At 56.1% G+C, this 68208-nt stretch overlaps 3 protein-coding genes across 7 annotated transcripts; all 3 read right to left on the minus strand.

The window, feature by feature from the left end:
- Positions 1-2219: 2219 nt before the first annotated feature.
- Positions 2220-21744, minus strand: TNNT2 (troponin T2, cardiac type). 4 transcript variants are annotated; one of them, XM_032878240.1, is made up of 17 exons: positions 21616-21743; positions 17002-17053; positions 16022-16032; positions 15903-15920; positions 13508-13537; positions 11387-11467; positions 11019-11054; positions 10073-10106; positions 8889-8949; positions 8532-8648; positions 7527-7604; positions 6386-6496; positions 5567-5572; positions 5106-5215; positions 4464-4554; positions 2873-2913; positions 2220-2461 (listed from the first exon to the last, which is right to left on the minus strand). In XM_032878240.1, exons 2-17 carry the CDS (start codon positions 17037-17039, stop codon positions 2416-2418), a joined length of 909 nt encoding a protein of 302 aa, XP_032734131.1. In that variant the 5' UTR covers positions 17040-17053; positions 21616-21743; the 3' UTR covers positions 2220-2415. The 4 variants fall into 4 exon arrangements, with proteins under 4 accessions (XP_032734131.1, XP_032734128.1, XP_032734129.1 ...); XM_032878237.1 differs by lacking the exon at positions 13508-13537 and having other exon boundaries at positions 15903-15917; XM_032878238.1 differs by lacking the exons at positions 5567-5572; positions 13508-13537 and having other exon boundaries at positions 15903-15917; positions 21616-21744.
- Positions 21745-25480: 3736 nt separating this feature from the next.
- LAD1 (ladinin 1) lies at positions 25481-43035 on the minus strand. The gene is made up of 10 exons (XM_032878241.1): positions 42714-43035; positions 32710-32847; positions 30356-31190; positions 29736-29840; positions 28901-28944; positions 27446-27518; positions 27202-27339; positions 26780-26866; positions 26436-26510; positions 25481-26110 (listed from the first exon to the last, which is right to left on the minus strand). Exons 1-10 carry the CDS (start codon positions 42749-42751, stop codon positions 26105-26107), a joined length of 1539 nt encoding a protein of 512 aa, XP_032734132.1. The 5' UTR covers positions 42752-43035; the 3' UTR covers positions 25481-26104.
- An 8586-nt stretch (positions 43036-51621) lies between these two features.
- Positions 51622-63643, minus strand: TNNI1 (troponin I1, slow skeletal type). Of its 2 annotated transcripts, XM_032878243.1 has the most exons (10): positions 63588-63643; positions 62777-62829; positions 59303-59336; positions 58676-58679; positions 57099-57140; positions 56336-56467; positions 55323-55412; positions 53959-54135; positions 52916-53025; positions 51622-51985 (listed from the first exon to the last, which is right to left on the minus strand). In XM_032878243.1, the coding sequence occupies exons 3-9, from the start codon at positions 59311-59313 to the stop codon at positions 52918-52920; spliced, it is 564 nt and encodes a 187-aa protein (XP_032734134.1). In that variant the 5' UTR covers positions 59314-59336; positions 62777-62829; positions 63588-63643; the 3' UTR covers positions 51622-51985; positions 52916-52917. The 2 variants fall into 2 exon arrangements, with proteins under 2 accessions (XP_032734134.1, XP_032734133.1); XM_032878242.1 differs by lacking the exons at positions 58676-58679; positions 62777-62829; positions 63588-63643 and having other exon boundaries at positions 57099-57144.
- Between the last annotated feature and the right edge of the window lie 4565 nt (positions 63644-68208).

Genomic DNA, 68208 nt, shown 5'->3' on the forward strand with positions numbered 1-68208 from the left:
GGAAGGGCCCCTGCCTTGGGCTGATGACCCAGGTGTGCCCCTGTACCCTGACCCTCATCTGCTCTCTCCTCGGCGAGTAGGAGAGGACAGGGCCACCTGCCCGCTCTCTTCACTTAGGGACCAATGCCCCAGGCCCCATGCAGACCAGGGATCTGCGGGACTCCCATCTGGAGACAACACCCACGTCACCCTGCTGTGCTCTTGTTCAGGGGATGGGGACCTCACCGGGGTGCCGCTAAGTCAGAGCAGGAAAAGCCCTGTGTGGGGACACGGTCCAGGGCACTCACAGGGTCTTCCCTAAACACCAGGTGACTCCAGGAGAAAAGATACATGGGACCTGGCCTCAAGGAGTCTCAGAGCAAGACAGCAAGGCTGCCTTCGTGTCCCCTTCAGAACACAGCAATGGAAGAAGAGACCACACCTACCAGGGCAGAGGGGGCGACCACGAGGAGACCCTGGTGGGAAAGGAGGCGCAGGAAGCAGGACCCAGGACTGCACCCTCAGTCCCTCCTGCGGCTCTGAGGAGAGGCTGCGACAGGAGGTGGAGCCACCACCACCCCCGCCCCGGGGATTTGGCAGTTGGAAATTCTGGAGTTTCAATTCTAGGTTCCATGCCCCTGTGTCTGGCAGCGGGGAGGATGGGGCTGCAGAGACAAGGAGCTCCCACCTCCCACCTCCTGCCTTGTGGTCACTTCCAGAGGCCCTTCTGGTTCCCCAGCCGAAGCCCTTGGATTCTGTGGTAACCAGGGCTCCGCAAACACACCAGGCCACCCCTTACTTCTAGGGCTTTCTATGTGCTATTCCCTCTTCCCATCCCTGACCCCTGTCTTTGGCTTTCTTCTTCTCATACTCTGAAACTTGATGTAGAAACCCAGAAAGCCCTCCTGCTTTGTCTGCCTCTTGTCTGTGCCTCCCCAGGACCTTCTGCCCTGCCAACTGTGACACGGGGCTGGAATTTTCTGTTGGCTGCCTCTCTCCCATGAGCTGTGATCTCCACAAGGGCAGGGGTGTGCTTATTAAATCACAGCACCCCCTCCACCTGACACAGTGCCTAGCACTACTTGGTTCTCAGGAGACATTTACTGGATGGATGGTTGGATGAATGGATGGATGGACAGATGGATAGATGGACAGATGGACAGATGGATGGAGGGATGGATGGAGGGATGGGTGGATGGATGGACGGATGGATAAGAAATGAGGCCAAGACCCCAGGCTAAGCCTGTCCTCATTGCCCAGGGACCATACCCCTTCCATCTCTGTATCCTGGCCATTTGTCACAGTGTCTGGCACGTGGCACAGGATAAGTGGGTCTATATTGTCTCTTGAGAGTCAGAGGGGTGATGCCTGCAGGTCCGGACAGAGGGAACACAGTGTCGTATTAGATGCCGAACTGTGGTCGCAGTTAAAGCGGGTGCAGGGTGCCCAGAGCAAGGAGAAATGAATCACTCTGCGTGGAAGAGTATGGGAATCTTCCCAGGGACAGTGGGGCTCCCGCTGGTGGATGACGAGTGGAGAATTGAGGGAAGGCCTTCCAGGCAGGGGGGCAGCTAGAGCAGAAGCATGGGGGTGCCCATCCAGGGGGTTCCTCCAGGGGGCTGTTGAGTTAGGAGCTCTCCCCTCCCACCTCGTTTCCCTTCTGCCGACTGGGCTCAATGGCGCCATGCTGTCTTCTTCAGCTCAGGACCCTGAGGTCCCTCGCCTGCACTCAAGCCCTAGAGGACATGCAAATGGCAGGACCAGCCCAGGCCTCTCAGCAGCTCATCTCTGCCGGAAAAGCTACCTGATGAAACTGGCCCTCTCTCCTTCCTCAAGGGCTCCCTGCCCCTCAGACGCCTGTTTCCTAGGCCCTGGCCAGGAAGAGAAAGAAAACAAGCCCATCCAAAAAGGCCTCCATTGTTCCCAAGGAGTGACTCACACAGAAACAGGAACGCTTGTCCCCGCACTCAGCGCTTCCCCCCAGTGGGCCTCGCAGTGACTCACAGCAGCTCCCGTCACAAGCCCTTCTCCTGTTGTGAGGCCCAAGCCCTGATGAAGCCTGTGCTTCCCCCAGGGCCAGCCGCCCTCTCCCCTCCGGAAGCAGGTGGGAGGGGGCTTCTTAGGATCCAGCAGTTACCAGGGACCTGTGACCCTGAGGGTCTACTCTTGGCCCTGACTCCCTGTGAGACGGGCTCTCAGCTCAGTTTCCCTCCCTCTGAGGGGAGCTGACAGACAAGGCCTGCGATGTGTGTTGGCTTTTATTATTGGCGTGCGTGGGCATGTGGGGGCACAGGCACCAAGAGCAGCAGCTCCCAGCTGGGCCAGCTCCTGGCTTCCAGACCCGAGTCTGCCTCCGGTGCCCAGGAGGGCCCCAGAAGCTGGGGACGATCAGGGCAGGGACACAGCGAGGATCTCTGGTGAAGGGGACTGCTGCCCCTACTTCCAGCGCCCAGTGACTTTGGCCTTCCCCCGGGTCTTGGAGCTGCAAAAGAAGCAGGGCCCAGTCAGAAGCAGGACCAGGGCAGTGGGTCTCCACAGGGAGGAGGCGGTGCGGGGAGGGCTGAGGGTTCAGAGGGGCAGCCTGGAGCTGCCGCTGACTAGGAGACCCCTCCCAGGGCTGGAACCCCAGAAATAAGTCTTTGCCAGTGAACCAACCATTAGTCCTCTCCACATGCAGAGTAGGGCAGCAGCCTCAGGCTGGAGGGAGTCCCTGGGGCCCTGCACTCCATTCCCCACCGAGCAGTGGCCATAGGGGAGCCCAAGGAGGAAGCAGCCTGTTCCCTGAAGGGGAGGGGAAGGAGTGGGAACCAGAGCCCTCAGAAAAGGAGTGGGATGGCTGGGAAGACAGGGAAAGAGGAGGCAGGGCTGGGGATGGAAGGACCCAGAAACTTACACTTTCTGGTTATCATTGATCCTGTTCCGGAGAACATTGATCTGTAAGTGGGAAAGATAGAGTAACTTCGAGCTCATTGACTCAGGTCTCAGGTGGCTGGGGCTGAGGGAAGCCGGTTTAGCACAGTTGTGGAGGAAGAAGGAGGAGGGGGAGAAGGAGGGAGGAGAAGGGGGAAGAGGGAAAGAGGAGATAGGGAGAGGGGAAGGGAGAGGAGAGGGCATAGAGGAGGCCCAGCAGCAATGCAGAAGGTCAGAATGGTTAGAGACCTGGAGGGTCTCTGCTCCCACACGCAGGAGCCAAGGAGAGGTTTCCTGACCACCCCAATGGCTTGTCACTGTGGGGTTCCAGAGCCTCGGAGGGCTCCGGACAAGGGTGGCATGAAGAAGCCTTCTGAGAATCTGGTGCAAGGCTGGGCCTCGGGAAGTCCTCCAAACAGCCCCCGCCTAGCCTGAGACAACACCCCCTCCCCAAGCACTTCTGCCCTGGGGCTCAAGAGGGGCAGCACCCCCATGTGTCCACCCACAGTTCACAGCCCTGTACTTCCACCAAATCGAAGCCCAGCAGGCCAGCTGCAGTTAAATGGGGAACCAGAGGGAGAGAGGAGGGCCCAGGCCTAGAGAGGCTTCAACGGCAGCTAATACCTACTGAGCACGTAGTGGGGAGGCCGGCCGGCCCTCTCTGTTCCGTTATGAGCACTCTCCCAAACAGTGTAACTTCATACATGGAAAAGTCCTCGAACAGTGCTTGCAACATGTTATTACTGTTATTATTACTATTATTACGTCTGTAACTCTCACAACAGCCCTCTGAAACAGGGCCTGCTGGCATCCTTGTCATTTAGAGGAGAAACGGAAACAAGGAAAAGTAAGTGACTTGCCCAAGGTCACATGGCCGGTAAGGGGCAGAGCTAGCTACAGAACCCAGGTAGCGTGGCTCCAAAGTCCACGCTAGCTGCCAGTGCACAAAATGGCCTCTCTGCAGCCATGGGAGCCTGAGCGGTGCTCCGAGGAGGGGCCCGTTGCACAGGGGATGCAGGAAAGCAGGCCCCAAGAGGGAAGCTCGAGGCAGAAGGCCCCTGCAGAGAAGTGTTCGGGACCTGGGCTGGCTGAGCCGATCCGTGCCTGCTGTCCGGGCACCTGAGACCCTTTGAGGCTGGGAGTCTGAGGCTCAGCCAGCTGTGCCCACACCAGAGCCTCAGGGTACATAGGGACAGAAGTGGCCACACCTCTGGTGAGGCCTCCTCTCCCCCCACGGGGCCTCGCTCTGCCCATCCTGTCCCTCTCATCTGGCTCTGTGAGCCTGAGCTGCTGCCTCAAGGCCTTCAGGGATGGAAGGGAGGGAGACCCCTCCCAGGGCTGGAACCCCAGAAATGAGTCTTTGCTCAGCCCCAGCCAGTGAACCAACCATTAGACCTCTCCAGCAAGCTGTGGGCGCAGAGCACTGTCAGGGACAAGACACCCCACAGGAGTATGAGTTGGCCTGGGTGACAGGGACAGAGGAAAGGGACCTGACTGGCGGGAGCAGCAGCGTAGGACCCCAATCAAACCAGGAGGAGCATGGGATGGGGGAGGGGAGCAGTAAGTAGGCTCACTTCATATTTCTGCTGCTTGAACTTCTCCTGCAGATCGAACTTCTCTGCCTCCAGGTTGTAGATGCTCTGCCATAGCTCCTTGGCCTTCTCCCTGCACGGGGCAGAGCGGGAATGGGGGAGAGAAAGGACAGGGACAATAAAGAATGGCTGTCATCTACCTTTACCCCAAATCTGACCCAGCCCCCAGAGGTCCCAGTCCTCCTTCCTACCTCCAGGCCTGCTAAGGGGACCCCCCAGTCCACCTGGCTCAGCATGGGACCCAAATAGCAGTACCCACTGCTTAAGATCAGATACGGGGGCTGCTAGGGCAGAGTTGGGGGGGTGGTGGGGAGGGAGAGGGAAAAGCCCTTCTAGCACTGTAGAGCACAGTCCAATCCCCCTTCCCACCAATTGGGTGCGGGTGGGTAAGGAGAAGCTCACAGGGGTGAGGTGCGTAGTCAGTTTTCATTCCCTAGTCCCTGGAGGCAAAGCACAGAGATGGCCCGACCAGCTCCCGCCCAATTCTACTGGCACCAGTAAGTCTTTGGGAAAAAAAATGTGGTGTGGCAGCGCCCTCTGGTGGTGGATGGTGAGAACGTGCCCTCTGCCCCACCCAGCTCCCCGCGCTGGTGTATGCAATGCCCAGAGCTCCCCAGCCCCCACCTCAGCTGATCTTCATTCAGGTGGTCGATGGCCAGCACCTTCCTCCTCTCGGCCAGAATCTTCTTCTTCTTCTCCCGCTCCGTCTGTCTCTTCCCACTTTTCCGCTCCGTCTGGAGAGGGTGACAAGCCAGGGAGGGTTGGCTAGAGAACACCCACCCCCTCTTCTCCCCTAACCCTCCGGAAACCCAACAGGGCATAAGACAAGGACTGCAGAAGGACCAGGTCCTTATCCTCTTCTTCCTGAGACACCCATGCCATCAACGGCCTGGATTTCCAGGCAGGACCCAGGAGGGCCATTCCAGTCCTTTATTCCTTTGTCTCCAAATACTTCCATCTCTCTGCTCACTCCCTCCTCCCACTAACCCATTCTCCACACTCCTCCCCTCCAGCCAGGCACCCTGACCTCCCCCGGAGGACCCAAAACCATGAGGAGGAGGAGGGTTAGAGGTTTTTGTACCCACCTGGGCCTGCAGAGCCAGGACACCATGAGAGAAAGACCCAGAGAGAAAGAACGAGACCCGGGACAGAGACACAGAGAGAGAGCAGAGCACAGGGCCGAAGGCAAAGGCAGAGAGACAGGAGAAGGAGAAGGTGATTGAGACGCTCATTGTAGGCAACCTTACTTATTAGGACAGGAGTCTGGGGGTGAGGCACGGACCGTTTTGAGAGCAGGCCCATGCCAAAAGTCTGGCTGGTATGGTCACTGTGGGGCAGAGGCAGGCAGCCTGGTCTGGTTCTGAGTGGGGGACTTTGGAAATCTAAGAAAATGTTCTGATCTCTCCACTGCACAGAGAAAATCAATTTTGTATTTTCTCTCCTCCCCTGAGAATGGAGAACCTTGCAGGAGGGGGCCCAAAAATTAGGAGCGGGGAGAGTCCGCAGGAATAAACCATCTCCCAGCTGCCTGCCATGAGAGCTCGTCTGAGCTCCGAGCAGGCAGAGCAGACAACGGAAAACCCACTTTACAGATGCGCTGAGGCTCTGAGGTTGCCCGAGGCCACACAGCTCTAAGTGGCAGATCGGGGTCTCCCACCTGAGCTCTGAGGCACAAGGCTCTTCCAGACGCACCATCCACCCTGGGGACCCCTGGGCACTGCTGACACGGGGCAGGGCGGGGGGTGGCTCTGTCTGCAGGCCCCTCCTGGAGAAAGCCACAGTGGGGCAGAGAGCCGGATCGGGGGGGCGGGCAGGAGGAGGCCTCGGTCTTTCACACACAGTTGGGAATTTCTCCTCCCCATACCCCAGGACCCCCTGAAGACGGCTGCTGCTCCCTGACCTACCTTCTGGATGTAGCCCCCAAAGTGCATCATGTTGGACAAAGCCTTCTTCTTCCGGGCCTCATCCTCAGCCTTCCTCCTGTTCTCCTCCTCCTCTCGTCGGGCCCTCTCTTCCTGTTTCCAGGGGGCAGGAAGAGAGCACATCAGGGGTGGGGGCACAAACTCCTGACATTGGGCTGAAGTCTGGGGTCTTTCTGGGTCTGTGGAGCGGAGCTTTCTCTCCACCAGGCAAGAAGCCCCCTGAGGGGACCAGCATAGGGCCTGGCCCACTGTGAAGACCTCTGTTGATCAATGAGGGAAGAATGATTCCCAGGTGTGGATCCTGCCACCCCCTCAGGCAGGGAGCCCCTTGAGGAGGCCTGCTGCTCTGGAAGGACCTCCAGCAGCAACACAAGAAGAGGGCCATGGGACCCTCTGTTCCCTGGGAGCCGGCCTACAGGCAGATTGGAGGCCTGGAGAGGACCTACTTGTCTTATAATGAAAGTTGTACCTTTCGACCCCTTCCACCCATTTTGCCCACCCCTAACCCCTGCCTCTGGCAACCACCAGTCTGTTCTCTGCATCTACGAGCTTGGTGTTTTGTTTTTGGTTGTGTTTCATTTTAGATTCCACATATAAGTGAAATCATACAGTATTTGTCCTTCACTGTCTGACTTATATCACTTAGCATAATACCCTCCAGGTCCATCCATGTTCTCACAAATGGCAAGATTTCCTTCTTTTTTTAATGGCTGAGTAATAATATTTCACTGTGTGTGCATGTGTGTGTGTGTGTGTGTGTGTGTGCATTTTCCTTATCCATTCCTCCATCAATGGACACCCGGCTTGCGGCCACGTCTTTGCTACTGTAAATAAGGCTACACTGAATGGGGCCCCGATACCTTTCTGAATTTGCGGTTTCATCTTCTGGTAAATACCCAGACGTGGGACTGCTGGACGGAGGGTCTTACTATATAAAATAGGAAGTTCAGGAGGACCCAGACATCTGTCTTGTTTGCTGTGTGTCATCAGAATCCCCACAGTGTGCAGCACTCACCAGGGGCTCGAGGACTGAATCAGTGTGTGTGGAGAGAGGGGGGCCTGGGGGCCTGGAAGGAGCTGGAAGCACGGGGGTTCGGTGGGTCTCGGACTAAGGGAAACTCACAGCCAGGCGAGTCTGACGCTCCTTCTCCCGCTCATTCCGGATGCGCTGTTGCTCCGCACGCTCGGCCCGCCGCTTCTCCTATGGGGAGAGAGGCCAAGCCTGCCCAGTGCGTGCGCAGGGAGGGGGGTGCTCCGAGATGCCCAGACCAACCAGGGAGAGCGGTGGCAAGGGAACCCACAGAGACTGTTCCCCTCCGAGTCTCGGCTGCCCCCAAAAGCTGCTGCTCTCAACCAGCTCCGTGCGTGAGGACGGAGACGGCCCCTGGACAGGTGGCCCTGCTCAGAAGGTGGCCCCGGCCAAATAAAGACAGGCCACAGCGGGCCTGTGAAGAGGACCGACAGTGAACGTCACTCATCACGGGGTTGTCCTCAAAGATTTGACAAATGTCAGGCGGGCTTCTCCCGTCTCCCCGGAGGGCTGGGTCCCTGGCCCCTCGCCGGCCCTGGCCCCCACAGCGGCTCGGCGCTCACCGACAGATGGCCAAATCCCTGGCGTCCAGCCAGAGCCACGCAGACGTGTGCCAACGCGGCGGCAAGTGTGGTGGAGGGAAAAGCAAAGGAATCACAACAACCTCCCCTCTCCCCAGCAGAGGCCCCGTCATCGTCCCCGCGTCAGTGGGGAGCGCTGAGTCCCCTGGGAGGGACGCAGGTGCAGAAGTAGGACAACAGCCCTCTGACTGTCACCCCACAACCAGAGCCCGGGGCGTCCGGAGACAATCAGCAGCTCCAGCTGCCAAAAACCATCCGGTCTGGTGGGGAGGGACGGCCCGAGACACGCCGGCGCAGGGCCTCCGGAGCGGCTCCTGGCCACAGGCGTCCTGAGGGAGAGCCAGGGCCAGGCGCCCCTGGGAGGGCTGCCTGGAGGAGGCGGGGCCTCACACAGAGGGCTGCCTGGAGGAGGCGGGGCCTCACACAGGGGGCGTGGAGGAGGCGGGGCCTCACACAGGGGGCGCGGAGGACAGGGCGGGGCCTCCGGGGGCCTTCCCACGGGAGACTGGACACCCACGATCCTGTCTTTGAGTGAGATGAGCTCCTCCTCCTCCTTCTTCCTGTTCTCAAAGTGAGCCTCAATCAGCGTCTGCAGCTCGTTCAGGTCCTTCTCCACGCGCTTCCGGTGGATGTCCTGCGGACGCACGCACGGTTTCATGGGCCCAGGGGTCCGGGGGGTGTGGCCGGGCAGGTGGTGCCCTCCGCAAAGCAGAAGGGACGGGCAAGCTAGGGGCCTGAACCCGGGAGAGTGCCCAGCCCGGCCTGTGCCGATCACCGCCCCACCTGCCATGTCACCCCCCCACCCCCCCCAGGCTCCTCGGGGCCCCTGCGACCCCTGCCAGCCCGGGGCCCCTCTCCCTGCGGGCACACTCACATCAAAGTCTACTCTCTCCCCATCGGGGATCTTGGGCGGCACCAAGTTGGGCATAAAAGGCCTGTTGGAGAGAAGAGGAGGGGCTCCGTGACTGTCAGCCAGGGGGACTATGGGTGCCCCGGGCAGGCAGGGCCCCCTCCGTCCTGCAGAAGCACGGCCACAACAGTGAAAGCTCACCGCCCACCCCCCCCCCCCCCCCCCCCCCCCCCCCCGCCACCGGAGGACAGCATCCTCTTTCACGCATGCCCTCTCGTTCCGTCCTCCCCTACACCGGCAACGTAGGGACCACCCATCTCGTTTAAGACACCTGCAGCTCAGAGAGGTAATGATGTGCTCCAGATCACACAGCACGTGTGGCTGACCCCACAGAACCTCCCACAAGCCCTTGAGTCCTGTGGTTTCGTTCCCACCCCCATGCATGCTTGCGGTGTGACACCAGAGCCAGTGGGCTCTGTCCTCAGTTTCCCCATTTGCCCTTAGGTCTGGGTGGGTCTGAAATGAGATACTGCCATGTCCATTCAGGTGCCTGGAAAGGGAAGGGTGCTGGACAAATGAGCATTGCTGGGATTGTCTCCAGGGCTGGTTTCCAGAGGCCCCAAGGAAATGGGGAGAAGCCCGCAAGTGTGGGCAGGGACGTCATCTGCTAATAGGCTGAGCATCACAGAAAGGGAAACCCTCGCTGGCCCCCCACCCGAACGCCCCGCAATCTCCCCCTGCCCTGCCCCACCCAACAGCCACAGCTTGCAGGTGCTTTCACTTGTGTGGCACCAAGCTGCCCTGCCCCACCCCTCTGTGATACCGTGAAGCCACCTAGGCTGGCACAGTGTCATTGCTTGGCTCCCCCAGATTTTTTTCCTTCTTCCCTCCAGTCCCAATTAAGTTACAGAGGAAGGTATTCCAGCTGGGCTGTGGGATAGGAGAGGACATCTGTCCAGGGCCACAACTGGTCCATCCTTTTCCCCTAGATGAACACAGTGGTGTCCATGATGGTGTATGCAATTGATAATGGAGTCTGAGGCCCCCGCTCTCCCTCAGGCCGACACTCATGCAGTACACAACCTATACAACCATACATGGTGGCCTGTGCCTGCCGCAAGCCCCAGCCCATGCCCACTGTGCCATACTGCATTCCTGTCCTGCCCTAATCATCCACCAGGGCTTCACCACAGGTGTGTCCCACTCACCTGGGCTTTGGTTTGGACTCCTCCACTGGGCCTTCTGGAGAGGAGAGAAGCACATAGCCACAGGTCAGGAGGCCCCAGATGTGGTCCCAGCTCTGCCCCTGATGAGCTGGGCATCCATGGGCCTCCATTTCTCCATCTGCACAGTACATTCCTTCCACCCCAGGGATCCCCAGTTCCAGGAGCGGCACGAAGAATTAAAACGGCAGGGCCACAGACCCTACACTTCCTCTCCCACAGCAGCTCCCAGGGGCAACGTCTCAGGGCACAGCTGGGCCCTAATAGGAAGCACACACTCCCAAAGTGAAACTTCCAAGCCTTTTCTCATTCACCAGTTCTGGGCAAGGCAGATTTTCTTCCTAGTGAGGCGGGGTCCCATGGCACTGTCCCAGGGGATCCTGGCTACACACTCCCCTCCCAGGTCTCTGCCTAATTGGTTGCTCCCTGGACTCCCTGGCCTCCAGGGGGATGCTGATGGGCATGATGCCAAGACCCAGCTGGTTGCCCCTCCCCCCGAGATGTGGCTAGGACCACTGCACCCTTGCCAAAGCCTGCCAGGTGACAATGACCCCTGCAGCGACCAAGCACGTGGACCATCTATGTCTTGGGATTTCATCCTATAGACACCACACCTTACAAGTGATTTTGTCTGAGTTCCAGGCACCTTGTATGTGTCAGTGACTTCTGGGGGCCCTGCTCAGATTGAGGACTGGACATCGGTCCCCTCTCCCACAGGGCACCACTCCGGCAACTTCTCTGGAATGAGGCGGCCAGAGGTTTGGAGCCCTACACCAAAACCCGCATGGCCACCAACTTCTGTCCTCTCCTCCCCTGAACCCCTCTTCACCCACCTCCCTGGAAGGAGCCCTGTGGGCAGTCTCCAGCAGTCTGCTTGTAGGGGTTGTCTTGACACCCCAATACCTGTCTCCTGATGTCCAACAGTCCTTACCCTCGCCTTCCTTAGCCTCCTCTTCTCGTCCATCTCCTAAACAGAACATGAGACATCAGTAAGGTCTCTGTTCCAGGCTCAGGGCCCCCTGCCAAGAGTCTTCCCCTCACATAGATCCTAACCGGAGAGCACCCTGCCAGCTCCTATGGTCACACACGTGCCCCTGGGCCCAAGGCTCTGCCTGATACGAAAGGAGCACAAAGTCAAGGTCATTGACCGGACCATTGGCAGCTGAATCCCAGCCCAGGCAGGACATTCTGCTGCACAGGCTGGAACGTGGGTTCCAGGTGGATTTCCTAGAGCCATAGGACTGCCTCTGGGGTCTCCTGCCACGCCCCAAAGCACCCTTACCCCAGACAGACTCTTACCTTCCACATTGGTCTCCTCCGTCTCAGCCTCATCTTCAGCCCCTTCCGCTTCCGCCTCTTCTGCTGCCGCCTCTTCCTGCTCTGCAGAAGCGAGTCAGACCCAGTGAACACCCAGCCCCTACTCCTGCTAGCAGGCTGACCAGATCAGAGAAGTCTGGGGATGGAGGTCAGCAACATCCAGGATCCAGATGAATGGGGGGGGGAGGCGGGGGTCACCGATATGAATAACAAGGGGCTGCTGAGTTCTGGGTTTAAACCCAGTTGGCAAACTATGGCCCAAGGGCCAAATGTGGCCCCCAGACTATTTCTGTAAATAAAGTTTTATTGGAACACAGCCACATCCATTCATGTGTATACTGTCTATGCCTGCCTTTGCCTTACTACAGCAGAGTTCAGTAGTGGCAACAGATAGATACTGTGTGGCCCACAAAGCCTAGAGTATTAACTATCTGCTCCTTTGCAGAAAATGTTTGCTGACCCTGGTCGACCATGAGAGAAGGGCATGATCGGGCTTATGAAGAGTTCTTTTGTTCTACTCTTGCCTCTCCTGGAGTCTGGGAATTGGAAGTGGGTCTTTCTGATCATGGAGACCTGTTCTCTACCTGAAAGCTGGCAGGAGGGCTAGAAGTCTGGGGTAGTTTCCTGTTAGGGTGTGGAAGAGCTGCGGGTAGCAGAGAAGGGCTTGCAGGCCTGCCAAGTCTCATTGCTGGGGTGGGAAGGTCTGGCGGCTAGCTGTTTCTGCCTGACTTAGGCCTTTCCCCAGCAGCCCCCCCACCGGCAATGTGACTCCACCCCACTCCCCAACCTCCCGCCTCCTCAGAATGTTCCACCCAGGGATCTGACACCCCAGGATGTACCCTGCTTAGGGTGTGGTGCTGGGAAAGCTCCTGTCCTGGACTCAGGAATTCTAGGGAACCTTCATCTGTTTCTAAAGAAACCAAAACAGCAAGACTATGGGTGGGAGGACTATGCATGTAGGTAACCCCTGTGTAGACAGCTGAGCTATCCAGAGAGTCAGTAGGATTTTTCTATTTTCATCCCTTTGCTTGGCAGGATATGGACCCCACCCAAGTCAGGCACTTGGAGTGGACAGATAAGACAGGATGATGCCCGGCAGGCGGCTCTGCCTGTAGGAGGTGCTTGGGAACGCTCACTGACCGATGGCAGACATGGGGTGACCTCCTGGCAGAGGGGGGAGAAAAAGCCTCAGGGCAGGCGAGAGAGAGGCGGTCAGGAAAGAAACACTAGCCACCACTCACTCCGCCTGATGCTCTCTCTGTCCTATTTTTCCTAGGTCTGGTCCTGGGGATGTCTCTTCTTTGATCCCCACAGGCTCCTTACCTCAGAGAAGATCCTTCCAGAAGGGGTGAGAGTAGAAGGCTGACCAGCAAGTGTATGGCCAGTTTTGGGGTCCTCTTCAGGACAACTTGTTAGCCCCTGCCCCCCCCAATCTAATGTTTCAGTTCTCTGGAGAATGCCCCTTGCCCTCAGCCAGTGGTCAGGCAACATGCTCAACGGGGCGCTCCCAGCCTCCCCGGACTACCCAGCGCATCTCGAGACATCACTGTGAGAAAGTATTTACCAAACTTCAGCCCAAGTCTGTCTCCCTTGCCCTAGCCCTCTCCCCGGGGGCCGGGAACAAGTCCAGCCCCACCCCCCCAACACCCCACAGTAGTGCACATTTGAAGGCTGATGTCATGTCCTTTCTGCTCTAGCTATTTCCAGTTCCCCCAGCTGCTCTCGGATAACTTTGTCCCCAGGCCCCTCTCGCCAGGGCCACCCCGCCTGGGTGCTGTCCAGCTCAGAGGGAGGGCCCAGTATGTGCAGGGGGAGCAGAGAAAGGCCACTCAGTCTGGACATTAGTCCCCCTCTGCGGCCACATTCAGAGCAGGCTGAGGGACAAGCCAGCCTGCGTCCTTCCCACCACCTAGCCCAGGAGAAAGATCAGGAACAAGGGAAAGGAGCCGCGGTCTGGCCCCTCTGAGGCTGGGTGGAAGTGACTGACCCACTCCACACCTGTCCCTCCCCACCCCACCCCCACCCCGCCTACTCTGCTGCAGAACAGGGCCTGGCTCAGGACAGCAGGGAGCAGAAAGCACAGGAAAGTAAAAGCTATACTACCGTCTTCGTCCTCTCTCCAGTCCTCCTCTTCTGGGGGTCAAGGAGTGGCCGCAGCAAAGGGGAGAAGCGAGACAGGTTAGTCTGGGAGCAGAAGGACAGGGCGGGAGCTGCGGGACAGTGCACAGTTTTGAGCGTGGGCTTGGGAATTGAGCTCCCATTCGGATTCCTGATTCACCACTGCTAGCAACCTGGGCAATTCATTCCTCAGCAGCTTCCCAGGCGCCTTGTCAGTGAAATGGAAATAACCATCCTCACCTCTCCATCGATGTTAGGACACAATGACCCGCCATGCACACCGCCTCTGGAAGTTTCCTGGCCCTCGGGGGTCATTCAGTAAGTGGTAACTGGCTGTTTCCTGCTCTGCCTCTAGCCACGAAGACAGAGACCCCGAACAGCAGAGTGGGATAACTCCTGGCCATCAAGCTTCTCCCGCGTTCCTACCCTGAGTGAGCTTCTCAGGTATCTCCCAGAACATCTCCAGTGTCCAGGGGTCACAGTTCTGAAAGCCCCACCGGAGAGCCTGGCACAGCGCAGACTCGCCTGGTCTGGGTGACAGAAGGAGCCCCCGTCTGAGGAAGGCCCAGCATCTACCACCGAGGGAACAGACTGGCACACGGTCTGCAAATCCCTTCCCGAAGGAAGAGCTCAGAGCCGTTGGTACTCTGCGTCTCAGCTTAGTGGCCGTGCATTTTGACCTCGCTCTTTTTTGGTCATTTCCAGCCAGGGACTACTTAGCTATGTGGGAGGCAGGAAGGGTCCATTCAGTGCAAGCAAGGCGGGTACTACGCGGAGCTCAGGCCACCATCGCAGCAGAAAACTATTTTGTTAATTCACAGCCAAAGCCCACGGTGTGTAGCAGGCAGATTAGTCCCAGATCCAGAGGTCTGTATCTCAAATACCACACCCGACAATTCACGAGCTGGCAAGTCCTCAAAAACAGAGGAAAAGCCTCTGTACCGAGAGCGTATGCAAGGAACACAGCAAAAAGTGGATTTTTGGTTCAAAAAGCATTGCGGATATGTTCTGACATATCTGGTGTCCCTTGAAAACCAAGTGACTCCTGTGTCCCCTCTCAGTTTCCCCCATGAGTTTCTCTGGGGTCTACTCTTTGGCCAGGCACCCTGGAACAGCCTTAAATGTGCAAGAGGGTCCTCGTTTTCCCTAAAAGGCACAGGGAAGGAGGGGGACAGCTACTGAGGCTCCTGGCTCTCTCCCAGACCTTCGGGAAGCCCTGTATCCTGATGTCCACACATCGCGTGCTGAGTGATACTGGTGAGAATTTGCTGAGCCTCTTACAGGACAAGATGCAACCCGCCTGGGGCGCTGAAGCCTGAGGGGACCGAGGGCTATTCTGGGCCACTCGGGGGGCTGGGTGGCAACTGGAGTGAGACCTCATAGTCACTTCCATGTGTCATGCGCTCAGGAAGACAGAACAGTTAGGGTGCTCCTCCACAGGGATATGAGGCGGAAAGCTGAGGCAAGAACTGTGAGAACAGATCAGAGTAGGGTCTATGGGTCAAAACAGACTTTCGAAAGATAATGACGTCGTCGTGTTTATCTAAATTGTTACAGAGGGGCTCCTGGGGGGCACGGTTAAGCGTCCAACTCTAGGTTTTGGCTCAGGTCATGGTCTCAGGGTCGTGATCTCGGGGTCATGGTCTCAGGGTCGTGATCTCAGGGTTGTGATCTCAGGGATCAAGCCCAGCATCGGGCTCCACGCTCAGCGGGGAATCTGCTTGTCCTTCCTCTTCTACCTCTCCCCCTCTCCACTTGTGCTCTCTCTCTCTCTCAAATAAATAAAGAAAATCTTTTTTAAAATGTTTCGGATAACTGAACGCTTCCATAATCTCATTTGGAAAATTATTAAGTTGAATGTTTTTAGGGGTGATAATGGTGTCACAGTTATATTTTTCTTTAAATAGTGCTTATCCTTTAGAGATACCTAATGAACTACTTAAGCATGAAATGATATGACATCTGGGGACAATTTGGGATGTCAGCTGTAAAATAACTGAGGGGAGAGGAAACCTAGATGAAAAGAGATTGGCCGTAGTTGATTGTTGAAGCCAGATGCTGGGGGCTTGGGGAAGGGGGGGATGTGTGTGCATAATTCTGTTTTTGCTACTTGTACATGCATTTAAAACTTTCCATGGGAAAAAAATTAGAGAAAAAAATCAAAAATAATTAATTGGAAAAAAGGTGATTCTGTGTGAACAAAAGAATGGACAGTAGAGACAGGTGTAAACCTTTTGCTTAAGACCTGAGCAACCGAGGCTAGGACTGATTCCGTTAGGAGCCATGGACCTTGGCTCAGCTGGCAGTGAGGGGCAGTGACAGGATACTGGAATACCCGGGACCTCTCTTTTCTGGCCCTCCCTCTGCCCAAGCTCCGTACCTTCTACAGCTTCTTCTGCTCAGGAGAGAAGACCATGGCCGCAAGAGAGGAGACAAGAGGGGCATCAGTTTCCAGCCAGGCTGCCCTTCATCCAAATGAGTTCATAGGCATGTGCTTACCTTCCTGCTCCCTGCCATGCAGAAGGAGACTGTCAGTAGCACACTAAACACACACACACACACACACACACAGAGAGCACGCACACACTGGTCTTTCCCTAAAGATAAGTCCATTCTTTATTTCCCTCATTGCCTCATGGAGCTCCGCCCACCTACAAAGACATCCCCCAAAGGGCCCTGTCTTCTCATCCAGGGCTCCTGCTCGGTATCTACAAAGTCTGCCCACTTACCACTCTCTTCTGGCGCTGAGTTTTGCCAGGCTGTGCCCTAGAACACTCTTCCCTCCCCCTTCTCTCCCTATCTAAATCCAACACAGATAAGCCTGATGACCACAGCCCCCACCGCTCTCCGCCTCCTTAGAGCTCCTGCACACCCACAGCCCACCCTCCAAGCCCAGCCCCTCTTGGCTGATTACTTCCAGCATTTGACATCTTAAATCCCAAAGGAGAGCAAATCCCATGAGGGTAGGAGCTCTGGATCCTGATACCTCTGCCTCCTCCCCGGTGAGTGTCACCCTCCAGACATCACTGTTAGCTTGGCTGCCAGTGTCCCACCCCCAGGGTGTCCCCAGGCAGGGAGGTGGACAGGGCACTTCGGGAGGAGAATGGTTACAAGACGAAGTGCTAACCGTGAGCTCAGATTTGGGTTTTATGGGGCACGATCAACTCTGTGGCTTCGGGACAGTCACTGAATATCTCTGGCTCCGTTTTCAGGAGACACAGCTTCTAAGCTCCTCTGCCTCCAAGTCTCCTAGCCAGCTAGAACCCCAGTTGACCCTGGGAGCTGAGCCTCTTTATTTCCAAAAGTCGCCCAGCCTGTGGCCAACCCAGGATCCGCAGCCCAGAGGCACAGAGGCACGGGTCAGAGCCCCAGACCAGGCACAGCGGCTCCCCTCCCCATCCCAGCTGGCTCCTGGGCTAGGTGTGAGGGGCGGGGCTGGGAGGGGCCAGCGCCCCAGACCGGAAGTCCCTGATACTCACTCCTCGTATTCTTCCGCCACCTCTTCCGCGTCAGACATGGTCTCTGCTCTCCCTCCAGAAAGAGAAAAATGTCAATATGGGCAGAAGGGGAAGCCTGTCCTCCTCAGCCCCAGGCTGCCACCCCAAGAGCGGGGGCAGTGAAGCTAGCCGGCCCCTCATCAGCCCTGTGACTTGTAGCCCCTCATCAGCCCTGTGACCTGCAGTGAGGAAGTGAGGGCGCTGCTTCCTCCTCTCTCCGCGAGGCGGGGGGCGGGTATAACCTCGAGGGCAACCAGCCCATGTCCATTTCACTCCTTGCCCTTCGACAGGCATACCGTTTGGAATGTCCCTGTTCTGGTGCAAATTCTAACTCTCAAAACAATGTTCCTAAAGTGTCTCAACCTTTCCAGCCCACAGTCTTTGCATGCATTCAGGACAGCAAAGTTGGGTAACCCCACTCATGGGGGGTCTGCTCATCAGGGCACAAAGTTCCTCCGGGAGGCTGGTTAAACCGACTGTGGCACTTTCCTAGTGTGGACCACCTCTCGGCCATGAAAAGGAATAATCCAGTGATATGCAGGACGCCTTGGGAGATCTCCAGGGAATTAATCTCCTGGAGGAGGAAAAGGCCAAGTCACATGATTTCATTTATGTAACATTCTTGCAAGGGCAAAAATTATAGAAATAGAGAATAGACTGGTGCTTGTCTGAGGGTTGCATGTGGGGTGGAAGGGGAGGGGAGATGGGCATGGTGATAAAAGGCATGGAGGAGAGATGCCTGGTTGGCTTAGTCAATGGAGTAGAAAACTCTTGATCTTGGGATGGTGAGTTCAAGCCCCACCTTGGGTGTAGAGAATACTTTAAAACTTTTTTAAAAAGGCACACGGGATTTTTGCGGTTTTAGAACAGTCTGGGGTCTTGAGTGTGCTGATAAACACGTGAACCTACACAAGTTATGCCATATAGAATTTCACGCATGGGGGCGCCTGGGTGGCTCAGTGTGTTAAAGCCTCTGCCTTTGGCTCAGGTCATGATCCCAGGGTCTTGGGATAGAGCCCCGAATTGGGCTTTCTGCTCAGCCGGGAGCCTGTTTCCTCTTCTCTCTGCCTGCCTCTCTGCCTGCTTATGATCTCTGTATGTCAAATAAATAAATAAAATCTTAAAAAAAAAAAAAAGAATTTCACACATGCCTGGTGCAAGTATTGCTGGGGAAGTCTGTGTAAGGTTATGGTGTGGCCATGTCCATATCCTGGTTGTGATCTGTACCACAGATGTGTATGTGTACCACTGTGGGGGACTAAGCAAAGTGTACGACGGACCTGTAGCATTTCTTAGGATTGCCCATTAAACTATCGCTGATCAGTACAAATTCCAATTAAAGAATGTTTGCCCAGGAAACTCATTTTGAGATGCTCCCTTAGCTGGGATAGGAAAGGACAATTCAAACCCTCTTCCATCAGCTTGCTGAGTGTGTTTAACTAAGTCTTTAACCCCTCTGAACCATGGAGAGAGGGCACACACACCCTGGCTACGGATCCTTATGAGGGGTGAGTGGGCACTGGGAAAAGTGGAAGGCATTAGGCGATGTCAGGTCATGGGAGAGGTGAGAAAACCTGCTTGTGAATCCTGGCTCCATCTCACAGTTGTCGGTGACCTTGGAAAGGTCACTTAACCTCCCTCCCCCTTGGTTCCCTCTTCTGTGAAATGTCTCCTTCCGGGGCGGGTGTGAGGCTCGGAGCTAACGCAGTACCTGGCCCAGAGCACACCTCCGAGTAACACCTGTTCTAACCCCACCCTCCTGGGCCCATAGCAGCACACAACCCCGCTGAAAGGTGACCGGCGCCGCCCGCCTCCAGCGGGGCAGTATGAAAGCCATTAATCTGCCTGAGTGAGGAAATGGAGAAGGTGGTGTGAGGGCAGGATCACGGCGAGGCCGAAGGAGCATCAGAAAGACAGATGGTGGCCACTTCCGTGAGGCTTCTCGTGTGCCCCTGCCTGCTGTCCCACCAGCATCCAGCATGGCAGCCACCAACTTCTGACTCAAGCCACAGGGGACAGGGGCACAGAGAGAGCAAGACTCGACACCCTCTCCACCTCTCCCTGCCCCTCCTCCTGGAGAGGTGCCCCAGGCACCCACCTGAGGACATCTTGTGACAGCCCCTGCTCTGGTGGGGTGGGGCAGCCGCTTTCAGGCTGAGGACTCTGAAGGAGCCTCCGCTCACGGCTGCCCCCTGGGGTGGAGAACTCCCCCGACCCGGGGCCCACAGCAGCCTTGTGCCAGGTGCTCATCTGAACCCGCTCCAGAGATGTCGGGTCCTGCTGGGTTCAGCATAAGCCTGGCTGTGGCCAGGCAGGACCCTCCCCTGCTCCCTCTGCTGGAGTAGGGTGGGGGCCATAAAGGAGGGTCTACATAGAACTTTGGACAGAAACTCTGAGCCAGGGTTTGGCTCCCCTGGGATGGAGGGTGGGCGAGAAGAGATGGCAGGCGCGTATGGAGTCATGCTGGGGGATAGAGCTTCCCTGTGCTGAAGAAAGCCCCAAACCCCAGAGCATTTCCAAATGGGTCTTCGGATGAGAGTGGCCAAGGAGAAGAGCCCCCCCCGAAACCCCAGATAGGCACTGCCCCAAGCCCCAGGGCGGTAGCCAGGACTAGGCCCCTGGGAGGACTCTCTCACCTCAGGGAGGACAGAGAAATCTCTCAGGGGAGCTGTGCATGCCAGCGTGGGGCACGTGGCTTCTAGCTTTCTCTCCTCTCCTGCCCTGCCCTCCCACCAGCTCAGAGCCACCGGCTCAGGGGCTCAGAGGAAGAAAGAGCAGCTTAGAGCGCTCTCCCCGCTCCCGGGAGTGCCATCCAACTCCTAAAAATAGTGAGGATGGAGAGCTGGGAAGGCCTTGAATTCACCCAAGAGGACGCAGCCAAGTCAACTGCCCAAAGGCAAGACAGATGAAGGGGCAGGGGAAGGGCTGAGAGGCTGCGGCTCTGGAATGAGACCCAGTCAGGACCTGGCAGGGCGAGGAATGAGAATGTGCAAGGCCGCTGTGTGCTCACGCCCAGCCCCTCACCTGCTGCCACAGATGGCTTTCTAGCCAAATTCCCTCACAGCCCAGAGATCAGGGTCACCTTCCTTGGGGAGTAAGTCAAAAACAATACAAGGCAGAAGGAACCCTGGCCATAGGGTCAAAAGATCTGGATGTGGGGGTGCCTGCCGGGCTCAGTCCATAGACCAGGAAACACTTGATCTCAGGGTCATGAGTTCGAGTTCCGCATTAGGCATAGAGATTACTTAAAAAAAAAAAAAAAGATCTGGGTTTAAAACCGGGTTTTTGCTGTGTGACCTTAGCTAAGTCATTTAATCTCTTCGGGCTTCGATGAGCTTATCTATAAAATAGATGAGCCTCAAGTTCTCATCTTGCAGAAACAATTCTCTGAGTCTCTGAGGAATGTAGGCCCTGTCCCTCAGCCCTTGTCCCTAACATCCAGCTGGACTCCTCCCAAACCTGCAGCTGTCAGCCCACCAGGAGAGCTAGGGGACAGGGTTGGGGGGGCGGGCAGTGGGTAACCCGAGCCTTTCAGATTCCTCTTTAGCACAGAGAGGAGGACCTGCCCCATGAGACGGGTCAGAGGAAGAATTCTGGAGGTCAGGTGCCTTCCCAAATGCACGGGGCCTGGAATGTGCTTTGAAATTCCTTACACTCCAGGCAATCGCTCCCCCCAGATACTTGCTAGGCCTGCCCACAGAAGCCGAAAACCAAGGGAATAAGACCTTCTCTTGCCACTCCCAGACACCGAGCAAGGTCTGTCCCTCCAGGGCATGTCGGGATGGGGTGGGGCAAGGGGGTCACACTCCAGAGACCTTGGGGACAGGGGGCAGCTGGACTCTAGCACCTGGAGCTGGGCTCACAGCCTGTGAAAGGACCCTGTGGTGGTCAGCCCCCCAGATGCTGCTTGGCCATGCTTTCTCTCTGGGGAGGCTGTGGTGCCGACTCAGGAAGCCAGACGAACGTCTCCTGTCTGCTTGCAGAGCTGCTCCAGTGGTCCCTGCCTGCCTCTCTCCACCTGTTCTTTCTCAACGCCTCCAGGACAGTTGCTGACTTGCTGGAGATGAGAATTTGGCCACCAGGACCCTTGTGATTGATAGGACCATAGTCTTGCTCTGCTCTGAGTCCAGAAGGACCTGCCTGGAAAGGTTCAGGGGGCCCTGGGCCTGGAGGTGAGGGGTGGGACCGAGCAATCTGGGGGAGACCCCGTTGGTTAGAGCTTCATTGTCTTTAGAGCAGGCAGCGGCCTGGTGATTATCTTGTCCATTCTACAGATGAGGAAACTGAGGCCCAGGGAGGGAAAGTTACTCCCCAAGACTCCCCAGCTACAATATCTTTGGTGGCAGAGCTGGGACTCAGCTCTCCAAGGCTCTAACTTCTAACCAAGGGTTGCTGCTGTCCTACTGTGCTAGTCTTGGAATCCGATCCCTGCAACACCTCCTCTAAAGTGTGGCCTCTTCTGGAAGGGACCGTGGACCAGTAGCAACTCTGACATCCATGCAGTGCGGACACAGGCAAATTCTGCACAAAGGTGCCAAGGAAGACACTGCCCCTCTCCTCTCTGCACCCCCATCTCCAGCTGTGCCCGAGTCTTACCTCACACCAGCAGCTGCCCACCGATCCTGAGGTGTCTGCTCAGCCTCAGCAGGGACTGGGTGAGGACAGGGGATGGAGAGGGCTTTAAGCAGGCCTGTGGGCTGGAGCCTCGGAAGCCAAGCCCCATGGTGGGAGGGATGTGCGGCAGGAGACGAGGCGGGGGCGCGGGGGGTGTTGGCTGCTATTTTAGCAGGTGCCAGGGACAGGGCTAAGGGAACAGGCACCCCACGCCATATAAGCCCATGTGGTTTTCCAGCTGCTCAGATAAGCTATTTAAAACCAGCACAGATACGCAGGGAACAGAGGAGGGAGCAGCCATGTAACATAAACCAGCTGTCCCTCTTAAGAATCCTGATAAAGCAGATGCCAGAGGCCCAGGCCTGGGATGACAGGCTGGGAGTGGGGTTGGGGGGCAGATGGCAATGTCCAAGGCGCTACATGAGTCTCTGGGCCAGGGGTATCGGGGGCAGAGGGAAGGGCTTATCTGCAGCAACACTGAAAAGGATGCTGTGGGGGAAGCCAGTTCCCAGGCTACTGGCTGCTTCTACGGGGCTGAGTGACCTTGCAGGCAGGCTCGGCAGGCCTCAGGGGGGCCATCTGCAAAGTGGGTCTTCTCCCCTGCCCCCTAAAGCTGTGTGACAGGCCCTCCTCCCTGGGAAGGGACTAAAACTGCTCTGGGGGGTCAGATACAAGGTAGAACTTCTAGTCTGGAATGATGGTTCTCCTCGGGCAGGGAGCTGGGTTGTTTGAGGGGACCACGAGGACCACCAAAGTTCATCCCCCTAGAGCTTGAAGATGAAGGAATACGGGACCACGATCTGCTAAACCTACTAGAATGCAAGATCTGTAGGCCAGGACCCAGGGGGTTTATGGTTGGCTTGCATGTCTGTGTCCACAGCCTCTAGCACAGTGCCCAGGACATCCTGGGGGTCGATACAGGATGGAAATGGAGGGGGAAAGCAAGTCCGAGCTGACTCTCCCCGTCAATGCGTCTGAGTTTTCAAGGCCTCTCCCCTACCTCTGGAGAAGCAACACCCCTCCTCTGGGCCAGGCCCCCTCTTCCCATGTGCCCCTGAGCTCCAAACCCCACTGGCCCTTTCAGATCTTGCCCATCAGTGATGCACACGCTTGTCTGTTTCTCCATGGGTGAAGGAAGCCGGTCTCCCCCTCTCCTAGCCTCCTCCCCTCCGCCTGACCATAGGCCTCCCAGTTCTGGACTCTCTTTTCGGTCCTGATGCCTTGGGAGCGATTCCGTTACCCCCGCCGCCACCGTTCTCTAGAGAATGTGGGATTTCCGCTTGCGGCAACCCGGCTCCGCTATCATGCTCTTGCCCCATCAACTCCGCTGACACTGTCCCCTCCGTGGTCCCCAAGGGCCTCGGAGCCCAATGGCCTGATTCCCCACCTCCAGGCTTATTCCCGCCACGTGGCCCTCAAGGCCGCCAGCAGCTCTACGACAGGGTGAGCTGAGGCCGCGTGCCTGCTGGTCAACATCCTGGGGGAGCGGGACTGCAGGCCAGCAGAGAAGAGCCAGAGAAGGGCAGGTGGAGGGAGCAGATTGACAGAGGAACAGGGAACAAGCAGGCTACCCCGGAAAAAAAAGGAAGAAAAGCATGATGGTCCCACTCTCCTCTCTAGCCCACCAGGACCCCAGCCTTGCTTTGTGTCCTGCCTGGAATCTCCTGGAATTCAGGACTTGCTTATCTTGGACCTTCCTGTCACTTGAGCCACTATCAGTGGGTTACTGTTCCTCGTAAACCCAACCGTCTTTCCAAGAGGACGTGATTTGTTTACACAGATGCCTAGGAGAGGTACCTGGGCACCTGAATCACCAAAGGTCCCCCGGAAAAAAATCCAGCAGGTTCTTGGCACTTATGACCCATGTGAGGCTTTTACTAAGTGTTCTAAAGCAGGGATTTAATTCAGAGAAGTTGGGGGCAGGCAGAGGGGGAGAAAGGCCACTTTCCAGGAGCCACACCTTGACACAGCAGGGCTGCTCCCAGGCTGTCGTGGGTGTCCGGTCCTTGCAAACAGATACAGAGCTCCCTCCTCAAGCTAAAGGTAGAAGGGAAGAGGAAACAAAGAGATGGTGCTTACCTGGAGTTATACTGGAAGCAGCATAAGCTGAACACTGCTCGCAGCTTCAAGGACCCACAGGAGAGCACGTCCTGTGTGGGGCCCCAAGGACACTAGGGCAGGAGAGCAGACCAGGCAGAGCCGTGCGTATATGGGTAGGGGGACCTGCTGTGTTTCCAGAGGATGCTCAGTGTCACCCCCCGCCAAGAGTCCTCCCCTGCTCACTTAGCCACCCTGAAATCAGCGTGCTGCACTCTTGTCCTCACACCTGTCACCCACTGAAATCATCTTGGGCACATAGTGGTCTCCTTGTTGGGTGTCTGTCCCCCTGCCAGGAATGAGGTCAAGTACTCTTTGATGTTGGGCGGTGGGGGGGACGGCATGAATGCAAAGGACAGGGAGTCATGGGGTTATGTCTCCCAACACTCTGCCCTGCAGCCTGTCCTTGATGGTCACCCCGGCGATGCTGTGCGGGCATGAAGTGTTTCAACACCCCGAGGAAGCAGCCACCAGGACCTCTCAGACACGAGGCCCAAGCCATCCCCCCTCAGTCCCCCAACAGGCCTCCATTCTGGAGGAGGGTTTCTGGAAACCTCTCCCAAGAAAGGTCTATGTGAGGACAGTTCTACCAGCAGAACAAATTCACCTGCCAGGTAACTTGCCAAAGTTTAGAACATGCACATCCCAAAATCCCAGGTCCTTGTTTGAACCCTGAGCTCCCAGCAGGTCCTTTGAGTTTCTGGGTAATGCTCATCACACCCCTCCCCCTGCCCCTGGTTTTGTCCTCAAATTCTGGAGGTGGAGCTCTTGCAAGAGCTCCAGCCTTTGGGGGAATTAGTGGGGTACAGGGCAGGGCCTCCCAAATCTCACTCTCCCTAGCTCAGTGCAGGCACAGGACCAGCCACAAGAGACCCACCAGCTGTAGACGGGCCAGCCTGGGGTTCCCGGGAGGTCTGTAGGGATGGGGCCCTGAGGGTCTTCTGTCACCTGGACCAAAGGACCCAAGACTGGAGCCCTCACTCACACATAGGCTGGGACAAGGCTGGTAATCCCTGGCTGGCTATGTTGGCACCCACAAGCTTGGGGAACTAAGGCCTGGTGACACCCTGAAGGGCGGTGTTCTGAGAAACCCTGGGGTTTTCCAGGTATGGCCTGGGGACAGGGGACAAAGAGGAAGAGGGCAGGGTTCTGCACTTCTTCCCTGCTCCCCAGCTGGTTCTGCGTAAAACCCGAGCAATTAGGTAGAATTCTAATCAAGTTCAAGTGGGGAAAAAATGTAGATATATAGAGATGTGTATGTGTAGTACGGAGTACATATGTGTAGATATCTGTATAGTAGAGACTACATAAATATCTGTAATATATATACATAGTGTATATATACATATGTGTACACACACATACATACATACATTTTTTTAAATTACAGCATTAAGGGGGTTGACAGGGCACCACACTGACTGAGCTTGGTCTGTCCTAAATTCTCAGAAAGTTCATCATTTCCCAAGCTCAAAGGGGCCACAACATAGGGGGAGGGGAGGACGGGCTTTTGGGAGACCCTGCTGGGGAAGCGTGGTGGCTAGCGTGGCACTGTACGTGGCAGTTCTGCCCCCCCCAGCCCCCCACCAAGTCACTATGCTGGATAGGGTGTCAGCCCACCTCAGTGTGAGGACAAGAGGGGGCTGCAGGGAGAATGACAAGTGACCCCCCACACACACAATCCAGTCACAACAGTCCCCCTCACATCCTGTAGACGAACCCACTGGAAAGTAAATCCTCCAGGTAGGAATCCATTTTTAAGGTCTTAATGGTCACACCTGAGAGTGAAGGAGTTTATCAGCTCTTTCCTGAGAACAGCTTTTCCAGAGAGGGGGTGAAGGGGTGCACAAAATGGCACCGAGGTCCTGGCCGGAGGAGCAGGCCAAGGAAGTGAGAGGCAGACAAAGCGGGGAGACGGGGCACACGGAAGACACAGGGCAGCTCCTGGACAGTCTCAGCAAGCTGGAGGCAGGCCCCAGGGACTGAGGTGCTCAGCTCCAGGCCTCAGTGAGGGAGAAACATCATAGGCATGTGGAGGCACCTGCTAGAAGCAGATCGCAGAGGTCCCGGGAGACAGCACCGCCCTGCCCCTGCAAGGGAGCAGGGCCTGGAAGCCACCTCCGGACAGGACATGGAGGCCACAGGGTGCTGACACTGGGTCCCAGGACCCGCTGTGCCTGCCATGGGACGAGAAGGGGGCGGGGCACACCCACCCCCAGAAGCTAGACTGGGAAGGAGTTGGCTTGAGTCTCCCCAACACTTCTGGCCCCAGGTCCAGAGGCAGAGAGGGAGCAGGGGTGCTGCTGGCAGCAGGGCCTGGCCTGAGGGAGGGCCGCCGAGATGCAGACTTGCGGGTGTGTCCTGGCCCGGCTCATCACACCTGTGGGGCAGAGGTCTGTCAGAAAAGGCGAGGAGGCTCCTAGGGCTGGGGGGAAAGGGGGTCTCTGGACAGGAAGGCATCCCCTGGCCCAAGGCCCATACCCACACTGGTCAGAAGTCCCAAACCTGCTTGTTGAAGGGGGCTGGGGCTTTGCAGAGCTGCAGGAAAGAGAAGCCAGCTCAGGGGTTCAACCAGTAATCTTGAGGTTAGGTCAAACCAGCCTGACAGCAGAACTTGGGACGTTCTGGGTACCAGGACTATGCAGTTGGAGGGGTGGCAGTGGGGGGCAGGGTCTCCCCAGGGCCAGGCCCTCTCTGCCCCTCACCTCGACATCCAGGGAGGAGTCTCCTTTCTTTCCCCACTGGGTCCTCTTGGTGTCCACCGACTCTTTCCGTGGATCCTGGTTGGGGACATCATGGGGGGAGAGGGTGAAATAAGGCTGACTACAGAGGGGGTTAGGATCCGCGGGCCCCTCCCCTTCCTGAGTGGGAAGACCCCAGACCCACTCCTCCTCTCTCCTGCCTCCTGGTGACAGGCTTAGCCCTCCCCACTTCACATGGTCTCCCTTCTTGGAACGTCTCCATTTCCCTCAGGGCTGTCCCTTCTCTGACCCAGGTAATTCTAACACAAAAGGCCCACAGCCCAAGATCTCAGGGAGGGACAATGTACCTGCGGGTCCTGATCTCCAGACTCTTGGGTCCTGCTGATCCACAGGTTGAGCCTGGATGTCACAACCCCTGAGAGCCTCAAGTTTTCCTGAAAAGAAAGGCCTGCATCTCAGGGCCTGCGGCCGACAGCAACAGCAGGGCGTTTTCTGACACCCTGGCCCAAGGACACCGTTCTGCCTCGCTCCCATATCCACTCAGCAGGGCCACATATACGCGGGAAGGCCCCCACCCGCTGCCACCGCAGGGACTGCTGTGCGCCGCTAAGGAGACGGGCTCCTGAATGACAACTCGAGTCAACAGCGGGTTCTGCCAAAACACACATGAAAACATGGAGCTTTCTAGTATGGCCAGGATCTGGTTCTGCATCCGGAGGCCTCAAGCCTAATCAGCATAAAGACACCTGGCTGGGCCCGAGCCCCTCACCTTCCGACTGGAGGCTGGTTCTGCTCGGCTCTGGCCTACCAGCTCCTTCTCAAAGAGGTGGCGCTTGCTGGCTACGCCCACGGGAGCCACAAAGAACTCAGTGCGGGACGAGCCGGGACACTTGACTGATTCCGATCTCTGGAAACAGAGAATACAGACGGCTGACCCTTGAAGGTGAGGCGCCCAGACCCCCACCCAACAGGCCGGTCAGGTCCCGAGGTCCCTCCGCAAGAGCCCTGCCCACCTGGATCGCTGTGTGGTATCGCTCCAGCTTCTCCCCTAACTTGACTGTGCCAGCCGGGAGCCTCATGCTGGCACTGCGGGATGGGAGGGCAGGACAGATCAGACCAGTGACACTTCTTTCCTCAGCCTGCCCGGAGCCTGAGCAGTGCCCACCCACCCTCTGGACAAAGGGAAGACGGCCTCCCTCACTGAATGAGACTCCAGTGACTTGGCTGAGGCGGAAATCTACTAGAAAAGTCCAAGGACTTTCCTCACCTCCCTAAAAACAGCCCACTCAGCAGGACGCCCCCAGGATCAGGAGTATTGGCCATTCCTCCCCCATCCTGTCACATCCACCTCACACACGTCTCCTGGATCTCCCTCCCCACCTCCCCCACCACTGCGACCACCTTCCCCCACTCCCTCCGCCTGCCGCCCCAAGCTCTCCCCCTCCTGCCACCAGACCATCCCACCCACCTCAAACAAAGCCCACCCTGTCCTTCCAGCTCCAACCTCTTGGGCCACAGGGCAGGGACCAAACTCCCTGGCACAGCATACATGGCTCTCATGGTCTGGTCCCTGCCTCCCCTTCTGACATCAGCTTTTCCCCACCCCCGCCCCGCTCTAACCCCTTTCTCCACGGGCATCTGTGCCAAGTGACCAGATAGATACCTCAGTCTTTTCCCCTCTGGGCCTTTACTTGTGTCAGGCCCTCTGTTTCGAGTCCCGCTTGGAAGTCAACTGCTCTGGGACGTGTCCTCTGCCTCCCGCAGGCTGGGCTGCTGCAGCCACTCTGGGAACACGTTCCTGTCCCTACACCACCCTGCTGGGGGCTCCTGCATGTTTACTGGTCCGATGTGAGCTGCCGTGTCTCATTTGTCTGTGGACCCCCTTGCTGCCACCACCACCCCAGGCCTCGCCCGGGACAGCCGGCCTCCACAAATGCATACGGGCAGAAGGACATAGCACAAGTGCGTGTAATTCCTAATACATAAGGACAACTGCTTCTCAGACCCTGTTTCCGTTTCTTTTCTTCCAAACACAGTCCTTAAGCGACTTGTATCAAAATTATGGGGCACAGGGATGCTCAGGGAACATGTGGATTCCCAGCTACCCCCTCCCCCAACATCAGGCCCGCTAAAGCAGGGGCTTCCCCTTCCCTGCACTCTTCATAGTCCCCCTCCTCCGAGGCTCTCCTCCCCCTCGCCACCCCAACTTCCTCTACCTTTAGAGCCCCACCCAGCCTGCCTCCTCCAAGAAGCTCTCCCTGATCCCTTCCCTCCCCATTCCATCTCCTTGGGCCTCCGTCACTTGTATCAGTCTAAGCTCCTTGCAGGATCTGGAGCCCTGGCCGCGGACGGCACCTTCCCCTCAGATACCCCGTGGCCCCTGCCTGGGAAGACAGGCGGCAAACCCTCAGCACACACAGGCTGAATGTGACCAGATCAGACAAAGCAAGAGCCACCAGGCCCCTGACCTTCGGGTTAAGGTTGTTTCTGAGTTGTCTTTCCTGGGGCTCATCTGAAAGAAAAAGGAAAGGCTCTGATGAGTGAGAATCCCAAGGAGGCCAGGGCCCTCCAGAAGGGATGGGCTCAGCTCTCTAAATACTTCCTCCTTCTCCTCCAACCCCCAACTAAACCTCCATTAAAGGCCTTCCTCTTATCTGGGAGACACCTGCCCCCACCCACCAGACTGGGTCAGAAGCCCTTCCTGTGCCCCACCCCACCACCACCTCAACCATCTGTTTTCCCACCTGCCTCCCCAGTGCCCATGAGCCCTGCCAGGCGGGGACCAGCCCTGATCAACACCAGGCCTCCAGCTTCCTCCCCAGGGCCTGGCACACATTGGGGCACCCGGTGAACCAAAGAACCGAGAGTAAATACCAGAAGGTGAGATCAGAGTCTCCAGTTTGTACAACTTGTAGTACGGGACCACAGGCAGAGCAGGGAGCTCTAGGAGAGCCGGACTGTTCTCAGCCCCTACCCTACGCCAGCCTCCTGGGTGAGATCAGGAGCTGATGAAGGTGGGCTTGGGGGCCCCTGCCACTGAACCCACCTGGTGCCCTCTTACTGCAGCTCTGGCCTTGCCCACTAGGTGGGGCTGCTCAGTCTCATCCACACCTGCCCTCTGGGTCATGAACCTGCTCTCCTTCAGTTAATCCAAGTCATCGGCTCTTGGCCATCCATGAGAATCCAAAACCCCCTCTATCCAAAGGATCCACTAGGTATCTAACCTAAGGCCTGGATAATAAATGCTGATTTCCCTGGCTTGCCCTCCAGTGGACTGGAAACAAAGGCGTCCTGGGCTCTCACCCGAAAGGAGATGGTCCTGGGGCTGGAGCGTTGGAGGGAGCTGCTGTAGGTGGCCTGGGTGGGTGAGAGTGTGTCCAGCTCTTCCTCATTGCTGGGGATTTTAACCTGGATGGAGTGGGGCGGGGGGAGTGTCACACAGGAGGTCTGGGTAGCCCAAAGCCCAAGCCGCCATGGGAACCCTGTGTGGCCCGGCCCAGCCCAGGAGCTACAGGAGGAAGCTGCCTCCCGCCCCTCCGCCTCTGCTGTGGGGCTGGTGAATACAGTTCTGTGGAGCTAGGCCACCAGACAGAGCTTTCCAGCAGAACTTCTGGAAGGACCTGAGGCTTCCCGAAAGGCTGCGGGGGTCCTGAAATCCAGGCCCTTGATGAGGACGGGGTGCAGGGTGGCAGGTGGTCCCTATCACACAGCTGATGCCCTTTTCAGCTGCCAGCCACCTGCCCTGTGTTAGTGTCTACTCTGACAGGGACCAGAAGCAGGCAGGGATAAAGGAAATGGCCCAAGCCGGCCTCATGGCCTCATGGCCTCTTGAGAGGACAGGAAACAGCAAGGGAGCCAGAGACCACCTGGGGCAGGACGAGAGGGGCACGTGCAGGGCTGGGAGGGGCAGGGGCACTGCCAACCTGCAACGTGATGGGCGGGAGGCGGGAAGTCACAGCCGGAGGGTCCGGCGCCCCCTGCTCCCTCAGCTTGGCCGAGGATGGGGGGGTCTTCTCGGGAAGGGCCTTTCCACTCTGCCCTGTGGTGGAGGTGTGCTGGCTTCCCCCAGAGGCTGGCTGCTCCACTGCCTGAGGCTGCCGTGGGGCGGCCGCCCTCTCTGGGGCCAGCTTTGTCTTGGTGGTCAGGGTCTTCTCTGACACCAGAGACTTCTCGAAGAGCGATGCTTTCTCAGAAACTGTTCTCCTTTCTGAGTCTGATGTCTTCCCAGGGGCTGGCGGCTTCTCCGACACACTTGTTTTTTCTAGAATTGACTTCTTCTCTGAGACGGCTCTTTTCTCTGACACAGATGTTTTCTCAGGGCCCACGGCCTTCCCTGAGATGGAGGTTTCCTCTGAGACCAGTCTCTTTCCAAGTACTAATGTCTTCCCTGGAGCGGGGTGCTTCTCTGAGACCGCAGGCTTCTCTGAGGCCTCCTTCTTCCCACCTTCGGACTCTTGGGCTGCCGAGCTCTCTTCCTCCCTGGCCCAGGGGCCGCGCCGCTCCCGGCTCAGCCTCCGCGGAGGCAGCGGCTCCACCTCCTTCTTGGGCATGAGAGGCTGCTGCTTGGCCTGCCCTGGGCCAGAGCCATCCCTTCCCTCCTCTGTCTCCGGCGGGCTGGGGGCCCGCGCAGCCTCCACCACCTGCTGCCTCTGCCTCCGCTCCTGCCGGGTCCTGAGGAGGGCCTGGATGTCCTCATCCTCATCTTTGGAGGCCGAGGTTCGTGGCTTGGGCACCTCTGCTTCCTCCACGCTTGGCAGTCTAGGCCAGAAGATGGGAGATATGGTGGGAGGTAAGAATCAGAGGGTATCAGAGGTGGGAGAGACCCTGGGGTGACCTGACCCAATGGAGAAGCTTCCAGGGCTGCCAGAGAGCGGGCGAGCAAAGAGAGCCCTGGCCTCCCCTACCCCCCAACTATTCCTTAAGTAAGGATGACTTTCACCTGCTTTACATATGGGGTTTCCAGGAAGTCATCTGAACAAAGCACACCATGCTTTCAAAAACAGCTGATAGGGGTGCCTGGGTGGCTCAGTGGGTTAAAGCCTCTGCCTTCGGCTCAGGTCATGATCCCAGAGTCCTGGGATCGAGCCCCGCATCGGGCTCTCTGCTTAGCAGAGAGCCTGCTTCCTCCTCTCTCTCTCTGCCTGCTTCTCTGCCTACTTGTGATCTCTGTCTGTCAAATAAATAAATAAAATCTTAAAAAAAAAAAAAAACAGTTGATAAACCTCTATAGGGTCCAACTATTCTGTATTCAGACTCAATCAACAAACACAGAACAACTTCTTTATAGGTGTGAGGCCCCACGCTGGGTCTTGGAGTTCAAAGGGAATACAAACAGTCTTCCACCCTTAGGGCTCAGATAAGACCACAGACTGGTCAAAGGTCACCCAGATAATGAGCGGTGGAACTGGGGAGTAGAACCCGGAGCTTCGGGCAGGCCATCCTGCACTCCTGGTAGTCACGTGACGGCCATGGCTCAGGCGCAGCCCGGGCGCGACCCAGTTGTCCCTTCCCTTGGGGACCCAAGGAAACAAAAGCAATATGAGGAGACCGTCCAAAAGATATCCAGCCCTTGGCCTCCAGCCAATGGAGATCCTTTTCCTCCCTCACCTTCCTGCCCTCCCTGTGGTCTGGGGCAAAGTCAATTCACTGGGCCTCAGCTTCCCAGTGTGCAAGCCAGGCTTGTTGGGCGGAATGAGACTCCTTCCCTGTGAGTGCTCACCACCACCTCGGCACACGGGGAACCTGCTGTCCCCCACAGTCCTACAATCCAGATGGCGAGAGTCGCCCCCATGTCCCTCCCCTCAGGAGCCAATCATGGAGGGTCAGAGGGACAGGGAGAAAGCGTGGGTGGTGGAAAGGGTTAAGCCATAGAGCCTGAGAGAGCCAGAGGAAAAGTTGACCCCGCCACTCCCTAGGTAAGCCATCTCAGCAAGTGGCCTGTGTATCTAACATGTCTTTGTGGCGTTTCTGCAGCTGTAAAGTCGGTTAATGAGGCCTCTGGCTCAGAGACACTGGAAGAATTGATTCTGTCCAGCAAAGCATCAGGGACAGTATGAACCCACAGAAGGGGTTCTGCTTCCAAGGAGGCTGGAGCCTGGTGCACGGAGCACCGTCTGGAGAGGGAGAGGACCCGAGAGCTTATCTTCAGACCCTAGGTCACATTCACCAGGCAGGCCAAACCTGCCATACGTGGTCTGTTGGGGGCAGCTACATCCATTCTGGTCCCCTGGGACAGGGAACCGGCGCCTCGCACCACCCCCCTCCCCAACCCGAGCACCTCCGGGCAGCCGGTGTGTCTCCATTCTGGGCGGGCTTGGGAGCCTCGTCGTCCGTGGTGGAGCTCAGGTTCCGGTGTCGCCGCCGGCGCTCGCGCTCCTGCTCCTCCTCATCCTCGAGGGTCCACTGCCTGGCCAGGCTGCGGGGCAGGGAGGGGGGGGACAATCAGTGCGGCCCAGGCCAGACCCCTGGACCACTAGACCCACAGATCCCCAGTTCTGAGCCAGACCCCTGTGGCACTGGGGGAAGACAGCAAACACCCACTCAGCCTGGCTGTGTGTGGGGGCTGTGGGGCACTGGAACCGGCATGTGCTATAAGAGACACGAGCATCCCCAAGACCTGATACAAAGAACAGACTCTAAAATATCTCGTTTATAATCCTGCATATTGATCACACATTAAAATGATAATGTTTGGGATATACTGGGGAAACGAGATATGTTATTAAAACTGATCACCTGTTTCTTTTTACTTTCTTAATATGTCGTCTATAGACAAACTGACAATTTTAGATGCACCTGGGTGGCTGGGTCGGTTACATGTCTGCCTTCGGCTCAGGTCACGATCCCACGGTCCTGGGACAGGTGACCCACATCAGGCTCCCTGCTTAGTGGGGACCCTGCTTCTCCTTCTGCCTCTGACGCTCCCATTTGTGCTTTCCTTCTTTCCTTCTTGCAAATAAATAAAATCTTTTTTTTTTTAAATGAACAATTTTAGGGGCACCTGGGTGTCTCAGTGGGTTGGGCCTCTCTGCCTTCGGCTCAGGTCATGATCCCAGGGTCCTGGGATCGAGCCCCACATCGGACTCCCTGCTTAGCGGGGAGCCTGCTTCCCCCCTCTCTCTCTGCCTGCCTCTCTGCCTACTTGTAATCTCTGTCTGTCAAATAAATAAATAAATAAAATCTTTTAAAAAAAATGGACTATTTTAAATGTGGTTCGCATCTGTGGTTCACATTACATGTGTATTAAATTTCAGCTAAAGGTACCGAAAGGATTTGGATTGGACCAGGGTTTTTTGTTTTGTTTTGTTCTGTTTTTTAATATTTTATTTATTTATTTGACAGACAGAGATCACAAGTAGGCAGAGAGGCAGGCAGAGAGAGAGAGGAGGAAGCAGGCTCCCTGTGGAGCAGAGAGCCCGATGCGGGGCTCAATCCCAGAACCCTGGGATCATGACCTGAGCCGAAGGCAGAGGCTTTAACCCACTGAGCCACCCAGGCGCCCCATGGACCAGGGTTTCTCATCCCGCGCATCACTAACATCTCAGCCAGGTAACTCCGTGTGCGGGGGCTGTGCTGGATTATAGGGGTTGAACAGCACCCTGACCTCTACCCACTCGATGTCTCAGCATGAGCCCGCCCAAGCTGTGACAACCAAAAATGTCTCCTCATTTTTGCCATGTCCCTCGGAGGAGGGAGGTGGGGTGGTAGGCATCAAAACCACTGCTGATGACAACCACTGGGTTAGACCTGACTCTAGAATCCAGAGTGGGAATGCAGGGCCTCCCTCTCTGGGGGTGGCTACGAACATGAGAGGATGGGCATGGTTCTGTCTGAAGGAGATGGATACGCTTGACAAGTTCCTTTTTCTTTTTGGATTCTTAGATAACATCCACCAATGGACAAGCACAGAAAAACCTGAGTTTCCCAGCAGCCCATGGTTTCTCAGCTGTGCAGAGGGGAAGCCCCACAAACAAGACCAGTTACACCCAGAAAAGATTCCAGTATCGGCCTCCCTTCTCAGGAGCTCTTTGAGTCTCTCTCACGTCCTAGAACCAGCTTTCACTTGTCAGGGAGCAGGGGGACTCTGTACACTCTACTTTGGGCTCCTGTCCCCCCTCCCCACTGTCACTCTGCATTCACAGGACCAGTCAGGGACTCTCACAACCAGTCACCCCCTTGCCCATCTCCTTCCTCACTCGCTACCTATCCACCCAGCCACCTATCTATCCAAACACCCGTCAACTCAGTCACCCCTCATTTCCCTGTCTAATCATCTTTTTTTTTTTAATTTTTTTAAAGATTTACTTATTTGAGAGAGACTGCAAGCAAGCAAGGAGGGGGAAGGACAAAGCGGGAGGGAAAGGGCCAAGCGGACTCTATTCTGAGCAGGGAGCCCAACTCGGGGCTCAATCCCAGGACCCTGAGATCGTGACCTGAGCTGAAACCAAGAGTCAGACGTTCAACCAACTGAGCCTCCCAGGCGCTCCCCACCAATCACCTTAAGCTATCTGTCCTGCCATCCTCCCACCCACCTCACTGCCAGCCCACCCCACCTTCCATCCACCCATCCTTCCATCCCAACCAAAGACCAAATACATCATTGCTGAGCAATGGCAATGGACCAGCAAGTCAGGAACGGGGGCGGGGCGGGGGGCTGGTTCACAGAACAAGGCAGAGTCCCTGCCCTAAAGATACCTCTATCTACCAAGAAACAAAAGCATGTCCCCCAATAAGTCCCTCAACCAAAGCACAGACATTACTCTGCAGGAGAGGGAATGATTACTATGAACCAAAATTATCCAGAAAGTCTCACAGACAAGACTGACCCTGGGTTGGATCCTGGTGGGTGAACAGGATTTCAATGGAGGTGACAGGGGGCTGGGGAGGACCTGGCAGGCCGGGCGGGAGGGAGGGCCTGGCCAAGCCTGAGGACAGAGGTGAGAGGTTTGTTGGGCAGGAGGATGTGCTTCACACAGCACCCCAGGACAAAGTCTGGGCTGGGAATAGCACAACGGGAGAGGCAGCAGAGCAAGCCCTCTCCGGAGCTTTCCTGGGACTCTCCCAGGACTACCTGGAGCCCTACAGAAATGCAGTGTCTGGAAAAGGCCTCTTCCCTCCCAGAGTTGCTGTTTAAGGCCTTCCCTCTGCCACCGTCAGGTGTCAAACCTGCTCTCCCAGCCTGTCCTGTGGCCCAGCCCCAGTCCTCCTGCGCCTCTCCCCCTCCTGCTGGGTATCACCTGCAACCAAGCCTCAAGTTAAGGAACAGACATGTTTCTGAAAAAAAATAATCATGCAAACCCATGGATTCCACAAACAGAAGTGCATATGAAATGCATCTCTGGAGCCTCCAAGGAAAGGTTCTCCAGGCAACCTCTCATAAGGCAGCCTACTCCACCGCCCTTGTGGACATCCCTGGCTTTCCTCTTCAAAGTTTTCCTTCTGTAAATGTAGAGGATACACCACACAATGGCTCCAATCTGTTTTTCTAAGCCCAACATCATGTTGATCCAACATTCACTGAACAAATATTTTTTTGAGCACCGACTACATGCCAGACATAGTCCCAGGGATGGGGGCGCAGCAGAGGAGGCCGGCAGGCTCTTCCCCCCACCTCCATCCCCAGGAGCACAGGGGTCAGGGGGTGTGGTCAGTGAGCCAGGAAATGAGTGCCTGAACCAAACAATGTCAGGAAGTGACACGAGGACAACAGAACCAGGTAAGGGGTAATGTGAGAGAAGGTGACAGGGAGAGGAGGCCTCTCTGAGAGCTCTGAGGAGCTGGATCTGGTGGCCGGGTGTCCCGGGAGGAGGGCACAGCACGTGTAAAGCACTGGGTGTGACAGCTGAGTGTTCAGGGCAAAGAGGAGCCAGAGCCCCAGTGAGGCCCATAGAGAGCTTAGACAGCGAGGAGAGGCCAGAGGAAAGGGCCTCATGGACCAGGGAAAGGATCTGGGTTTTATTCAAGTGTGCCAGAGAGCCACTGGGTAGCTTTACATGGAGGAGTGACATGATAGAATTTATTACTATTATTATTTAATCTCTCCGGCCACTGATGGAAGAAGAATTGAGGGTGGCAGGGGGAGAGAGGATACAGGGGTCCCTGTTAGGAGGCTCCTGTCATGGCCCAGGTGAGAGCTTTGCTGGCCTGAACTGTGGTGGTGACACAGAGAAGGAAAGAGGGATGGACTGGGGACACATCTTGAAGATAGAGCCAAGGGGACTTGCAGATGGGCTGGATGTGGATGAAGGTAGAGACTAAGAAAGAAGGAAAACTCCTAGATTTTTGGCCTGAGCAATTCCTGGTGCTGTTAGTGAAATGGGAAAGATGGTGGGGAGGGAGGCAGTTTGGGGAAATGTCAGCTGCCAGTGGGGGTGGGGGGAGGAAAAGTTCCCTTTCTGGCTGTTCAGGGTGAGAGAGGATATAGGTGCAAAGGAGACCAAGGCCCTGAGCCAGGGAGACCGGAGGAAAGCCAGGGCAGAGTGTGAACCTGGAGGGAGGAATGAGGTCCTGTCCAAGACCACTTGGGCGAGGGGGGTCGGGGAGAGACCAGCACAGAGTAGTGAGCACAGAGGTGCTGGTCCCCAGGAGAGCAGCTCGAGGGCTGGGGCCAGAGCCAGGCTGGACTAGCAAAGGGAGAATGATGGAAGGAGGAACCGGTGAGGACCAACAGGTCTTTGGAGGAAGAAAAGCAAATGAAACGGGACAGTAGCTACAGTGCAATGTGGACTCAAGGAATGGTTTTTTAATTGAGGTATAATTTATATACAATAGACACGATGTGTGTCTATTGTATATAAATTACATCAAGTTTTGTTTTCTTTTTAAAGACGGGCAAATGGGGGCACCTGGATGGCTCAGTGGGTTAAGCCTCTGCCTTAGGCTCAGGTCATGATCCCAGGGTCCTGGGATCGAGCCCCACATCAGGCTCTCTGCTCAGTGGGGAGCCTGCTTCCCTTCCTCTCTCTCTGCCTGCCTCTCTGCCTACTTGTGATCTCTATCCATTAAATAAATAAATAAAATCTTAAAAAAATAAAGAAATAAAAAATAAAGACGGGCAGATGAAGGAGAGTGGAGAGGATGTGAGACATCTGAAAATGAAGTGTGAAGATGTGGTCCTACAGGGAGAGAGACCACAGGAGAGGGCGTCTCTCATCCCCAGCATCCACTATGGCACCTCGCATGCAAGTGCCAGCGACTGTGGAAGGAACCAGTGTGACTGTCAACTTTCAGACGTGAGGGCTCTCCTCCTCCTGGAATCGCGAAACCTCTGTCTTGACGAGGACAAGCATGAAGGGGGGACAAATCCTGAGCTCCCCCAGAGACAATGTGCCCATCTGTTTCGAGCCAGGCTCTGATGTGTGCCCCCTCCTCAGCTATGCTGGCTCATGAGAGATCATCAGTTCATGTGGGTGAATGAGGGAGTGAATCAATGACCCATCTTCAAATACACAGAGCTCACAGGGCTCATGTGAAGGCCCATGAGAATCATGTTTAAACTCTGTGGTCAGGGACGCCTGGGTGACTCAGTCGGTTAAGCCTCTGCCTTTGGCTCGGGTCGTGATCCCAGGTTCCCGGGATTGAGCCCAACCTTGGGCTCCTTGCTTAGTGGGGAGTCTGCATCTCCCTCTGCCTCTGCCACTCCCCCTGCTTGTGCTCTCTCTTCTTCTAATAAATAAATAAAATCTTGGGGCGCCTGTGTGGCTCAGTGGGTTAAAGCCTCTGCCTTCGGCTCAGGTCATGATCCCAGGGTCCTGGGATCGAGCCCCACATCGGGCTCTCTGCTTAGCAGGGAGCCTGCTTCCTCCTCTCTCTGCCAGCCTCTCTGCCTACTTGTGATCTCTGTCTGTCAAATAAATAAATAAACAAAATCTTTTTTAAAATAAATAAATAAATAAATAAAATCTTTGAATTAATTAATTACTTCTGTGGTCAAAGCTAATGGAGCTCTGACCGGAGCCCTTCTCCATCACACCTGGAAATAAACACCGGCTTCTACTGGTTTCCATCTGAGGCCGTGTTTTCAGCTCTCCTTCTCTGGACTTACTCTTGCCCCCAATGTCCAGTTCGGGGCCAGCTCTTGCCCTCCAGAGTTGAGGGATCCATCCACTGGGGAAAGGGCCCCCACAAAGCCGGAAGCTCCTCTCTCCTGGCCACACCCAGCTGGGCTGGAGCCTCCAGGATTCCTCGGTCCTGAGCAACCCCGTTCCCACACACACTCCTCTCAGCCCTGGGGGGAAGCAGCTTATTTGTTTATCTCCAGGGCGGCCATATATGGAGAGTGATCTGCCAGAGCCTGGTCTCCTCGGAAATGACTCACCTCCCCCACCCCACTCACTCCCCAGGCCAGCCCTAGCCCTAAGACGTCTTCAGGGCTGGAACTTCAGGAGGTGGGACCCAGGTGTCCCTGCAGGCCCACCAGCTTTATGCCAGGACCCCACAGTTCACTCCCCAGCTCTTCCAGAATCATGGGGCTGCCTTCAACCCCTAGCAGAACATGAGTCACTCACCTCCACCACCTTGACCACCACCACACCCGGGGGCGGGGGAAGAAAGGTTACTGCCAATAACTCTGACTTATAAGATGAGGAAATGGACAGAACTGGGAGCAGGGGGCAAGGGTCAGTCCCCAGGAGGGACCTCAGCAGGTGCAGCTGTTGAAACCCCAATAATAAATATATGATAGCAGGGAGCCTGCTTCCTTCTCTCTCTCTGCCTGCCTCTCTGCCTACTTGTGATCTCTATCCATTAAATAAATAAATAAAATCTTAAAAATAAATAAATAAATATATGATAAGTAAGGACGTTAGAACGGTGCTTAACATTCAGTAGCACACAAATATTTGTTGAATGTGGTAAATAATAATAAGTCAATAAAGAAAGGAATCAAGAAGTGACAGTAGTAACACCTAAGTGCTTACTATAATGCTAGGCCCCGTTCTAAGTACTTTATAAATAACATGGACATTAAACCTCACAACAACCCCGTGAGGTAAGGGGGTGTTACCCCCATTTCACTAATGAGGAAATGGAAGGTCACTGGGGTGAACAACTTTCCCAGCATAGCACAACTAATCAAAAGCAAGAAGTGAGATTCCATCCCAGGTCAGCTTCTCAAAAGCCCAGACCCTTAACCACAATACCAGATGCCAGAAAAGAGGTCCAAGGAGGGCTGCCCCTAAGCCAGAGTGAGGCCCCACTTTCGCCACAGCCCGTCAGTGTATGTTCAGAGGAAGGCACAGAGGAGCCTGGGAGGGCCTCTGACCGCGTGGGATTCCCCAGCCCAGCGCAAGCCAGAGCTCACGGTGCAGCCTGGGAGAGCAGAGGTTTGGGGAAGCCTGTGGCCAACACACTGACCAGAACCGGGCCCAGAATGGAACATGGGTCCCACCACCTGGGAGTCCCAGCTGAGGCCATAGCCTTAGGCAGCCACCCCACCACTCCCTCCTTCCTAACAATCCCTTCCTCTACCTCCTGGCCTTCATCCGGGGACAACATCCCTCTCTTCGCCTCCATGTTGGGCCACTGTCCTCCCCAGTACTGCACTCACGCCGCTGCTATCAGCGGCTGAACAGAGAGAAGTTAGATCTAAGGAAGAACCTCCCTGCGGGAGACCTCAAACCAAGCTCTGAAAAACAGATCAGGGCTCAGCTGCTCTGGTTAAAGTAGGGGAAGGGTGGGAAGGCGGCCCCAGAAACATCAGTGGAACCCTGGGCCTCAAGGAACAGGACTGGCAACTCTTTGAAGTAAAGAGCAGACGGGAGCTTGACAGGTTGTATGACCTTGGCCCAGTCTTCAACCCCTCTGGAAAACAGGTCCCAGGCTGCCCTTCTGCACAAGGAAGGGTCACCATGCAGAGTCACTAAAGTCCCCTTCAGCCCTAATGGGCTAGGGAGAGGTGTCCGGGGAGGACGGAGAGCCAAGCTGGGAGGTGGGAGGGCTGCTCCAGGCCCAGGCGGGGAAATGATTAACCACTGGTGGCTCAGTCCCAGGCACCCTCAGACCCACCCCTCACCCCCTGCAGACAGGCCCAGCCCAGCCTCATCCGTCACCCGGCCAGCCCAGCAAGGAAAGGACAAGGCCACTGAGCAAGGCACCCTGCCAGCCTGCTCACCACCGCCCCCGTCCCAGGGCTGGAGCCTCTGTATGTCTACGATACTACACCAAGGATGGGTGGCAGGCTGGCCCTCCGCTCCCACCTGGACCCTGCCTGGAGCCACACCGGTCACACCCTCATCACAGTCCTCCCCAGCCTGGGAGACTCGGTTGACAGTGACTCACAGCCCTTTCCCTCCTGCCCGCCGAGGCTTGTTGTTCAGCCGGGGAGCAGAGCGGGAGCGGCCCCCTGCTCCAGGTGCCTCCTCAGAAGGACTGTTGGGAGCAGCTGTGTCTGCCCACGGGGCTCTGCGAGGGCTGGGGCCTGCAGGGAGGGCAGGCCAGGGGCTCCAGTGGCAGGACTGGTTCCCCAGGGTGTGCCTGGCACTTACCCTGGACATCCCGTGGGAACGCAGCCCCACCCCAGCAGCCCCATGTCCATCTGAGCAGTGGACAAGCTAAGACCAGACCCTGCTCCCATTTTTAAAGCTCCCGTGCTCCAGCCGCCCACCCACCACACACACCCTATACGGATCCAGGCACGCTCTCAGACACAAAACCACACACATCCCACCAGCCAGTGAGCTCCTGCCGAAGGAGTGTGTGGTTTGCATTTTTCACCCAATACACTATACTGAGGTCTTCAATAAACATTCACACCAAACATACTCAGACTTCTACAGCCCAAATTCAGCAACATAAGCATCTACCCACACAGACGTCTCCACACATGGGCCAGAAACATGCTAGCCCACACGTACACCTGCACGCACCCATGCAAGCACATGTCCGCAGGCACAGATATGCCCACAGCTAGGAGAAAAGACGCTCCCACATCAACCCCCATGCACACTGACCCACGTGCAGAGTCCAAGGTCTGGACCCCCAAACCCCACCCTCAGCACAGACCTTCCCTGGGGTGTGTCCAACCTCTGGGGCAGCTTAGGTTCCTTCTCCCAGGGCACTGAGTTCCTTCCATTCTCGGGGCTTACCTTATCCCCTCTCTAGAGCCCTTGCCCCCACCCCCACATGGGGGGTTATTAGGCAACTGTGCTTCGGAGCAATGGGAGGTCCTGAGGGTCTGAGGAGGTGGACCCCCCAGCCCTGGGAAAGATGAGCCTGAGACACTAGAGAAGCTCTAGAGCCCTTCTGGAGGGAGGGGAAGGAGGTCCTAGAACACTAGAGAATGCCTGAAAGCCACATTCATGGGGAAGGCCTGGGGAGGGTGCTAGTCTGCCCCTTGCAGAGAGAATCCAGCTCGGAGCCACTACGCGGGCCTCAGTTTCTTCTTCAAGGGCAAGATGGGTGCGGATGGCAGAGATGGTGGGGGATGGGACGAAGACGCTGGTGTGAACACTTCCAAGGGGAGGTGCAGGGTACCTACAAGAGGAGTCACCAGGGGTCACCGGCCACAGTGAGAGGTGCTGCCTCCAGGACAACCCCCAACATCCCAGTCTTATCCAACCCTGACAGGATGTCCAGCGGACAGGGATAAGATACCCAGTGTCCTGACCCTCTGACAGACCAGCCAACAAAAACCAAAAAACAAAAAAGGACTGAAGCACAGAGGGGGACAGCAACTATCTTGAGGTCACCGAGTCCAGACACCACCCCAAAATGCCACACTCAGAATCTGAGCCTCATGAGTGGGAAAAGGATCTGCTGCCCAGTGGTCTCTATTCACTGATCCCCATTCTTCTGACCCTCCAAAGAGAGTGCTGTCCCCACCCCTCGGCCCCAAGAGGGGCTGAGGGACACCTCCCCAGAGGCCGGCTCTCCTAGTCCCTACCAGAGAAAGTGGCAGCGGGGAGAGGCTTGGTGGTAACTCTTGAACACCTCCCCAGTCCCCTCAAATGTCCCCGCCACCCTACGGGGGGTCATGTGGGGGGCTCTCCAGGCCGGGGACCAGCCTCCCCCAAACACCCTGTGTGTGGCCTCAGTTCCGGAGGGGAGGAAAGGAAACCGTGGGGGAGCGAGAATGCCCCCTCCCGCCCCGGGCCCTGTCACCTAAGAGTTCCCCAGTTTGGCCCCCACGGCTGCCCCCCGCCCCGCACGCACCCCCGCCCGGCGTCCCGGCTTGAGGAGCAGCAGGACCCAGGCTCGGAGCCCGGCTCCGGGAGCCGAAGGGGGCCGACGCCGCGGCAGCAGAGAGGAGCCCGGTGCGGCGGCCGGGCGGGCCGCGGCGCTCACCTGGACAGCGCGGACCAGTCCTTCCTGCCGCCAGCCATGCCGCCGCCGAGCCCGCGGCCGCCGTGTGCGCGTGCAGGGCCGGGCGGCCGCCGCCTCACCTGCGCGCCCCTCCCCCGCCGCCCGGCCCAGGTAAGGTCACATGGCCGCTTATCTCAGCCCGCCCGGCCCGCCGCGCTCGCACCCGCCGCCCCGAGCGGCCTTCGGGCTGTGGGCGGCCCGCGCCCAGCCGCATTGATCTCCGCCCCGGCCGGCCCCACGGCGAGCCCGCGAGCGCCGGCTAGCTGTCGGGCAGGCCCCCGGACGGACCGACGGACTCCCGGGCCCGCGCGGGGTCGATCGGCCGCCGGCGGCGAGGGCGGGGGACTTCCTGCTCCGAACCAGTCGGACCAGCTCGGCGCTGGGCCGCCTCCTCTCGCCGGGGGCCGGCCGGAGTGCCGGGAGGGGTCGGCGGGCGGGGACCCGACGATCGGGGTCGGGCCGAGCTCGCTGCGGGTAAAGCGACTTAGCCCGGAGTAACCGAAGAGCGGAAGCCGAGCGGGAGAGGGGGAGCAGGTACCGTCATCTGGGGTCCGGGGCGTCGAGCGCCTCCCGGCCTGCAGCCCCCAGCCCGGCCCGCCGCCCCTAACAGGTTCCAGGAGAGGAGCCGGGCAGTGCTTTCTCTGTGCCGCAGACAAAACTACAAAACGCGCCCCCGTGCAAAGCCAGCCTCTCCCTAGATGAGAGCCTTAGATGAAGGTCAGCTAACACCCGAGTGCCCATAGTTCTGAAAACACAGCGATGTGGAAGGCACTGTCCTGGCTTTGCTGACTCTGGTCTTTGGGCAGGCGTGGCAGGCTGTGTAACACGGCAGAAGAAGCTCAGCTTTTCCCCTGGAAGGAATGAGCACGGATAACCGGGACTGAATTCTGAAGGCCTCTCAGGCAACACCGGCACCACCTGGCTCCCTTTACGTGTGCAGCTGGGCTGGTGGGGGCCAGGGGCTTTCTGCCCAGGAACCAGTCTCAGAGGAGCTGAGAGACCGTCAGTCACAGAGTGCAAAGAATCTTATCTCCCCTGATGGGCCAGAACTGCGAGGTCAGCAGCAGCAGTTCCTGCTCAGAGGGATGAGATGCAGCCCCAGGCACCGGGAGGAGGAGAAGGAGGGGAGACAGAACTGCCGGCACTCTGGCCTTGCTCCCCAGCCTGGCCTCCCTTTGGCACTGATGCAGGACTGATGGTGTCCAGGGTGCCCTCCAGCTCTGAGAGCTCGCAGGGATGAGCAAGCCCCCTGCTGAGCAGAAGCCTGGAAACACAGACACACAGCCAAGGGATCTCCTTCCCAAAAAGACCCCCTCCTCCAGGGAGCCTTTCTTCTTGGCCTAGACAGTGAGAAGTGGGGTTTAAGGAATGAGGGCTGGACTGGGAGCCTGAAGACGTGGCTTTGAGTTCGGATTCTGCCATTTAGGCGCCATATGACTTGGGACAAATCACTTTTGTTTCCTCATCTATGTAGTGGAAATAAATGATACTTTGCTTCCTTCCAGACTATGGGAATCAAATGAGTCAATCATTGAGTGTTGACGGCACTGGGGTGAGCAGTGTTAAGGTTGACAAGGGCCCCAGAAAGTTTTTTGTTTCGTTTTGTTTTTTTAAGATTTTATTTATTCATTTGACCGAGAGAGAGAGAGAGAGAGAGAGAGAGAGAGAGCACAACACAAGGGAGTAGTAGGCAGAGGGAGAGGGAGCCTGCTGTCTCCCTGGGGACCTAGGGAATGCTCTTTCCAAGGTTTGTCGGTAGAGGCACCTCAACTTAGGAAGAAAAATACTCCTACTAAGTCATGTGATGCCTGGTCCTTCTAGGCACACTTCCTGAAGCCAGGGGACAGTCAAACAGCTCTAAGTCCACAAAATCCGGCAGCCTCTCTATGGATATAAAAACCCAAAGACATGGAAGGTTGGTATGAGGATGATTCTAGAAGTAAGGAAAATTAAATTAAGTGCATATTAAAGCCCCCAAAGTTCTTTGAGGGCAGGCATTACAGATTTACTAGGCTTTTTCCATGTGCCAGTTGCTGTCAATGCAGCAGTTTCCTGGGGCTTTGTAGCAAAGTGCCACAAATGAGTGGCTTAAAACAACAAAAATGCATTTTTTTCACAGTTTTGGAGGCTAGAAGTTCAAGTTCAAGCTATGGGCAGAGACACGCTGCCTCCACGGGCTGTAGAGGAGAAGCGAATCGCTCCTTGCTTCTTCCTAGCTTCTGGTGGTTACTGGCAATTCCGAGTTCCCTGGCTTTCAGTTGTCTTATTCCAATCTCCGCCTCTGCCATCGCAAGGACTCCTCCCTGTGTGTCCATGTCTGCGTCCAAATTCCCCTCTTCTAAGAAAAACATCAGTCATTACATGTGGCCCACCGAATACCGTCAGATAGACATACCTCATTTTAACCTGATTACATCTGCAAAGACCTTAGTTGCCGGTAAGGTCAGACTCTTGGGTACCAGGGGTTAGGATTAAACGTATCTTTTTGGGTACCAGAATTCTACCCACGACAATCAGCCTAGTGGCTTTGACTTCAGGGACACAAAAATGGTAAGGCTTCGGCTCCTGACCTCCAGACCTTCCCACTCTAGCAATGGAGACACACACCCAAGCCTCATTCCAGACAGACTGATAAAAATTGAAATTATGTCACCAGGAGGGATTAACTCTAATGGAGGGATTGGGAAGTCTTAAAAAGGAAGGAACATCGGGGTTGGGCTTTGGAGGTTAAGTGGAATACAGCCATCAGAAACGGCAGCCAAGCACCCAGCTTCTGGACACAGCATCAACCAAGACAGAGGGACAACAGTGGGAGGTGTTTGTGGAGGGAGAGAAGACTCATGTGTCTGAGTCGTGGAGCGCCTTCCGAGGCTGAAGGGAAAGACGGGGGACAGATAGAAAGGACCCTGTGTTTGGCTCAGGTATTACCTTTTCACCGTAGCATATGTGGAACTTGAACAAAAAGGGAGGGTTTAATGGCCTTTGAATGGGAAATGTCATAACCCTGACAGACAGCTCTGGAGGCAGTATGACTAGAGGTCAGACTGGAAGTGGGAGGCCATGCTGTGTGTAGGGGCGGGGAGGGGGCAGTAATTTTGTATAGTCCACAAAAGAAATGAAGGGGGCTTGAGCAAGGGCAGCCAGGAAAGGGGAGAAGAGAGGTGTTGGCAAGAGCTTTGGAAAGTTGAATCGTCAGGACTGATTCAACGGATTGTGGGCAGCAAAGGAAGACCGAGCCCTGGGACTCCCATCTCCCTAGGCTGAGGAGCTGGGTGAAGGCAGGTGCCCTTCCTTGATGAGACAGGGCAGCAGGAGGAGGAGCTGATTTGGGGAGGAAGGTGACTTTAAAGCACAAGGGATTCTTTAGCCTCAGCATGACTGACGTTTTAGACCTGATCATTCCTTGTTGTGAGGACTGTCCGTGAATGGTGAGATGGTCAGCTGCGTCCCTGACCTCTACTCGTTAGAATTTAAGGTCCATGAAGAAAGCCAGGAGGAGCTGTCCAACAGATAGCGGGATATAGGAGTATGGGTGCTCAGAAGAGAGCTTTGCCTGTTTTCCAGAGCACCTAGCAGAGAACTGCAGAGCAGGTAGGAGGAGGGAGGGATTCCCCAGGACAGGCCGGGGAGGGACGTGTTAATGTGCCAGATATCTGTGCCCCTGGGCTGACTCCCTGTGTGTCTCATGAGTGTCTTAAGAGCAAATGCCTTATTCCCCTCAGTATCCCCTCAACTCTACGCCTAGTAGAGTAGGTGCTCAATAAAGGTTTGGAGAATCACACTAACTTGCTTTGGGAAAGAACAGGAAGACCCTGCGGCGTATAACATTGGGAGCAGGGTCGGGGAGAAGCTGAGATGGGGAAGGGGGTTCTAAGCCTCCCTTGGCCTCCTAGATATGGCAAAAACAGGACATGGATCAACAGCAACTACCAACGTTGTTGGAAGGGGTTCACGAGGAACAATCTGGCAAAGGGGAAGATATGGTTCCTGACATCCTAGCAGTTGCGCTCCTGGGGAAAGAAGCTCTTGACCAGAGCAGAAAAGAGGCTCATGAATATTCCAAGCAGCACTCTTTACGGTGGCAAAATTCTGGAAACCACCTCCATGTGTCTGTTAATCGGAAAATGGGTGACTAAGCGATGGTATTTTTGTCGCGTCACAGCAACAGGGGTGACTTTCACCACCGTCACCTGGAAGGGGAAAAAGCAGGAAGCACACTTTTATGTCAGGCTTACCCCCAAAATGCAAAAGTACACAATGTCTTGTTTAGGAGTTTGTAAGTACAGAGCAACGCTGGAAAGAGAACCGAGAGCATAGTAAACGCAGACCTGAGGACTCCTGACCTCTGCGGAGAGGAAGGGCCTGCGAAAGCATTTACAACACCCTCGTTCTTAACATGAGTGCTTGGGATAAGGATGTTCATTTTATTGCTCTTCAACTGTACATGCGTTAAAAACCACAAGCGTGTGCTGGTTGCTTCCTCCAAGGACAATCCGTGGAGATAGGGCTGGTCACATGGGGAATTCCCTCATCAAGGGCAAGGGTTGTCAAGACTTCCCAGACAGCAGTGGGGGGAGGGGGCGTGTCTCTCCTCCCAGAACTGACCTCGGGCTCTGGAATCCACCCCCCCCCACCCCTATCTACATAGCTCATAGGTCAGCTTCTCCTTCTCCAAAGAGGTCAGAGTGGGGGACCCTGGCCCCAGAGTAGCAGGTTTGTAAATCACACCCTGACATTTCCATTTTATTCCCATTCCTGTATACCCACCGAGCAACTGAGCCATGCCTGACGACTCTTGGCAAAGGCAGAAAACAAATAAATGAAGTAATCCCACTCATACCCTAAAATACCCAGGGCAGTGGTTCCCAGGCTTTGGGTTTTCACCAACTAATATTTTTAAAATACGAATACCCAAATGGCGTTGATACCATTTAATTTTGCAAAGTAAGAACTTTAAAAAACAATGACTCCCTCCCCTGGAGCCAGATGTGTGCTGAGCCCCCCCAGCGGTGGGCCACATGCTCAGGTCACCAGAACTCTGCCTCTGGCTGAGATATCAAAGCTCAGCCCACATCCAGTTTTTTTTTCAGGAGACTGGGGGTCCAGGGACCTATGTTTTCCTCCCAGTTATGTCTGTGACTTTGAACAAGTCACTTGCCCTCCCTGGGCCTGCAGACATTGACCATAGTTTTCCTGTGCCAGGGCCCTGGGGTTAATAGAGACTCACGCTGCTCCGCCTCAGGGAACCCACAGACCAGCTTAGGAGTTTGTCTTGGGAATCCAAGGAGCTCCCTGTTCCTCAGCTCTAAAAAAGGAGCCTCAGCTGGCAAGCTTTGGGGATTTCTGAGGAGAGAGCCCCACGCGGTCAGGAGAGGAGACTGCATGGGTCCCAGCAACCTGTCCCAGTTTTCAGCAGCTTGATCACCCAGCTGGAACGAAACTGCCCCCCCACCCTGGCTGCCCTGCCCAGATCCCTGCGGGGAGTCTGACTCACTTCGTGGGGGGCCTCTGGGGCTAATATTTAACTCTGTTCCCTCCCTTCGCAGGCCCTTTAGCCCTGGCAGCCCTGGACACTGGGCCTGTCCTGATCGCCCTGCTGGGGGTGGGCTCCAGACAGACAGGGGCCCAGCCTCCTACCTCCCCCCTCATGGAGACAAGGACCTCGTGGGAAGGGAGAGGCAGCACCGGGCATCCTGAGGGCTCTGGGACAAGCAGGGGGTAGCAGGTGGCATTCAGCCCTGGGCATTCCTACAAAGGAGGGAGGAAGTCCATCTCCTGCTCACCACAGGCATCCCAGGAAATCCGCCATCCCTCTACCACCCCTACTTCTGGCCCTGGTGTTGGAGGAAGACCTTACCTTTGCTCAGCTGGGTGCCATTTGCATCTCCTTTGAATGTTTTCCCTTTGGGTGGAGATATTGGAATTCCTCAGCTGCATGAGCAGGGCTCCTGACCCCCAGCTGTGTCCCTTGGGATGGGGGAGAGGGCCTGGTTGGGCTCTCTGTGGCAGGTCTGGCTCCAGGAAAGGACAACCCCAGAGGCAGGCTGACCTAGGCTCCTGCTGTTGGCGAGCAGCTATCAAACCCTACAACTCGGGGTGAACTAATTCATGTCTCCCAACCAGGTGCTCTTTCGGCAATCCAAGATGAGAGTGTCTCCTTCTTGGAGTACATGGGGGGCTCAGTCGGTTGAGTGGCTGACTCTTGTTTTTCAGCTCAGGTCATGCATGATCTCAGGGTCCTGGGATCAAGCCACCCCACCCCCCACTCCCCAGCTGGGCTCTGCCCTGATCTGGGAAGTCGGCCTGGGGATTCTCTCTCTCCCTCTCCCTCTGCCCCTACCCCACAAGTGCTCTCTCTCGCTCTCTCTCAAATAAATAAATCTTTTTTTTTTTAAAGAGTATCTAGGGGCGCCTGGGTGGCTCAGTGGATTAAAGGCTCTGCCTTTGGCTCAGGTCATGATCTCAGGGTTCTGGGATCAAGCCTCACATCGGGCTCTCTGCTTCCCTTCCTCTCTCTCTGCCTGCCTCTCTGCCTACTTGTGATCTCTGTCAGTCAAATAAATAAATAAAATCTTAAAAAAAAAAAAAAAAGAGTATCTACCTCTTAACATTTTGTGAGAATATAATGATATAATTCTGATAAAGCATTGAGCATCATTTTTATTATTACTAAAATAGTGACTAAGTGTATGGAATCTGACTGCCTGGGTTGAATCCTGGCCTCTCTGTCCACTGGCTGTGTGACCACAGGAGGGAAGGCGGTGACCTCTCTGTGCTTCTCTCTCAGAGGGGCGTTGTGAGGGTGAAATGTGAGGGTGTGAACGGTGGCACCCGGCGTATACTCGGCGGGCTGCCAGTGGGAGCTGTTTTCGGTGGGAGGCCCAGCTCCTGGCTCAGCTGCCCCTGTATCCGGTCTGGTCTTGGGCCTCCATGTGAAAAGAAGTAGAATCATGTCTCTCCAGATACCGTGCCTCCCACCCAGGCCCTGTTCAAGGCTATGACTCCACTAGCAGCCCCCTCCCAAACGTTGCTCTCCCCTGCAAAGCGGCCCTGTGACGGAGCCTGCCTCCTCCCTCACCCAGGCTCCTGGGTCTTCACTCTCAGGAAGCGTTTGGCCCCTTTGCCCTTGCTCTGCCCACCCAGGGGATGGATTAGGTCTAGCCCTGCTGGGAGACAGGAAGGACGAGATGACGACCTCCAGGAAGCCTCTGTGCAAGTCCGTGGCCCATTCCCAGAGGGCCCTCACCTTGGGTGTGTTGAGTTGGCCCCTCGGGCTCGGGGCACCCAGGTGTTTGCTTTGAGTCAGGTCTGGGGCTGGTCTCCGGCGTTTGTAGGCAGGGTGGAGATCCCAGTCTGCCAGGGCCCCAGGTTAATAGTCGACTGGCGGAACTGAGGTTTAACTGAGATTTGGCTTTGGAAATTGGGGCCAGGCTTTCTCAAAGGGCTGAGCAGAGGCAGAGCAAGGAAACCATGCTTTGGACCCAGGCCAGCAAGGAGGAGCTCTGGGAGGCAGGGAAGGGTGGGTTTCCGTCACTGCCTGGGCATGGAGCCCAACCCCATCCTCTGGGGCGCGGACTGGCCCCATCAGGTTCTCCAGCTTCACGCGCGTGTGTTTGTGTGTATGAGAGAGATTGGGTGTGTTTGTGCAGAAGGGTTTCTGTGTATGGTTGGAGTCGTGCTCTTTGCACATATCTGCCTTTCTGCCGACTGAGCTGTTTGTAGAAGAAACCTGAGCAGATGCTGCCTCCGCTCATCCACTCAAGCTGCTGGTCCCTCAAGGGGCTGGCAGGCTGGGCAGCCCCGGGATCTAGACCCTGCCCCAGGGGGTAGTTGGCACTGCCCTTTGTACTCAGCTTCTGGTATTTATGGCGAAAAATACACTGGGAGCAGAGGACAGAACAGGGAGTTACAGGGCGGGAGGAAGGGGGACTCCTCAGACAGCTCAGCCTCTCCTGGGACCAGTGCTGGGGCCGTGAAAAAGTCCAAGGGCCCCGGTTTTATAGGCTTAGTTTAGGAGTCGCCAAGACACTGCCCTGAAAAACCAGGCTCTGCTCTTCCCAGAACTTTGGTCTCTGCTCCATAGAAGGAGCACATGGGAGGGCAGGGAGAGAGGCTGCCCCTTCCCCCCATTCCACTCCAGCAGGCTCGCACCCCTCACCCTCTGGGTCCAGACATCAATGGAATGGAGGAAGAACATGACCTAGAGGATAGATCACTGTCCAGCCCACCTCGAGGCCAGTGGATCTAGAGGATATGACCTGGAGGATATGACCCGTCCAGGAACCTGAGGAGAAAATGAGTGGGAGAAGGGGGCATGAGGGTGGAGGGGGCATGAGGGTGGAGAGAGCAGGGGTCCAAAGGACTGAAGAGCCCCAGGGGCTGCGATGGGGAAAGGAGCCACCTAGTGGCCAGACGTAGAACTGCAAAGGTGTCCCCGCAGGCGAGGCCTGGGTCCCGCGCAACTCCCGCCCGGTGCCTGTGGGGCCCGGGGAGGGGCTGAAAGCACCCTGACCTCTCAGTCCAGAATAGTCAGGAACACCCAGCAGCTACCAGGGAGAGGTGATCCAGGTTTGCAGAGCAAGGGAACTGTGAAATCAAGAGAGACGAGGGGTTCTGAATGGAGAGGCCCATCTTGATGGCTGGCGTCATTAGGAGGAGCTCGGGCTGCAGCCGAGGTTAGGGTTCAGGTCATCTGAGCAACCTGGGTGGTTGAGGGGATGCTGTGTGATGTCACTGGGGCTGAGCAGAATGGGTCCCAGAGGGACTTCAGCAGACAGCTGCCAATTCCTTAGACCTCCGTTCGGGACCCTGAGCTCCTGCCTGGAACCACCCTCATCCATCTCTCCAGACTCCCTGTCTTCTCTTTCTTCTGAGCACTCACAGCCAGAGCTACAGAAATGACCAGGACCCTGCTTTTTAATGGAGAAGCTGTGATGCCTGGAGGCACTCTACAGGTCGGGGAAGCTGAGCAGGGCTGCGGCAGGGGGCCAGAGGGGAAGGTGCTGCCACACCTCTTCCTCCCCAGCTCAGCTAGCTGGGGTCTCTACCCTGCGAAGGGGAGGTCTTCAGACACGGCTGTGTGTCCTCTCAGGTGTCTGTTTAATCCCAGTTCCAGAGGAAGGCACTCAGGCTGGAGGGGAGAGGTGGGAGCAGGATGGGAGGCTCCAGAAATGCAGGGTGGGAGGCAGAGAGGGGAGCCAGGCTGGAGGGAGGAGCGGGAAGCAGAAGCCCAGAGCACAGAGCAGCAAGCCGGCCTGTAGGGAAAAAGAGGCAGAAGCCATCTTACAGATTTCCCCGTGGGATGTGCAGTTCTGGGACTTCTCACCCCTAGCACCCTGCCCCCTGCCCCCGTCCAGGATGACCATCATCCAGGAGGGCTTGTATAAAGCCTCAGCTTATCAGCCCAGGGCCCAAGCTAAGCTCCCCATCCCTTTTGGAAGCTCTACAGTGGCTCCTCTCCCTCAGCTGGTTAATTCCCACTTCTGTGCTTTCCTGGCACCTCCGCCTTGAAACAGGCCCTTCTCCTGTACCTGCTAACCCTTGCCCATCTCTTCCTCAGAGAGCTCAGGGCTCTGGAAGGCCTCCTGTGCCAGGGCAAGGCAGCAGGCCTCAGCACTCTGTGGGGCTTTTATGTGGCCTAATGTTGCTGCTTTCTCTAGCAATTTCCTCAGGGGTGGCAGGGGGTGGTCTTGTCTTCTCTGAATGGAACCCCCCGAGGCCAGGGACTCTGGTTTGGGGTACTTTGCCAGGAGGTATTTTTAAAAGCTTAGACTCTGAGAAAGTCAGAGCTGGAGGGCCCTCGGGGATCATCCAACCCAGTGGATCTCAAGGTCTTGGGAAGAATCACCCAGATTCTGGACCCACCCCCGGAGTTAGTGATTCAGCAGCTCAGGAGTGGAGCCAGAACCTTGCTGGCGGTACCGGTACACCCTGACTGAGAACCTCATTCAGAGAACACTGATCTGATACAACCTCCAGCTTTGGAGATGAGGGGAGCAAAAACTGCCCCAAACCAGAAATGATCTGCCCGAGGTCTCCAGGGGCTGGAGCCAGGACAGAGTCGACCCAAGCTGACCCCCATCAATGCACCACACTGGGCCTGACCCAGTGGCCATCGTCCTAGAGCTCCTATTGTCTATTAGAGGCTGGTGGGCCCCAGAAGAAGGGAGCTCGTCTCTAGGTACCTCTACTGTGAGGTTGGAGACTTGGCGGCGTCAAACATCTTCTTCCGGCCTTCCATCCCGGACATGGCCTCCACGTTCTTCCTCCAGTCGCCCACCTCCACGGGCCGCTCCTATGGGGGGCCACACACACATGTCGGAGACCAAGCAGGCCGGGGGGGCAGCTGGGGGCCCTCCAGGCACCAGAGAAACTAGGTGAGGGAAAGTCAGCCTCTTTGACAAGAGGAAATCCCAGCACCCCTGCCCCACGGGTGAGGCCCAAGGACATATTTGGGGTAGACAAGGGACAAGCTGAGGCTTCACTGGAAGAAGGAAGCTGTGTCAACTGGGAGTTCTGGATGATCGCAATGGGATGCCGGGGTCAGTTCCCACCCTGGTAAACCACAGCCCAGCCTTGCCTCCAGACCCATGCCAACCTCCTGGTCTGGTGCTCAAGGCAAGCTCAAGGCCACCTCTTCTAAGAAGCCTACCTCCTCCTAAACTGGCTCATTTTCCATTTTACCAGCATACAACCTGCCATTTCCTCTCTCTATGAAGATCCTTGGGCCGGAGACCATATCTTTCATCCATGTTCCTTCTAGAGCCCATCCATTCCGAGTACATATATCGAGTTCAATCAGCTCTGAGTGATTTGTTGCTGAATGAGTGATTGAACTCAGTTCTCCAATGTCTGTGCTCATGTGTCCAATGGCCACAATGACCTAATGACCTGCTGCCTTTTTTCCCCTCTAGTGACAGAGGGCACTATCTCCCTGGTCACCCTAATTGCACATTCTCTTCACACTGGGTGCTGTTTCTACTTTCTTACTCAGTCTCCCTTCCTCTGGGTCCCAGTTTCCTCCTCAGATTGAGAGCAGCCTGAGGGAAGGGAGCAAAGAGATTCTCTTTCTCCCAAAGAGAATCACAAGACTTCATCACTCCAAGAGGGTTCTAGAATGTTCTATCTGGCTGCCTGGCCTCCAACAGGAGCTCCTGCTTGAGGCTATGTGACGGAGTGACAGGTGATAGGACAGGGGGTGAAAGGTTCTGAGAAGAAGGGTCCTCACCTTCTCTGTGTCTTCCTTCTTCACTGACTTCAGATTGGCCCGCAGATCCATAGACACCTTGTGCTTGGAGCCCAGTAGGGCCCGGAGCATGGCGTCAGCCGAGACCCGGACCCGACGCAGTGGTGGACGCTTGAATTTTCCACGGAGGTCCAGCACTTTCAGCTTTAGGTCCTTAATCTGCAGGTGGGAAGGAGCAAGGGTCCAATGGCGAGGGAGCACCCCAGAGCACCCTTCCTGAGGGTCTCAGACTTCTAGGGTTCCAGCCAAAGCTATACCCCACATTCTCCAGCTTCCAGGCCAGACCCTCTGGGACACTCAGACCCACCCATCCTTTTTGGAACAGCCACAGGTGTTTGTTGACAAATGAATGAGTAAATGGACAGATAAAGCACATCTCTGTCATGGTAACGGGAATAGATGGGGCAGCCCCACCAAACTCAGCACAAGTCTGGCTTGGAATGCTCTTCGCAGTGTGGGGCTGCTTCCTCCTATCCCTGTGGCCCATTCCTGCTTCTAACTAGTCCCTCCCCATGAGCCTTCAAAGCAGCTCATTGAGAGCACAGCCTTAACCCAGTCAGGTGGATAAACCCCCAAGTCCTAGACCCCTAGGGGGAGTTCCCAGGGTGCTATCTCTGGAGGAAATTCTGGGGAGATTAGTGATGCCGCAAATCATCATTCCTGATGGGGAGAAAAGGGAAGAGAGTAGTCTCTGATCCCTCTCCATCCCCTCCTCCCTGCTTGAACAAGCACCCAGGAGCAGCCCACCAGAGCAGCAGGAGCTCTGCCCTCCCGTGTTCTGCTCCACCACATGGAAGGAGAGTCTGCACGGAGCTCCTACTCCCACACCTCACGCCAAGGGAACGCTGAGCACAGCAGTGGGGGTAGCGACCAGCCCTGGTCCCCCAACCACCACTGTGTGACCCAGACCAAAGTTCTCAGCCTCTCTGAACCTCAGCGTCGTCCTTTGTAAGGTGCAGATAATAGCACCTGCTTCATCCAGAAGCGCGTAGGGAGGATCAAAGGATGCAGTGCACATGAGAGCCATCCACAAAGGGAAGAGGTTATTAACCAGCATGTGATTGTTGGCGTGGGTGAGCAAAGAGGGCAGCTCCTCTTAGACCGAAGAGCCTGGGTGGCAGGTGGGGAGGAAGTCTGTGCTTTTCATCTGTGTGATTATCCTCTCCCTGCCCATCTCCAGCCCTATGGGGCCGGACTGGAGGAACCAGAGCTTCCCACGTGGTCACTTGCCAAACCCTGCAGAAGGAAGGGGACCTAGTCCGCAGCTCCAGCATCAGTGCCCATGCCCTGCCCCCACCACGCAGCCAGCCTGGGCTAGCCATGCCCCTCCCCTCCTGCAAGCTCACCTCCCTGGTGTTGTGGAGACATTTGGCCTCAATGTCATATCTCTCCTCATCCACCACCTCCACCTTGGCGTGCAGGTCCCGGCACAGGTCCTGGGGGAAGCAAGGTTCGTCGCACAGGAACAGAAGAGGGGAGAGGAGTCATTTGGACCCCAGCCTCCCTTTCTGCCTCCTTGCCCGGTGCCTTTGCAATACCTACATTCTGGAAAGGAGCTGAAACACCCCTTCGCTCTGAGGTTCATGGCTGCTAAAATCTCCCTGCATAAACCCTTTGTTTTCTGAATGTCATCGTTTTCTTTAAAAAGTTTTCTTACGACAAAAAACAATATAAGCAGGGGCACCTGGGTGGCTCAGTGGGTTAAAGCCTCTGGCTTTGGCTCAGGTCATGATCTCAGGGTCCTGGGATCAAGCCCCGCATCAGGCTCTCTGCTAGGCGGGGAGCCTGCTTCCTCCTCTCTCTCTGCCTGCCTCTCTGCCTACTTGTGATCTCTGTCTGTCAAATAAATAAATAAAATATTTTTTTAAAAAATAAGGAAATTATAGAAAACTTGAAAGCTAGGTATTAAATAAAAAGAATAAACTATAAATAACAAGTGTTGCCACCGGGGGGAGGTGACCCTTGGTGACATTTTGGGGTATTTCCTTCCAGTCTCCTTTCTCTGCAGCCGCTGTCATTCAAACAGTTATCTGTGTTTTTCAAACATTAAAAACCTATTTGTAGGGGAAGGACGGACATGTCCCGAGGCTCCCTCCCTGCACTTGTGAAATGGAATCTAACTAAAGAAAGGAAGGAAGGAAGGAAGGAAGAAAGGAAGGAAGGAAGAAGGAAGGGAAAAAGGAAGGAAGGAAGGAAAGACAGAAAGAAAGGGGATCTACCAGCACCACCCCCCAGAGGCCTGTGCGAGGACATGAGACCATGAAAGGGAAGAGCCCCTTGGGAAGGAACAGAGACCGGAGCCCCAGTATTAGTGCAGGCTCCGGACGCCCAGGCCCGGGGCTCAGCCCTGCGGACTCACCTGCAGGGCACTGAGGGACAGGCCTCGGGTCTGCAGCGTGGGGATGCGCTCAGCCAGATAGCGGGCCTTCTCCGCCTCCCGCTCCTCGTGCTCCTGCTCCCAGCACTCCTTGGCCTTGGCCAGCATCAGGCTCTGCACAGGACAGAGCCTGCTGAACCATGGGCCCAGGGCCCTCACGCTCCCCATCCAGCATCAGGGCTCGAGGGGAAGGAGGACCCCCGGCTGGTACCGGCTTGGCCCCTGGCACCATGTCCTCTCGTGCTGGTCAGGGCCCAGAGCAGGCAGCTCCGGGAGCATGTGGATGAGATGGTCCCGAGGCCTGCAGGTATGTATGCGACCCACAGGTGCACCAGGTGAGAAGGAACCCTGGGCCACCACACACAGTGTCTCTAGGCCTCCGGAGCTGTTTTCCCTCACAGTCTTCTCCGTAGCCACTTCTGGTCTGTTTCAGCCCACAGAGCTCCAAAGAGAGAAACTCTGGCCAAAATAAAGCAGGCCCTCTGGCAGCCACCAGTGGATGAACGCCCGCAAACTGGTCACTGCCTTCCCTCAGGAACCTGGGCAGGAGCCAGGTCTCCCTAGTTTCAGGTTTCCACTCAGCGACCACCTGGCTTCAGGCAATGGCCAGCCTCCCTCCTCAGCCTCCTCCCTTTGGCCTCCTTCCTCTTCACCATCCCCTGACCCTCCACACCACCACAGAGTCTCCACCACACCCCCTCTGCCTCCCACTGGCTCTCCCCTGAGAGCCAGCACAAAGCCTCACCTTCAGCAAGAGCTTGCGTGAGGCCGTGATCTTGGACTTTCTCTGATGGTGAGAAGGAGAGAGACGGGTGGTGAGGTAGAGGCTGCAGACGGGAAATCTGGCCTAGGCCAGCGTGCGTGTCCTCCAGATTCACAACCATTATACCCAGAATCCTCGCCCTTAAAAGGTCCCCCATCTTTGTGATTTAACCCCTCAAATTCGAGAAATGCTGTCGTCAGTGACTGCAACCTTGACCTTGACCTTGACCTAGAGGCTGAAGCCCTCACTTTCAATCCTGGTTCCAGTGCTGGTGGGATCCTGTGTGAGTCACGTGACCTCGATGGCCACCTCCTTCCTCATCTGTAAATAAGGACGCCAAGACCCACCTTCCTCAGTCCACAGAATTATACAGACAGAATGACATCATGAGTACTCGAGTCCTTTGAAAGGCATGAAACAGACGCTCTGCACGGTAATATCCCAGTACCTCGATGATCTATCATGTCCAGAAACAAGCTGTGAATTTCACATATCAGGAAGTATGTCTTGTTGTACATTACAGCTTTTTTTTTTAATGTCAACACCATCCATCTTCGTCTTTCTCAGGTATAAAAACATTGTTTTCTCTTCTTACTAAAAATACTTGATATATTCTTGCCCACTATGTATGCTCTCACAAGTCTTAGCTTGTGGCAGCATCCCCCCGCCCCCCTGCCACCAGGGGAGAGGCGGGTAAGGAGCGCTGCTCAACCCCTAACTAATGAGGCTGTGAGGCCTTCTGAGCACTTGTAGCTCCTCCCGACCATGGGCTGTCGATTCTGGCTGCTGCCAGAGAGCAGAGGTCTACTGGAACTGTGCTGTGCGCTAGGAGGGCATAGTGAGCAGGCTCTAAGGGAGAAAATGGGGGAAGATGAATGGGCTTCATAGTTCATGCATGGGATGTGGGACTTCCACTCCCACTGTTCAGAAGGGTTTGTTTGTCCCTTCCTCTCCTAAAGCGGGGTTTGGGCTACGTTTCAGGTTAGGGTGCTTGTGGGAGAAGTGGCCTATTGCCACGATCATTACCACCCACAGTTTACATCCTGTCGTGCACCCATGGCAAATGTCCATTGCGGTGTTGTTTCCCCGCCTCTTGGTGAGCTGATGGGCCACCTCGTTTGACCATCGATCAATGGCAACTCACTTTAATAGGAGCCTCAGCAAAACTGAGAAATTCATATGGCTATTGAGAAACGGTGAGCTGGATTCTCTCTGAGAATCTCTGTGCCAAACGTCCCTTTTGTCAGGGCTGCTGATTCCCACCCTTGTCAGATCAGAGCCCACAGCCCGATCTCTCCAGTTCCTGATCTTGCACGGGACACAGGCTGTGTTCTCAGCAGCCTCGATAAATCAGGACTGTTTCAGGGTCAGCGTTATCTGAGACCTGAGGGACGAGTAAGGACACCTCTTTGCTCCTCTCTCGATGTTTGGTCATTGGGCAGGGGTAGAATAACCCAATGGCAATCCCTTGTTACTGGACTGACTCTGTCCAAAACAGGATGGTCCCTCGGGCCTAGACAAGTGATCAAGAATGGTAAGATACCCCAGATCTCACTTACCTCGCTTCAGGCATCCATCACAGGAAGGACAGGAAGAAAGAGCAAAAGACAGACTGTGAATAATGCAGAAGACATAAACAACAACAGAACAACATGGACAAGCTTGGGCAGTGGTGGTGTGGTGACAACCACACACCAGAAGGACAGCAGGCATCAGGCAGGGAGACCAGCTCAAGGGTTCCAGCAGAACAGAATACAACTTCGGTGGCCCTCTGGACTACTGGGTTCTTGCTCAGAGGCGTTAGCCATTGTAAGTTGGGGTGGAGTGGTGGAGGTTCAGGGAAGCCTCAACATGGGAAAGCTTCCATCCCTGGCCTTGTGGGCAAATTCCCAAAGCTTTGTTCATCTGTTGAGCCAAATCATGACCTGGCACATGCATTTCATCTGGCCTGTGCAGACACGAACTCTGTAAGAGGCCACAGAGGTCTTCCCTAGGCAACCTGGAGCATAGGTTCTGCTCAAAGGCTAGGAGGACACGTGGTGACACAGGGGACCTAGTACTCAGGACTGTTTCTATGTGAGAACCTGATCTCCTGGGGAGCTGCTTCGGGGTTTGAACAGATGGAGCCTCCCCTATGGGGCTGAAATCTGCAGCACAGGGGGTGCAGGGGGGGTGGGGCTACTTACACTTCAGGCATGGTGGTGGTCGGGGAGGCAGCACCTGGGGGCACAAAGCAAGCAAGTTGTAACTCCTGCCTCCCAACCCAGCTGGGCCCTGGTGCTGTGTCAGCCGCCCGGCCCAGGAGAGCCAGACAACAGGAAGAAGAAATCAGACAGAATGGATTCCAACAGGTCCAGGACAAGAAAAATATTTGTCCATTGATTCTTCTTTTCATTCATTCACTCATTCATCCATTCACTCATTCATTCCCTCATTCGCTCACAAGACAGAGAAAAATCTTAGAAATGCAAAGAAGCACTCTAAGAACTCTAAGAACCGTAAGTGGCTCTGTTGGACAGGTACGTAGGGCGGGGGTCTGCGAACTACAGACCCCAGGCCAAATCTGGCCCCTCCGGCCTTGTGTTGCGTAAAGGGTGTAAAATAAAGAATATGCAATAGAACATACAAAACCTAAAATATTTACTATTGAGCCCTTTCCAGCAAAGTCTGCCAGCCCTCGTAGGGAACAGAATAGAATCCATAGAAATCTGTTTGAAATGTGAGGTCGTGGGCCCTCCACAACGTGCTAAGTTTAGAGTCTGTCCAGCGGACGAGGGCGTCCCTAAAGTTGTGCGAGAGGGGAGAATCCCAAAGAGGGAGAGCACCGAGCAACGATGGGACGTAGGTAACTGTCATTTGGGCCAGCTCCAGGGGGCGCTCTTCCCGCGCTGGGCCGTGTCCTTGCGCCAGCATGGGCGCAGCTCGGGAGCTCAGTGTGACTGACAGCCCAAGGGTGGGGCGGAGAGGGGGCCCTGCGCTGCACCGAGGGGCTTAAACCAGCAGGCCGGGCAAATCCTGCCGTCTACTCTCATCTTTATCTGACCCTCTCCAGGCCGGTTTTCCTCTCTGCAAAAATCGGGGTGAGATAAATTGTCGTCCACTGAAAAAAGCTCTTAAATGCTTCGTTCAAACCAAATTTTACTTGGAAGCAAAACAAATTCAAGCAATGCGAGCCAACGCCACAGGCTGAAAGGGGTACCTAGGAGCCCGCGGCCTTCGGTGAGGACCCCGGTCTGCGGAGCACAGTTTGAAGCCTCCTGACTGGGTTGTCCTGGGGCTCCCTTCACCCCTGATAGTTGGGGGACCCAGGCCAAGAAGGGGGTCCTTGAGGTGGCGCAGGGGGACATCCAAAGCCAGACCCCACCCACCATCTCGCCTGGGCCTGGACAAAGAGCATTCCCGTAGAGGGTGGGGTTGTGCAAAAGATCAGAGGAAGGAGAAGGACAACTCTGGCGGGAGCAGGTGTGCGAGGCTGGCATCCCGAGCTGGGTTGTGAGGTGAAGGATGGGGGAGACATGTATATGCGTGGGGAGGCAGGGGCAGGGCGTGCAGGGTCAGGAGTTAGAATTTGGCCCAGGAACCTGGTTTGGTATTGGGGGGCGGGCAGAATCTAAAGGATGTTTGTAAAGTGGCTCAGTCATTTCATTCCAGAGCCACCTCTCTCCTCTCCCTGTGTGCCTGTGAAGCCTCCTCCCCCAGCCCATGAATGGGGCTCGGCCACCTGTCCCGAGTCTCCCCCATCTGTCAGAAAGCTGTCTGGGCCTCCCACCTCTGCCTCTGCCTCCTGGGGAGGGTGAGGACTGGGGTGGAGAAGGGGGAAAGGGAGTGTGACCCCAGAGTCTCAGCTGTCACCCGGGGGCACAGAAGGAGAGGTAGGATCCAACCCATAAATTCCCCAGATATTTGGCTGAAATTAGATTTTATGACCAGCTGTTTATTCTGAGGGCTCCACTCCTCTGAAGACAAGCAAGTAAGTCCAAAAAGAAACACGAGCTGGTGAAGAAACACCTCCAGGTCCTTCTGTCCATCATCACCGCCCTGCCATAATGCCAATCCCCAGGGGGCAGCAGGTCTCGGCTGAGTGGGGATGTGCCTCCCCCTTGGTGGGCATTTGGCCATGATCACGCCTCCCTCAGAGAGCCCACTGTCACCAGCATGGGGCCCTCCTGGCCCGGGCCAGCCTCGGTCCCCTGCCAAGCTCCAGGGCCTGCCCCCCAGCTTGCCCCCTGACAAATGCCAGGCCCCGGGGTCCCCAGCCTGTGCTCTGATACCCACCAGATGGGACCCCTTGACAGGTCCTGTGGAAGACAAGCAGAAACCTGATAAGAAGTCAGGATGCAGATAGCAGCAAATGTGAGGTCGGAGGGCTCGCATTCCATCTCCCCCACAAGTAGCAAGCGAGGAGATAATTAGAAAATCCACCGCTGGAGGGAGGGAGTGAAGGATGGCCAGGGGTTGACTCAGAGCTGGGCTTTCCCTTCCCTGAGGCCCTGTGGGGTGGACTAGGAATATCAACTAGCCTAGGGGACTGAGGCTGAGCCTATGAACGTCTGTGTGCGTAAGGATAAGTGTGTAAGTGAATGTGTGTGTATAGGGACAGGAGCCAATCTTTTTCACACCTGATAATCAGGGACACAAATTTCTGGTTAGGCTCATGTTCTTCCCTCTGCTCCCCACCCCCTGACCTTGGACCCCAGTTCAAGGGCATCCCAGTCCTCTTTGATCATTAGCAAGCATTATATTCCCACACCCCCCACACCTTCCATCTTGAGCTCTTAGCAGGAAAGCCTAACCTCAGAGCCACTGTGGGGTCGACAGTCCCCCAAATCCAGTGGCTCGTACTGTCTGTCGTCCACCCCACCCCACCCCCGCAGCCATGGCTCCCAATATAGAAGGTGCCCCTCTGTTTTGCCTTCACAGACTCTCGTGCCCCAACCGCAAATGCTGTCACCATTGGCCTTCCCTCTAGAGAGCCCCACCAACTACTTTCTACTCCTTGGAGCCAGGAGCAGTGGACAGTGGGGCTGGCAGTCTGCCCACAGCGGCTCTTGCCCTGCTATATAGGTGGGTGGGCAAGGGGAGCCAAACACGTCCCTCAGAGACAAAGAACAAAGAGGCAAGATGGTTTCCTCAGTCCGCAGGGGCTGGGGACTGGTCTTCGAGGCTCCCCCGAGTCCCACACACCAGAGCCCCTTCTTTGTCTTCTGCTGTAGGCGTTGCCCACCTTCATTGCTCGTCAGGCTCTTCCTAAACTTCCAAATGCAGCCCCGCCACCCCTCCCCACCGATTCCCAATGCCACCACCTTCCTCTGTGCGCCCCCTCCCTCCGGGACCTGCTGGGAAGCCTGGGGTATAACACAATCCACCAGGCTCTACCCTGGGACCCCTTGAGCAACCTTGTGGGCAATTCTGCTCCTGGCTCTTAGCCTGAAAATGGGCAGTGGAGATATTTACCTCCAGTTACAGTTTTGCAGGAAAGAGGTCATTCCTAAGGATAAAGGACTGTGGGAGCATCTTAGGACCATTCCACCGGCAAACCCAAATGCACAGGCCATGGCATAGGTCTTCCTTCTCCAAGCCCTGTGTCTTCTCTAACTCAAGCCCCAGTTTCTCTCTCTGGGCTCGACCTAGATCCGCAGTTCTGGGCTGCAACCGCTTACCTCGTTCAGGTTCTGGGAGCTGGGCTGGCCTGTGTCTCACCGAGGACCGCAGACTGTGAGGGGCAGACAGAGGGGAGGCTATGAAAACTATGGGCCACAGCAACTGGCCAGTAAAAATAGAACAGAGCCGCTGCCCCTCCCACCCCCTCCCACCACACACACCCCCCTCACAGAGCAGACACACACTGCAGCACACACCACAGACCCTCCCTGAAGACACGTGTGTCCAAGATCAGGGTTCACATAGATCCTGTGCACACAGAGGCCACCGACTGAGTCCAACCAGCACCCACCTAGGGGGACGCCAGCTGAAGAGGGGAGAGAATGAGCGGCCAGACTAGAGGAGGCACTGAGCAGCGACAGCGGGACCAGTGCATAGCCCGGGGCTCTGGTTGGGGGGGCACCAGGAGGCTTGGGGGGCCGAACAGGGGCTGGGGGAGGGTTAACTGTCTCGCTGACCTACATCTCTCACAAGGAAATGTAGAAATCAGATCCCTGAGCCCATACTGCAAAAGCCTAAGAGGGCTAAAGACTAGATCTGGGGGTTCTCATGTGGCTCTGGTCCATGGGCCCTAAGAGTTTGCTTGGGCTTGGGAGTGATGTCAACAGCACGGCAGGCGGACTCCAGCGAAGGTTCCTGGGGCTGAGCCGAGGGGGTGGTCGCAGCAGCACCCACCTCTATGCACGCAGAGTTCTGAGAGTCTGTGGACGCTCTGCACCCCCCTCCAAGTGAGCTTCTGGGAATCTAGGTTACCCGGGTTCCAAACGACACCCCAAATCCCATGCCTGGGACCCAGTAAGACTAACTCACCTTCTCCCCTGCCTTGCCCTCGGTCTCCAGCCAGAATCCAGGGGGCTGATGCCACTGGAGGCTGCACCTGTTTACTGGGTATTTTTAGGACAGTTGATGAACACATAATACCCACCCTATAGTCAGAGAAAGACAATGCCTGCTATGTTAATCCTGTGACTATTATCGTCGGTCATCTCCTGGGCTAGGCTCCCAGGCTGGGACAGGACAAGCAGGATACTGACCCCCTCTTGGAGGCCAGCCAGAGGCCTCCCAGGCAGCAAGAGTTTAGGGAGCTGGTGGGGGAGAGAGCTGGTAGACAGGGGTGTGCTAAGGAGACACACCCACAGTGCCTACGGAGGGACAGAAGGCCCCGTCCTCTGGCTACTGTCATTCTGGTGCCCAACAGAGGCCACTCCAATTCGGTTCTTCTCAGGTCAACTTGGGAACGCCCCCGTGCTGGAAGGCTGCCAGGGAGAAGGGACAGGGTCTGGGAAGTTATAGGGCTTAGAGGCATAGGATTCTGGGTGCAGGGCCTAGGATGGACAGTAAGGACAGACAACCACCAAGGAGCAGTGGGAGGTCAGAGAAGGGTGTGAAGGCTGGGGTGAGTCTGCTGGAGTTTAGAGCGTTGGCTTATCATGTTTATAATTTATACAAGAACTTTCTTACAAGAAGTTAAGATGCACCAAAAGAATGAATTATCTGGATAATTCTGTGTTTTGGAAGGGAAGCACAAAGAAAACGTTGACAAATGGAAGAACAAATGAGGGTCAGCAGGGACCACAATGAATCACGGCCTCTGAGGGCCTTGGGGTGTCAGCCATGCTCAGTCCTTAATGGGACAGAGTGGGGCCAGGATGCCTCATCCCAGGCCCCATCGACACCCCTCCACACCATGTGGTCCACCTCTCCACTCTCACTTCCACCCTAACCTGTCAGCCTCTTACCTGCTGCCTGTTCACAAGTGGCCTTCAAAAGTGGTACTGTCACCCCCTGTGGTCCTTGAACTTGACCCAGTCTTCCTTCACCTGTGGACCACTCTGGAGGCAGAGGCCTCTGGGCTTCGCCTGCAAGGCTGGTGATCTCTGGTGGGAAGATGCCCAGGACCCAGCTGAGGGGGCCACCGCTGGATGGCATTGGCCCTGGGCCCCACTCTCTGCCCTGACTGAGTGTGCTTCTGCAGACTTTCTCCTGCCTTCCTCGCTTACAGTCACCCTCCTTAAAAGCCACCCCCAGCTCAGTCCTTATCTGCCCCCTTACCATTCTCCCTGTGGAGCAGGAGCTGCGGTCCTGGGAACGCTGAGGCTGTGTCTCTTTTTTTTTGCACAGACACCCACCTGGTCAAGGGAGACCCTCCCCAGACACACAGCCAGAAATAGTCCTCATGGCCCTGTGAGATCCCCAGGTAGTACTCCCTATGGTGGGCTGAATAAGGGCCACCAAAAGTGGCCCTTGTCCTAATGAACAAAATGTGAACATGTTATCTTCTAGGGCAAAAAGTACTTTGCAGATCTGATGAAATGGAAGAGCTTGAGTTGGAGAATTATCCTGGGTTATCCTTGTGGGCCCAGTCTAATCACATGGTCCTTATCAGACTGAGGCATTAGGATCAGGGTCAGTAGTAGGACACCTGATGAAGGAAGAAAGATCAAAAAAGAGAGAAGATACTGTTATGTTGCTGGCTTGGAAGACAGAGGATGTGACCTTGAGCCAAGGAATGCGGGCAGCTTCTAAAACCTGGGAAAGTCAAGGAAACAGATTCTCCCCTCAAGACCTCCCCTCAAGAGCCTCAAGACGGAAGCAGGCCTGCCGACACCTTGGCTGTTAGGCCAGGGAGACTGATTTTGGATTTCTGCCCTCCAGACCTGCAAGATAGCAAACTTGCATTCTTTCAAATCACTAGGGTTGTGGAAATTTGTTATACCCACAGTGAGACCCTAACATACTCTGTAATGCATTGGACATTCACGAGCCCAGGACTTCATGGTTCAGGCTATGCTCAGGAGGCCAGGCAGAAAGATGGCGGGCCTGGGGGCAGGCACTCAGATCCAGTGTTCCCTGGGCCCAACAGCCCGGAGCAGACCCTCACGCATCCCTGGCCAGAATCTAGCCCACCAGGGCCTGGCCCCTTCCTGGAAGTCAGCTCTGAACTTGCCCAGAGGATCCCAGGATGTCAGAGCAGGAAGACGGCCCAGGGCAGTCAATGTCCTCTGGAGGAAAGAGAGGTCCAGAGAGAAGGGCCACACAGTGACTGGGCCAGGTCTCCTAAAGGCCAGCCCGGCACTCCGTCCCCTTGGCTACACCCAGTTGTCTCCCTATCATCCCTGCTTGAACTCTCCTATAACACTGGCCCTGCCTTTTACCCTCACATGTGCCCTCCAGGTGCCCTGGAAAGCGGTGCCCCACAGCCAGTGGGGGCTCCTGTGGCCGGGCCCGGCCTGCTCCAAGGTCCACGTGAGCTGAACAACCCCCACGGCTGCACCTAGTCACCCCAGCCCTAACCTACTAGATAGAACCTTCGTCCTCCCGCTCTCTATTCTCTCCTGTGAGGTTGCACTCACTCTCTTGTGATCCCTTCTGTGAACAGTTTTGTGTGAAATGCTCAGACTGATCTCGTTCACATACCTCAACCGGCCTCATCTCCAGCCCCGCCCTGTACAGAGCCAGTGAATGGAGCTTTGGCCCCCCTGCGCCCCACCGCCGCCTTTAGTCTGACCCTGCTGTAGGCCTTCTGGACCCTAACACAATGTAGGGTCACCGTGATTGACCCAGCAGCGGTGTTCTCTCTGAAACTCGGCTTCCTCATTCAGACAATTACTTTAGTGGCCTGAGGGCGAGCCTGGCCTCCTTAGGGACGCCCCCTCCCTGGGGCAAAGCTGATGGCCTTCCCTTAACTTCTTTTGAAGTTCAGGGAGAGTCTGAGGCAGCCATGACCTGGGCCCAGGTGGTCTGTGCCCTCTCAGATCTCCCAAGACTTCCCCGCTCGATGGAAGAAAACAGATGCAACAATTGCTGGAGAAGGAATGAGAACCAGGACTCGCTGGATCTAGGGAGAAAGGGGCCAACCCAGGAAGAGGGAGCAATTTGGGGTAGATGAGGGAAGGGGAGAAAACCTGGAGGGGTTTCCAGCCTCCAGTCCCACGGCTCCCAATGTCCCGGGGCTGGGGAGGCCACAGGGCGAGGAAGGAAGTGTCTGGCCAGAGGAGCTAAGCCTTATAAAGCTGTAGGTTGTGGAGTCAAGGCCCCATCCCCTCAGTGGTGACACCTGTCAACCGGACTGCCCGCCCTACTGTTGGGCATTGTCTGGGAAGCCAAGGAGCCCAGATTAGCAAGTGACAGGCTCAGCCTGCCTCCCAGGCAGCCCTGCCCCCCACGCACTCCAGCCATCACCTCAGCAGCCCCCAGTCCCCCTCCCCGCCTTCTCCATCTACCTCCTCTTAAGCCCATCAGTTGATCCAGGGCCAGGTTTCCCCACAGCTGTGTTCTGAGAGGAGGCAGGGCTATGGGCCGAGGAGACCAGGGCAGAAGGAACAAGAAACTAAAAGCTTTCCGATTCACCCTTCAATTTTCTGCCACAACCTAGACTCGCCATTAAAGTCTATGGCATTGGAGACATGGCCCAAGCCAGGGAATGGACACACAACTCACTAGTAACACTCCCTAGTGTAACCTCAGCAATGTAATCCTTCCCAGCCTCTACTTCACCTTCTTTAAAATGGGTCAATAACGGTGCTTACCTCAGAGGGTTGCCGTGAGGCCCAAGTGAGGTGATGTGTCTGGCGGGGTTTTGTAAATGTCTGGCATGAAGCAAATGCTTGACGAACGATAGCTCTGAGGAGATTCTCACTGAAGCCTCAAGGTAACACACCGAGGTAGGTACTATCATCAACCCATTCTACCAATGAGCAAACTGGGGGCTTGGAATGATGAAACCGCTCACCCAAGATCCCATGGCAAGGAAGGGTCCGTGGTGAGACCAGCACCCAGATCTCTGTGCTCTTTGACCAGCCCTGCCCCTGCCATCCAGGCACAGAGATACGGGCCACGTGTGTCTTCAGCCAGCAAGAGGCTTTCTGCCAGGAGTCTGGAATGGATCAACCTTGGGCCCCCAAAGCCCCAACGTTAGAAGCTGTAAGTGATGCTTTGATGAGCTGTTCTCTATCTACCTAATTGTAAAAGTTCTGGCTGGGCAACGACAGATGGTGTTAGCTTCGTCCGCGCTGAGACACCATCAGGATAAGGCCTCTCCCTCCCCTCCAGGGAGGCCTGGCTGGGGCCTGGGATGGGCGCTGGAAGCTGGGGAGGGCATGGCAGGGAGAGCCCCAGCAAGGCCCCGGCCCTGGGCAGAGAGCGCGCTGAACCCCAGCTCGACAACAGGCATCTGTCACACTCCCTCCTTCAAAGCTCTGCACAGTCCCCACCACCTTCCCACACCCTTGACTTCCTCCCACACCCTGCCCAAGCCTCTCATGTCCACCCTTGAGCAACCTTCTCCTCCAGCTCAGCATTGCCCGACCTGAGTCCTTCTCAGCCCATCTGCCCGGTTCCCCTATCAGCCCAGGGCTATAATGGAGGAGGGGAACCAAAGGCCACCCCCAGTCCCAGCCCAGACCTCCTATGTGCTGCCAGCTAAGCCCTC

Source organism: Lontra canadensis, unplaced genomic scaffold, assembly GCF_010015895.1.
Source record: "Lontra canadensis isolate GAN:19392208 unplaced genomic scaffold, GSC_riverotter_1.0 scaffold63, whole genome shotgun sequence".
Lineage (NCBI taxonomy): Eukaryota > Metazoa > Chordata > Mammalia > Carnivora > Mustelidae > Lontra > Lontra canadensis.

What these genes read in the sequence shown, in the direction of transcription:
- TNNT2 (XM_032878240.1), bottom strand. Translation starts at nt 17,039, where the DNA reads ATGTCTGACGCGGAAGAGGTGGCGGAAGAATACGAGGA. An exon ending in GGAGGCTAAGGAAGGCGAGG is followed by an intron (nt 10,107 to 11,018) that starts GTAAGGACTGTT and finishes TCTCCTCTCCAG; the next exon opens with AAGGCCCAGTGGAGGAGTCC. An exon ending in ATCAATGATAACCAGAAAGT is followed by an intron (nt 2,462 to 2,872) that starts GTAAGTTTCTGG and finishes CTTCTTTTGCAG; the next exon opens with CTCCAAGACCCGGGGGAAGG.
- LAD1 (XM_032878241.1), bottom strand. Translation starts at nt 42,751, where the DNA reads ATGGCTGGCGGCAGGAAGGACTGGTCCGCGCTGTCCAG. An exon ending in TCCCGCCCATCACGTTGCAG is followed by an intron (nt 29,841 to 30,355) that starts GTTGGCAGTGCC and finishes CACTCCATCCAG; the next exon opens with GTTAAAATCCCCAGCAATGA. An exon ending in CCAGGACCATCTCCTTTCGG is followed by an intron (nt 28,945 to 29,735) that starts GTGAGAGCCCAG and finishes TTTTTCTTTCAG; the next exon opens with ATGAGCCCCAGGAAAGACAA.
- TNNI1 (XM_032878243.1), bottom strand. An exon ending in TGTCCCTCAGTGCCCTGCAG is followed by an intron (nt 55,413 to 56,335) that starts GTGAGTCCGCAG and finishes TGCTTCCCCCAG; the next exon opens with GACCTGTGCCGGGACCTGCA. An exon ending in AGAAGGAAGACACAGAGAAG is followed by an intron (nt 53,026 to 53,958) that starts GTGAGGACCCTT and finishes GGCCCCCCATAG; the next exon opens with GAGCGGCCCGTGGAGGTGGG.